Consider the following 51,207-nt stretch of genomic DNA (forward strand, 5'->3'; position numbering starts at 1 on the left):
CTGGCACCCAGGGGACACCTCGGGGGGCACCCATGGTGGGTGGGATTTGGGGGACACACACGGGGGGGGGGGGACTGCAGGTGCTGGATGGGGAAAACACCGACACCATGAAGAGGTCAAAAGCAAGAAATCCCCCCAAAATATAAAGAATAGTTCAAAATAATAATAACAAGAAGAAAATCCACCAACTTCCAGGGTTGGGAAGATGAAGCTGCAGCAGAGGGTGGAGTTTTGGGGGGGGGGAGTGGGTCTGGGGTCAAGGGGGGGACACAGACACACACACAGCAGCTACCTGTGGGTGGGAGAGGTTGGTGATGCCGGCGGGGTCAGGGCTGCTGCAGCAAAGTGGTTGTGCAGCGCTGGGGGGGCCGGGGGGGCAGGCAGGAGGTTGCTATGGAGAAGCACACACGGTGCATACTGATGGTCTTGGGGGGTGGGGGGGTGGGAGCTGGGGGGGTTGCGGGAGGTGTTGAGGTGGGGGGGGAGTGGGGCTGTCACAGCCACAGCTTGGGAAGATGTCGGTGCTGTGTAAAGGGGAGGGGGGTGGGAGGAAATGCTGGGGGTCTCCCTTTTTGATGAGGGGGGGGACCAGCAAAGTGCCAGCCCCCCCCCCCTTCCCGAAGCTGGCATCAAGGGAGCCCGGTTAAATGCAGCTGCCTCCCACACACACACACACACTTCCCGTTCAGACCTCCCCCCCCTTAAAGGGTGGGACCTCATGGGATTCCCCCCCCCCCCCCCCTGCACCCCAGGGGGGGTGGCCAGTCGCTGTGCTCTAGGTGAAGGGGGTGTGTGGAGGGGGTGTTGAAGGGAGCTGTATTTCCACTCCTCCCCACCCCAGGGCCATGCAAGTGCCCCCCTCGAGCACCGCATGGGTGGGGGGCTCTGGGTGCTGGTCCGTCCCGGACCCTCCCCACATATGGGGGTGTTTGCAGCGGGGGGGGGGGGTGGATGTCATGGCTGGGGCTGAGATGGGACCTGCAGTGCAACCACATCTCTGCAGAGGCCAAATTGGGGGGGGGGGGAACACACACCGTCGCTCCTCTGTGCCCCCCAACATCATGCCTGGCCCCTGGGTAAAGCTGAGGGTGGTGATGGAGGGGGGGGGGGTGCACACCCCACAGAGGGTGGTCCCTGGGGTCCGTGGCTGTGCCCACATCCCCCCACCCATCCCGCAGGTATCGACCCCCCAAGGCGACCACTCCCGGGGGGGTGGGGGGAACCCCCCCACACACACTTTTTCTCCTACACGACTCTTCCCGCCAGCACCAAATTTGCTTTTTTCCCCCCTCTTTCAATTCAGGTGGCCCCGCAGCGCGGGGAGACGAACCCCTCATTAGCACCGGGGCCAGGTGGGTGCAAACGAGTGTGACACAAAACGGTGACACCTGGGGGGGATAAATTTTTCCCTCCTCCTCCCCAGGGAGTTAAATCCCACCGGGAAACCACCACCCGACGTGACCAGAGCGTTACTGGGCACGGGCTGCTTGGAGCACGGTTTGATTTTTTTTTTTTTTTGCCTTTTTCTTCTTTTTTTTTCCTGTTTTTAATCTTTTTTTTAAATTTTTCCCTTTAATTTTTAAGACTCGGTGAATTCTCTCAAGCAACCTGCCCCGTTCCCGAGGTTGAAAAGCCTCACGATGGGGCTGCTGGCCGGGGGTTTATCAGCACATCCCAGCTCTCGTCGGGGTTTTCCCCGCAGCGGCTGCTTGGAGGAGGGGGGGGAAAGGTAAGAAGAAAAAGGGGGGGGTGTGTGGAAATAAGGACAAATAGCTGCAAAACGTGGTGGGGAAATGGTTGTTCGGCTGCTTCTTTCTTGGCGTGGCACGGGGTAACTTCTGGGAGGTGCTTGTGGGGGCAGCTGGGGTGAGCCCGGCAGGGCTGCGGGTGTCCTAGGGCTGCGGGATGAGCACGGAAAGGAAATCCAGGTCCTCGGGCAGCCGGTGGTACCTGCTCGGCCACCTCACCTCCTCGGGATGGAAACGGTTCTTTTCATTCTGCAGCTCGGCTGGGAAGAGGGGGTTGGTTTTTTTTGGCCTCTTGTGGTGCTAATGCTGCCGGTGGGATGAGGGATGCTCCGTGTCCCGGGGATGATCCCGGAGCTGTGGGGAGACGGAGCTTTACCCACATGTGCTACAGGGAATGTGGCTTCAAGGAGGCTCCTGCTTCGCTGCCAGGACCTGGCACATGCCAAGGGGGAGGCAGCTTTGCCTCCATTTCCTTCCCCCCCTCCCCCCTTTATTTTTTTTCCCCTATCCCCTTGGAAACAAGGCGGGAATTTGCCCTCCCTTTGCGTGGGGATGGAGCTGGGGTGGGGGGAAGCAAGGCAGGGGAAACTCCCCCATTCCTGGGAAAGCAAGGGGTGATGTGCTGGGATGGTGTGGATGGATGGCCACGTGTTGCACACCCAGCCCTGGCTGCACCGTCCCCTTGGCACAGGGAAGCACGGGATGTATGTGCCCAGCTCAGCCCAGTACCAGCTCAGCCCAGTACCAGCTCAGCCCAGTACCAGCTCAGCCCAGTACCAGCACCCACCTCGGACACTGCCCACCAGCACCCAGAGCAGGACGAGGGCCACGTCCCCCACCCCAGCCCTGGGGTCTGGCCCTGGCAGGGAGGGGGCAGGGGTGGGACTCTCCAAGGGAGCTGCCTGGAGCTGGCGGGGAAGCTTTGGACACCCCCTTCTCCTTCAAATTAATGGCTGTGCCGTGAAGAAAATTGAAGCCATTATTCTTAGCTCGCATCCTTTATACCCACCAACTTCAACCACTTGACATGCTAATCACAAGCTAACGAGGAAGGGAGGCGATTGCCCACGTCAGACCTGCAATCCAGTGCATCTGGCAGTCGGGGTGGGGAGCATCCCATGCTGGGGGCTGCCAGGACCCCTGCCCCAAAACTTGGAGCCCCTTCCCCCACCGCCAGCCCCGCACTGCCACACCGGCCCTTCCTGCCAAACAAGCCCCTTTTAGCCCTCTTGAAGCTGGTGTCACCTCAAGCTGTTCTTGTCCCCCACTCTGGGACAGCAAGGGAGGGGACACGGGGTGGTGGCCGTGGCCATGGTCCCCCCCAGGGCCATCCCATGTCATGTCCCCACTGCAGGATCAGCCTCCAGCTCTGGAGCGGAGGCGGCGCAGAGCCCAGCTGGAGGACCAGACCACCCCTGCTTTTCCCAGAGGAAGGGCCAGGCCTTTGGAAGATATTTCCACACCACCAACACCCCCCCGCCCCCCCTCCTCACACACTCCCCGGCGCCGTGGTTCCCCCCCTCCCATCCTCCTCCTGCTCTGCCAGCAACAGCCTGGGCTCTCTGTGCCCTCTCCAGCTGAGCCCTGGCGCACTCATGTCACCCGCCGCAGCCCGAGGCTGGATCCAGCCCAGCCCCTGGCCGGCCAGAAAGCTCTGGAGTCCATTAACATTCCCCCGAGCGATCTAATCCCCCTCTCTGTCCTGGCTCTGGCTTTTTACTCCGTTTTAATCAAGCCCAGCCTGGCGCCTTTTAAATAACCGGGGCGGATGGCACCCGGTTCCCGGCACATGGGTGCTGCTGTCCTCAGGGTGGGTGCTGGCAGGGAGGAGGAGGGGGGCAAGGGGCAGCTGAGGGCAGAGCTTTTGCAGAGGTCTCCACTCTCCAGCAATTTTAAAAAGCGTTTTGGAGCCGGAGGAGCTGAGATCAGCAGAGCAGGGGCCAGGAAAGCAAGGGAATAAAAGCAAAGGCTGTTTGCAGGGGTTGTTATTAATATTTGCTGGATGATGATGGTGGCGGGGGGGGGGGGGCGCAGCCAGCAATGGGGGGAAAGGGCAGGCTGGGCTCCTTAGGAAGGGGGGGATTTGACAGCTGGAAGCCTGGGTTCCTTCCTGGCACCCAGTGATGGAGGGGGGGGGGGTGCAGGATCCACGCCAGCACTCCTGAGGCCCCAGCTGGGGTGAGAGGCTCACCACCCCAGTGCTCCTAAACCAAAGCACTGGGGATGCTGGGAGGGGGCCAGGACCCCTCTAGGGTGGGATACCCAGGGGATCAGCCCTAACACCCCAGATACCAGAAGAGTGCAGAGGGGGGCCACCTTAAGAGGGTTCAGCCTCCCCATGGGGGGCCAAAATCACTGGGGAGGTCCTGGATGGGAACCACCCCCTGGGCAGGGGACACCCAAGGCATCCCCCTGCTAACCTCTCAGGGACCAGAGATGCAGAGAGGAGGCACCTTGAGGGGCTCAGCCTCCAGGTCTCTGATGCAGGGGCCTGGGGGAGCAAAGTCCTGGGGGGGGGGGGGGAGCAGATAGGGCAGCAGGACCCCCCCAGTAAGTGGGGCTGGGGGCTCTGCAGGTCATGGTGTCCTTGCCCAGTGGGAAGGAGCTGGGAGCAATGCCAGGTTCCCCCCAGGCTGGGGTGGGGGTGGTCTGAGGGTGCTGGGAGGAGGGTGCCAGAGGGCAGCATGGGGAGTTTTGGGGGACAAAGAGTGAGTTGAAGCATTTGTTGTTCTGGGGGGCCCCGGTGGTGCCAGTTATCAGCAGTGGCAGAAGCTCTGATGCTTCCCGGCCGGGTGTGCGTGGCAGCTCCTCAGGGAGGGATTAGGGGGATTATATTATTATTTGTTATCACTGTGGAGGGGAGAAAAAAAAAAAAGAAGAAACCTCCATCGCTGGGAACTCTGCCTAATCGGAGTGGAGATTAACTCCCTGCTTCTGCCCAGCCTGGCTGGGACAGCTCCCACGGGCACCGGGGCTGGGGGTGTCCCTGCCCGGGATAGGGATGTCCAGGGGGGGCCACCCTGCACCTGTCCCACTGGCTGCCAGAGCCCAGTGGGGTGACAAAGGGTCGTTTGGTCCCTGTCTTACCCGCCAGCCACACGTGGGACCAGATTTTGGAGGTGATGGTTGCTGCCTGGAGAGGCTGGCAGAGGAAATGGTGGCTCCTCTTCCAGATTCCCCCCTGGGATGGTGGGGACTGTTACCCTCTCCCAGGCACGGTGGCACCTCAGCCCTGAGGGGACTGTCCCCGTGGTTTGGTGCAGGGCAAGGCAGGAGTGATGTTCTGCTCCCAGGGATGGCGAGAGCCACCTTAAAAGGATGCCAGCAAGGGTGAGCTCATGGCTGTGGTTTTCCATCTCCCCCTGCCATGGTGGGGGGATTTTGGCAGGTTTAGGGGGAGCAGGAGCTCAGCTTGGCAGCACAGACAGGGATTTTTTGCCTCACTTGGCAGCAGGACCAGGGTGAGTGTCCCCAGTGACACCCCAGCATGCCTGGAAGATGGGGACAAACTTGGCTGTGGTCGTCCTCTCTGGAACCTTCCTCCAGAGTTAACCAGCCCCCAGCTCTGAGCTCAGCAGGGTGGGAAACGGAGCCAAGAGCTGTGCCAGGGCAGCCCTGGGGCTCCTAGTGGGTGAACCCCACCCAGGGGGTGCAGGGGATGAAAGCTGGGCTGAGGTGGGGGCTTCAGGGGACACAGGGGGGACCCTGCAAGTCAGTGTGGGCTCTGCCAGCCACACACCTGCCCCTAGTAAGGGCTGACAGGGGGGCAGAAAGACAAAGAGGGTCTGGCTGAGCCAAGTACCCATGAATAGCAAAGTTTTGGGGTTCCCCTCTTGCAGTGGGGTCTTGTGCCCCATCCTATCCCCCTGTGTGCCCGTCAGGGCTGTGCTGCATGGGTGGTACCCATGGACATCGTGGGTCCCAGAGACCAGTGGGATCTGGTGGTCTGGGGATGGGATGCACAAAGGGGCTGGCTCTGCCCTGCTCTGTGCCAGCTCTGCAGACCCCAGGGTGGTCCCTTCACAGAGATGTGTCACAGCCCAGGCAGCCATCTCAGGAGCTCAGGCTATGTTTTTCCCCCTTCCTTAAGCCCCCAGCTCTGTCTGCCAGGCCAGGAGTCCCCCAAGGCCATCCTCACACATTACACTGCAGCTCCCAAGTGCACATCTTGAATTTTTCTCCCCAGTTTCCAGCAAGTGGAGGCTGAGCCAGGTTCAAACAGGAGGTGCAGGCATGGGGCAGCTCCTCTCCAATTTTACCTTGCCTGGACAAGGCTGAAGCCACCACGACCACCACAGAAAGCCCTTCATTAGAGCAGCTTCCAAGCACCCTTTCGGCTGACGGTCCACGCTATTTTCTTTAGTCTTTTATTTACACTTTATTGCTCTTGTTTTTGCACTGGCAAGCGCTGCTGGAGTGCACAGAAATCCTTCAGATCTCGGCTGGCAGCAGAGCTCTGCCTAATCATAGTCATTATCTGGAAGCAGGTAATGGGCATCCTTCCCATGTTAATTTGAAAACAGAATCGGCGAGAGCAGGACACCAGGGATGGAGCACGCTCATGGCTGCTGCTGCCTTTGGATGATTTTTGGGTGCTGGCAGCTTCGGTGGGTGCTGGGTAAGGGTGGCTTTGGGATAGGGGCACACACAACCAGGGGCACAACGGTTTGTGCTGAGCCTCGTGGCTCAATAAATCAGCCAGGAAGGGGCTGCTGGCTGGCATCCCGCATGGCCAGAGCCCATCCTTGCTGCCGCAGCGATAAAATCCCCCAGCCTTGTTTTTTTGGCAGCGAGGAGGATGGCAGCTCTCCCCTCCCTCCCTGCTCCACCGTCAGAACTTGCCCCCGGCTCAGCCCAGCGTGGCTGGGTCCTTCGTTAACAAGGACTCGTCCCTTTCATCCCCATCGACGGGAGGGGACAGGGACGGAGGTGAGAGGCGAGGATTTCTCCCGGGGCCGGGAGGGGAAGGCTGGGTGGCGTTGGAGTTTCGTTTGCTGAGATACCATTAACGAGTGAGCAAAGGTTGCGGAGTCTCCATGGAGACAAGACAGCAAGCGAGACGGAGCGGCTGTGCAGCTGAGGTTAGAGCTGATTAGTAAATGTCAGCGGCGCAGCAACTGCCCGCGCCGCGCTGGCTCGGGGACCCGCGGGCAGCAGGTGCCACGGGCACCCCAAGCCCCCCGGGCACCCCGTGTGTGCTGTGCATCCTGGGTACCTGCTGAGTCCCATATGTCCCCCCTGATCCCGTGAATCCCACACGCCCCGGGCACCCCAGGTGCACTGTGAACCCTGGGTACCCCGGGCACCCCCACGCATCCTGAGCAGCCTGTGGGTGCTCTGCAGCTTGGGCACCTCGAGTGCCCCATAGCATCCCTGGTATTCCACGCATCCCATGCACCCTGGGCATCCCTTGTGCCCTGTTGCATCCCAGGCACCCTGCACACCCCCTCCATCCCACTGCATCCTGTGTGCACCCTGCATCCCCGGCACCCAGGGCACCCCAGGCATCCCACATGGCCCACACATCCTGGGGGCACATCCAGGCCTCCACCCCACACACCCCACCTCATGGTTTTTGCCCCGATTGATGCCAGAGCATCATGATCCATAGGAATCAGGGATGCAGGAGCCTGAAGCATCATGTGGGTGGGTGGGTGCACTTTTCCAGAGCATCCTCGCTGCTCCAGTGCCAGCAGCCCTGGATCTTTTCCTACAGGGAGCAGGGATGCAGCTGGAGCTGCTCTGCCCTCACACCAGCCATCGTGCCACTGCAGGGCTTTCTTGGCCATTTTGGGAGCTGCTGTGGAAGAGGAACACTGGGACAGGGGCAGTCAGCTGGGAAAGGGGCACCCAAGACTCCCCCGAAGAGGGTGGGTGACACCAGGGAGCCACTTGGTCACTGTTCTTGGGCAAGGATGAGGCCGTGGCCTTGTGCAAGGCTGGGGTGGCACGTGGGCTGTGACAAGCTGCCATCTCCTCCCTCCCATGGAGGATGTCTGCTCCTCCATCCCTGAGTCACGGAGAGGAAGGATGGGGCTGGACCTGCTGGATCCCACCTTATTTTCAGCAGAAGCAAAGCCCAGGCTGAGGGAAGCAAGGCTGGAATGTAGCCAGAGGTGACAGGAATTTGTACCAGAGTCTGTCTGGGGTAATCAGGGGCTTGGACATGGCTGGAGAAACAGCTGGGAGGCAGGAGAAGCCCATCCCTATTCCCAGGAGCATCATTTACCTCCAGCAAAACGCAGGGAAGCACCTGACAGGGAAGAAGAGCATCCCTCTTGCAGAGATACAAGTGTCAGGGGGTACTGGGGTTGAGGGGGGGGAGGGTGGTGGTTTGGATCCTGCAATTTAGCAGGTATTATTTGGCAGCTATAAACAGAGCCTCTCCCACAGCCGGGGAGAGATAAAGGTTGCAGTGCAGATACAGATTAGGTGGTTCCCTTGAGGCTGTGACACCTTGAGATAGAAGCAGATCTTCTTCAAGGGAACGGCTTGGCTGGCAGGCTGGAAAACCTGGAGCTGAGCGGCCTCCAGCAGCAGCTCGACCTTTGCCTTGCACCCTCAGGGGGTGACACTGGGGGTGCTGGAGGCACTGGGAGGTGCTGAGCATCACCCCCAAGGCGGCCGCGCAAGGGGGGGGTGATGAAAAACGGGCGAGAAATGATTGTCTGCAACACGTGCGTGTGCCCACCTTGCAAAGGAGGTGGTGGTGGTGCTGGAGGGACCCCCGGGGCGGGCAGAGGCTGTGCCAGCGGGCAGGGTGGGCACAGGGTGGGGGCAAAACGAGCACGGCACACGCAGCGCGGCTGTGCCTGAGCCTGTCGTGGCTCCCAGCAGCATTTACACGGACTCATTTGCTTCCCAGTCGGTGATTTACCCGCTCTCCTTCCCCCTTCTGTCGGCACAAACGAACCCTTCATGCTGGCAATCAGGCAGGGGAGGAAAGATTTAATATCCAGGTGCAGCAGGAAGGCGACGTGCCTCGTGCTGGTGGGCTGGGATCCAGCCTGTGCTCCCGCAGGGTTGGTGTGGTTGGTGTGTTGTTGTTTTTTTTTTTTTGGGTGGGGGTCTCAGCACCACCCCGGCTCTGCCCAGCACCAGGACGAGCCACTGGACAAGGTCACTGGAGCTCAAGGCTGGGCAGGGACCGCAGCTTTTCCAAGCCCCGAGGTGATCCCAACTGTGATGTCCTCGTGGGACTGTCCCACGCAGCGGGACCCCCGCCCTGCGTGTGTCCCCCCTTGCTTAAACCGGGCCCGTTGAGGCCGTTTCTCCGCTCCCAGTCTCATCAGGCTGTGGGGGGAGCCGAATCCAGCCCCCAAAACCAGCCCCCCCAGCAGAACCAGCGAGCAGGGAGACTGGTCGTCCCCTTTGCCCCCCCGGGCAAGGTACCCCCGTGCTGGGGACCCTCACCCTGCTTCGGGGGCGGAGCTGGATGGGGAAGTAGGGACCCCTGCCCCAGTTGGGGGGATGGAGGCAGATGGGGAGGCTGGAGACCCCCTGGTTCAGGGGTGGAGGCAGATGAGGAGGCTGGAGACCCCCTGCCCTGGTTTGGGGGATGCCGATGGGGGGCTAGGGACCCCCACTCTGGCTCGTGGGATGGGGGGTGCGGAGGACCCTCCTCATCCGTTCGGGGGCTGCAGGCGGATGGGTGGGGCTGAGGACCCCCCTGTTCCACGGCAACTCCCTCCTCCCCAATGCCCCCCATCCCTCCACCCCCCCCGTCCTGCTATCCCTCTCCAGCCCTGTCCCCCAACTCACTGCCCTGGCCCCCCGAGCTCCCGGCCCGACCCCCCCCCCCCCGGGCAGACACCCCCGCTCCCCCAGGTGGAACTTTCCTCTCAGGGCGTGAGACCAGAGAGGCGAAAGGCAACACCAAAGGGGAGCACTCCGGAGGGGGGGGGGAGGAGGGCGCGGAAGGGACAGAGACCCCTCTCCTCCAAAGCCAACCGGAAGAACATCTTCCTCAAACACCCACACGCATATATTAGAAACGTCTTGGCGGTGGGATGTGTCGCGGTTCTCCTCCCTGACCCGGCAATCTGTCCCAAAGCCGCTCGGGGGTCCCCCCGTCTCGCCCACCGATGGTACGTTCCTCCCTGTTTACTCTCTTTGCGCGGCCGGCTTGGGTGGGGTTCCTGCGCTGCTCCACTTCCTTACGCCAGTGGCGTAGGGCGGCTTTGATTGACACCCAGGAAGAACCAATAGCGTGTCAGCCTCGTCGGCCGGCGAGCCAATAGCGAGGCGGACCGGCGGCCGGGGGGAGGCGGGGCGAGGCTCCGTCAGGGCAGGGAGGGGGAGCTGTGGAATGGCGGACGGCCGGGCTGGCCCGCCCTGGTGGTAGCGAACCCGGGAGCCCGGAGGGGACAGCCGCCCGGAGGGGTGAGTACCAGAAGGGCGAGCGGCGACTCCTGGGGCCTCCCAAGCCGCCTCTTCCCGGGGGAGAGAGCTGGAGGCGCTGGGGTGGGCCGCTAGGCCTTTGCCTAATAGTGAGCTATGAGGCTGAGGCGGGCACTGTTTCCTGCCACATAGTGAGCCCTGGTTGGGGTGGGCTCTGGTACCGCCGGGCTGGGGCGGGCCTGGCCCCGGCCTGGGGACAGGGAGAAGGAAATGGCTTCATCCCTCGGCTGACACTTGCCCGGCCCCTCCCAGGGGCCACGGCTCAGTGCAGGGTGTGTGCCCCGGGGCTGTGGCTGGGCTGGCCGGAGAGGCTGGGGTGTCGGGAGAGGGCTGGCCTGCCCGGGAGGGGACCGGGCTCTGCGTTGGGATAAGGAAATACCGGTCTGCTGGGGCCCCCTGAGGCCTTGGCGGTGACTGCTGTCTTGGGGCCGTTACAGAGATCTAACTTAGCAGAGAGTGGCTTGGGGGTAGCTGGGGAGAAGCGTTGGGGTGCTGCAGGGTCCCCTCTAAGGGAGAGACAGCAGTGCTGTGCCTCAGAGGGGGGGTCCCTCCCTTTCCAGGCTGGTTACAGCCTTTGCTGTCTGGGTTTGACATGAGTGCTTGTGCAAACGTGTGTGTCTCTGTGTACAAAGTCTGTTTGTCTGGCTGTGAGCCAAGCTGCCCTTGGTGGTGCAAGTTCTGGTGGTTGCATTCATGGAGCGTTGCTGTGAAAGCCACTTCTCCCTCCTGGCTGTCTTCCTGCCCCACGAGTGGGTGCCCCCAGCAGAATGGCTGCACTTTAAAGATGTGTGTAAGCCCCTGGTCTGTTAACTGTGGGCATACAAAATGTAAAAACTGCCTGGGGTGAGATGATGTGGGTGCTGTAGCATGCTTTGGAAAGTGTTCTCCCCAATATTAAATCCCCGGGGATTCTCTGAAAGGAAGCTTTGGAGAGTGTAACAGGATCTGGTTGGGTAGTTTGGTCAAAGGCATTGACCTGCTGGTGACCTCAGGCCATATTTCTTCCAGAGAAGAAATAAGTTATTAGGAAATGTCCTTGGGGTTGCACCAACACCAGGTTTGCATTGGGGTTACTCCTTTGGGGCCACAGATAGCATATGTCCTTTGGAGAAAGGGAATAGATTGCAGCTCCTCCCCATTAGCTATTATTTGACCTCAAGGATCTTCCTGTGGTAAGGTATTTTTTTCCCCTGCCAAAAGTTTCATTAGTCTTTTATTTTCATTAGTAGCAGCAGCAGAATTGGGCATCTGTACATACATCTGTGTGATGTGGCTGTTGGGCCTGTTTGAGAGGACACTAGAGAACAGTGACAGTCTTAAGTCTTTTCACCACTGCAGGTGTTGGTGGACACAGAATTATATTAATAACTATTAAAAAACCCACTTGTATTAAGTACACCTGCTGCAGGTGGGGGCCATAATGGATGGAGCCCTTTGCAACCTTCACCCTTGGGTGCCCTTCCAAAGCCTTGTGAGGTGGAAAAGTTGAAAACACAAGATGTGAGAAGCCAACAGGGTGTGTGTGCTTCCCTGCCACAAGACTGCTGCAAAACGTTACTTTATGGGAAGTACTCAAGTCCATAGGCTTGGTCACATGAGGAAGGGGAATGGTTGTATTTTCCACCCGTTTGAAACATCTGCAGAATCAGTTGCTCCCTGAGAGCTGCAGGAATTTCAAACGGCTGCCTTGTCACACATATCGTTCTGGTTTGCCCCTTGTTGACCTTGAGCAGGTTTTTTTCATGGAAACTGATCCAGAATTGAAGCCAAAACTTGGTTAAAAACAAACCAAAGCTCATGTCTCCCCACTGAAAAAACAGCACATTGATAGAGTGACTTTGAGAATCCACTTGTATTCACAGCCAAGGACAAGCTTTGTCCAGGAGCTGGGATGGAGCAGACCAGGCTCTCCAATTCTGTGCCTTTTTGGGTTTGTTTTAAGGATTTTGCTTTAAAACATGAAGTTTGAGTGAGAACACTTGACCCAAGCCTGAAGGACCCACTAAATGCTGCTCTTTGGTCAAGCTGTAGTTGTCAGTATTGTCCCTGGGGAGCTTGATGATGGTGGGGATCAAAGCCAGGATTTCTACCTTCCAAAGCATTGATTTCTGTTTAATTAAAAGCTTTGGTTAAAAGGTTCTGTTTGGGGTGAGGAGCAGCTTGACCAGCTTTCCATGTAGCCCAGCTGAGACAGGATGGATCTTCCCTCTATTTAAGTGTGGGATAAACTCCCAGGGGTGAGATGAATGTAAACTTTTCCCTAACTGGTGCACTTTCCCTGCTTTTAAAATGAAATGTGGGTTGTTGTTTTTTTCGATGTCTGCTAACAAGTTCAAAAAGTAAATGCCCCAAATTCCACTTTTTTTTTTTTTTCACTTAAATCTCCCCCTCCTTCCCCCAACCTTTCCATGGCTCATGCCTGTCAGACTCCTTCCTCTTCCCAGCTGTGAAGATAAAGCCTTTCCAAGCTGTCTTCTGCTGATCAGGTTTTTCCAAGCTGCTGCACAGAGAGGTTAGCAAGACCCTTGTTTCTTTTCATCATTCCCAACCCCTCTTCCCCCCCCCAAAAAAGAGGACTGCAGTGCCCTGCCACTGCCTGACCTCCCCCCCCCCTTTTTTGCTTTAGCTTCTGCCCAGGCTGCATTCCTAACAAATCTTTCAAGCTTTACAAAACTATGCTGGGGGTTGGTGGTTGGGAGGACTGGGGGTTATGTGGAGAGAAAAAAACACAAGGAAATATGGTGTGTTTCTGGCTATTTTATTTTCTGCAAGACTTGTTTGAAATGTGTTATGAAGTGAGTGGCTTTCTGAAGAAGGGTAGAGGCTGGAACTGTGAGCTTTGTGTCTTTAAAGTTATCACTGCTGGGGTTTGAAGTAATGAGTTAATAGTGAAGTTCTTTTTAAGTTGAGTATAAAACTGTTTTCCCTGTGAATAATGTGACACACCAAACAGAAATGGGGTATTTTTTTCCAGCTGCAGCTCAGAAGGTATTTGTGAGCAGTGATTCATTAAAAAAGAAGACAACCTTTCTGATAACTCCCAACCCAGTTTCTCAGCATGCTTTGAATATATCTCATTCTTCAGGGCTGGTCTAGGAAAAGTTGATTTCATTCACAAAGCTTAGATAATCATGTCGTGTGGGTGGAGGGGTTAAAACTTCAGTGATTGCCTCATATGTGTACAGTTACAGCAGCAAATCCATCTCCTGGGTTGGTTCTTTTATTTTTTTTTTGGTGGTGATAGAAGAACAAAGAAGACTGTTAGGCTTAATGTTTCCACAAAATCAGGTTGGTTTTCTTTGAGTATAATAAGGAAGATTTCAACAAGTGTAAGACTGGGCTTTAATCCTTCTGGATCGTTTCTCTCTGCGGGTTTTCTGGCCTCAAAACATCTAATAACTTGAAATGTAAGGTTTGTGTTGGGTTTTTTTTTTCTCTGCTAGGTTTGATGATAATACTCAGCCCTTGGTCATTCAGCTGAGAAAAATCTGTGGCTGCAAAAATCAGTCACAAACCAGGGAAGGGATTGCACAGCAATTGTGTTTGTCCTGGCTGAAGTTCCCACTGTCCCTATACAAATGGGACACCAGGCAAAACCATGCGCCACCAAAAGCTTCTCCTGAGGGTTAAACAACCCAGCACAGGCTGATAATTTAGTGCTTGCTCGTTTTTATAGTTCAGAGTGCACAGGAGACAAACCAGAAGTGACACTTTTCACTGTGCAGAAATCCGGGAAACCAAAACACAACCATTTTCCCAGCCTGTCTTATGGTGCGTTGCTGTTTTCAGCAGCACTTCTGCTTCTGCTGGGATCTGGAGGACGAAGTGGTGTATTTGAGGATAAATATTTGTGAGATTGGGCCCTTAGTTAGCACAGATCAACATTTATTTAAATGTTTTAGGTATTTATAAACACTGGATTTAAAAAAAGGCATGTGGAAATGGCTTCTGGGTAATAAGCAAATGACTGCTCAGAACAGAACCACCCTGGTGACTTTTACTTCCTTTGTATTTTTGCAACTCTGTGTAATCAAAAGAAAGCACACTTGTCTTTTTTTTTTTTTTTTGGGGGGGGGAAGGGGGGCTGCTGATGAGGCTTCCCTGCAAACAGGTTCTACAGGATGTGATCAGATTCAGCCCTAATTCTGATTTATTCTGATTTATAGAAGGCTTATTTTTCCATCTGTAGGTCTGCAGTATTTTCATTTTTTCCCCCTGCCTGGGAGGCAGCAGGGGGGAGGTTTCCCTCCCAGAAGAACTGAAACATGAACTTCCACGTTAGGTTGTTGAGCAAGCAGCATGAAGTGTTAATCACATTCTCCAGCCCAAGCTGGCCTTCCCTGCAGTAGGAACCTGGGAAATAGTTCTTCTAGATCCTCCCCTAATTCTTGAAATGGCAGTAAAGCTTCCTGGTATTATGTTGCTGCTGGAGAGCTAGTGGGGCACAGGCATATCTGAGGTATGCATCTGCCAGGGGTTTTGAGGAAGAAATGTAAAGGACTAGGAATCTCAGTTGGTACCCACAAATGGGATCAGTGGTGAGCTGCTCTGTGCCTTCTGTGTGGTCTTCTCCTCCAGAGCAGTAGCCCAAACCTGTTTTGGGGAGAAAGGGTGGTTTAAAGGATGCTGTGATGCCAAGAGAGTAAGGGAAATCACAGAATCATATAATGATTTGGGTTGGAAAGGACCTTAAAGATCTTTCAGTCCTAACCCCCCTGCATGGGCAGGGACACCTCCCACCAGACCAAGTTGCTCCAGGCCCCATCCAACCTGCCCTTCAACACTGCCAGGGATGGGGCAGCCACAGCTTCCCTGGGCAACCTGGGCCAGGCTCTCACCACCCTCACACCCAAGAATTTCCTCCTCATGTCCAACCTCCATCTCCTCTTCTGTGAAGCAGCAGCTGTTCAACATTTGTTTAGAGGGCTTGAATTTCCTCATGGGAGGTTGTTGCTGTGCCATCACATTGGAGGAGCTGCTCTGAGCCCACCAGTGACTTACTGTCTGGGGGGTTTTGGTTCTCCTGTGTCACTGCTGGAAGTGCTGCACAGTGGAGAACAGGACAGACAACACACACACAGAGCTGTCCACTGAAAATAATTTGTCCTTACTGCTGCCATAAATCAAACCCAGACCATGAGTTGATTATTTTGGTTTCTGCTGCAAGTGCTCAGTGAGAACTGAGAGCTTTTCTGGTGTTGGCTGAAGCAGCCAGATAACCTCCTCCTCAGAAGGTGCTTGTTTAATATGAATGATGATGCATTCATTTGAACAACTCCTTTATGAAGCAAAGCCACACATAGATTTGAGATTAAAATCTCCTAGTTGTAAAGTGAAGGGCATGAAAGGAAGCATCTCTTCACCTCGAGCATGATAAATGTGGGACTTGCTGCCCTGGGGTTTCATGGATGCCGACTGTTCAGAGGAGTTCAGAAACTGATGAGACCAATTTATGGAAGTGAAATCCATAAAGGAGAATTAAAGGCTAGTGTTTGTTTCCATATGGTCTTAAAGTGCAATCGGATCCTGAAGTGTGGAAAAGGACAGCAGGGAGAACTGTCTCTGTGCTTGCCTTGTTCTCATGCTCTTTATGCATCTGATACTCAAGGGCAGGTTGGATGGGGTTTGAGCAAGCTGGCCTAGTGGGAGGTGTCCCTGCCCATGCTGGAAGGTTGGAACTAGATGATCTTTAAGGTCCTTTCCAACCCAAGCCATTCCATGGTTCTGGAATATCAGCCCACCGATGGTCGGAGGCTTATCTGGAGGCTGGATGGCCCAGCATGGTTATTCTGATGTCCTGTGGCTGAGGGTTTCTTGCCTTCTTTGTCTCCCATGATGTGACAGAGCAGCCTGCCTCTTCCCAGCCTCCATATCTCCCCGCTCATAAAACTGGGCTAATGACTCTGACCTTTTGTTTGTTAAGCAAAAGGAAAAGGATCAACAAAATAGTGGAGTGTATTTACTATCATCACTGCAATGATGAGCAGTGCCACTTTGTGGTGTTTCAAAGAGGCCCTACCGAGGAGATGCTGGAAATCCCTTGAGGGAGAAAATGTTTCAGATGGAAAAGGAAAAGGGAGAATATTCCTTCTGTTCTCATCTCCCTAGTGTGCTTTGCTGCACCAGGGAAATGAGATCTCCAGCCATCTCCCCACCCATCTGGGCTATTGGAATTAGCCACTTGGCTTCCCCCCCTCCTCCAAAAAGCCAAATTTCTGGTGTCACTGATCTCACAGGAGCCACTTCTGCATAAACTGTTCACATGCTGTGGAGTTTTGCAAAGTACTTTGTTGACCTATTGTATGACCACTAATAAGATTGAATGTGGTTTTAATTTCTCATTTCCTCTTTTCACTGGATGCCCTTTTCCTACTTTTCAGAGCCTTCCTTCAAGTCCCCTGTATAGCAAAAGTCTCTGCTGCTCAAAGAATGAACGATGCTTTGCTTTCAGACACTGGAGGGCTTGAAGTGGCATTCAGAGGCTATCAGCCACAATATCTGATGTATTGGTGTAGCTGGGGGTTCATGCATGGAGTGCAAAAAATGGGATTTAATTGGGAGGGAGGGGGAGTAACGGCCCTGGCTGAATGGATGGGTGAAAGTTCCCCGACCACCCCTTAGCCCAGCAAATAGTTTGTTGAGTGCTTGCCAGAGCGGAAGCAAATTCCCTTTCAGGCACCCTGCTTTTGTGCCCCGTAAGAAAAAGCACACACAGTCGGATGGTTTTGCCCTTGCAGCTGCAAAAAAAAAAAAAAAAAAAAAAAGACCAGGAAAAAAAAAAAGGCAAGAGAAAACCGTGGACACACCCAGATCCTGTTCTTTCAATCCCAACAGCTGCTGAGCTGATCCTTTTGCTGGAGGAAAGCATGTAGCTGTAAACACAGCTTGTGTAAAACCTTTACCTTCTGTCTAGGGCAGCATGAAAGAACTGGCCACTTCCCTTTAGGAGGCTAAATTAAAAATGTGTGTAATTAACTTAGACAGAATAGCTTTTTTTTTTGGTTGCTGTTGAGGATTCCATGTTGTATCAAGGAGGTTACATCTAGGGTCTGGCTTCACATGAGAGGTCTTCATAAAGCAGCTTATTATAGATCTTGTGGTGAGCTTTGATAGAAGGACTCTCATCTTTAGCATCCCTAATAGTCCCATCCCTAAGAAGAGAGTCTAATCTACCCCAAAATGATGGATTCAGTTACAGAATCCTAGAGTGGTTTGGGCTGGAAAGGACCTTAAAGATCACCGAGTTCCAACTAGATACCAAAAAAGTGATGATTTCAAACACTCTGAGGTAGTTTTGGATGGTCCAGAGCCTGGAGTTTGTGCTGTAGATGACAGAAGGTGAGATCACTGCTGGGCTCAGAACATGCAAAATGGAAACAGCTACAGCTGAAAAAGATAATTTTTCTGACTGTCCCAAGGAGATTACCCAGGCATCTGTCGCCACAGCCAAGCTGAAATTTGACCCTGCTCTTTCAGACCAGGGGGGCTGGTTGAAACAGTGGGGCCTTGCTGGAGGCTGCCTGGAAGGTCGTTCGATCCCGCTGGCTGCAGGGATGGAGAAAGTGAGTCCAAGGATTGTCACGCTGCTGAGCAAAACCAGAAGACTGCTACTGGCAGCTTCCTGCAGCTCTGCCTGCAAAGCCCACATGGCAGCCAGGGATCCTGCCCTATGCCCGGGCATTGCACAGATGGCTTGTGCATCCACAAAAACCAGGTGTGGTGTTTCTGTGGGGTTGCCTCATGGGGCTTCTCTACTGGAGATCCGGTTATTCCCAGACATGGAGCCAGGGTCCTTCTTCCCCAGCCCTGGTTCCTCTTCCCACCCTAGGGCAGGACAAACCATGGGCACAGGAAAGGAGATCTGCCTGGAAAACCCCAGGTAACTGGTGACTTTTGTTACTGGTAGGGTGGGGACTTACCTGTTCTCCCAAGTTCATAGCAGCAGCCATCTCACTTTATTCCTGAGATCTGAAAAGCATATTCAGGGTCTTAATCTCAGACTGGTTTGGGTTGGAAGGGACCTTAAAAACCATCCAGATCCAACCTCCTGCATGGGCAGGGTCACCTCCCAGTAGACCAGGTTGCTCCAAGCCCCATCCAACCTGCCCTTCAACACTGCCAGGGATGGGGCAGCCACAGCTTCCCTGGGCAACCTGTTCCAGTGTCTTACCACAATGTGGCATCATGTGCATCTTTTTTTCCCCCCTTTGCAATAGAAAACTCGTGTTACTTTGACTTTTAATAAAGGCGTTGTTCATAAACCATTTTAATTTAGATGCTCAAGGCTGTTCTCTTGTTTGTTTGGTTTTTTTGGTGACAGAAATCCCAACAGATATAACACTTCTGGAAAAATATCAGGGAGACCATGTCTTCCCCCCCTTGTGTCAAAGGTTAACTTAAAATATTAATGCTGCAGAGATTCATTTAAGATATTTAAACTGTTCAGGCAAGAATACATGTATGTATTGTAATTACTTCCTTTTTCTTACAATTAAAGTAATTGGATTATATTTAATGAGCTATTTACATTTAATAATTAAGAAAAGACTTATCTTTCCAGTATTCCCCAAGTGCAGCAGAAGGGTGGGGGCACTCAGAGCTGTGATATAATTATCTAGGCGTGAGTTGAAACTGAAAGAGCAGTTGAGCTGTATAGAAAACACTTGGAACTGGTTTGTTCCTACTCTTTCATGAATCAAAATAGTTTAGTGTGTGTTAAAGGAGGGGAGGCTGAGCTTAGCTGCAAATGAGACAAGAGTTTATCTGCTGAAAAAGAAGGTTAAAATGTGTTCAGGCTTTAGGAATAAGTTATTTAGAAAACAACAATAAAAGACCACACCCTCCCTTCCTGTATTAATTACCCAAGAAGGAGGATGTGCTGATGGATGGTGAGAGTCGTGCTCTGCACCCAGAGCTTTGTCAGTGCTACCAGGCACAAGCCTTTCCTCTCGCTGGAGGAGGCTGGTGTGAAGAAGAGGAAGAAAACACGTTGTCCTCATTAGCAGTAATTCAGGCTGGGAATGAGCCATTCAGCCCTGGTTGCTGTAGCAGCACCATTTGCAAAAGCTGGTCTGTGGTTCTGTGTCTGCTTCCCTGCAGGCTCAGGTACCTGCAGGACCTGAGGATGGAGCTGTGGGGAATGGTGCTGCTTGTCTTGGAGCTCCTGGAGAGAGTTCAGAGGAGGCCACAGGGATGGTCCAAAGGCTGGAGCAGCTCTGCTCTGGAGACAGGCTGGGAGAGTTGGGGTGTTCAGCCTGGAGAAGAGAAGGCTCCAGGGAGACCTTAGAGCACCTTCCAGTGCCTGAAGGGGCTCTAGGAAAGCTGGGGAGGCACTTGGGACAAGGGCAGGGAGGGAGAGGACAAGGGGGGATGGATTAAAACTGGCAGAGGGGAGATGGAGGTTGGAGATGAGGAGGAAATTCTTGGGTGTGAGGGTGGTGAGAGCCTGGCCCAGGTAGCCCAGGGAAGCTGTGGCTGCCCCATCCCTGGCAGTGTTGAAGGGCAGGTTGGATGGGGCTTGGAGCAACCTGGGCTGGTGGGAGGTGTCCCTGCCCATGCAGGGGGTTGGGACTGGATGATCTTTAAGGTCTCTTCCAAGCCAAACCATTCCATGATTGTGTGATTCTTGACAGTTAAATTATATCTCTTCTACCCAAGACCTGTTTTCAAGTGAATTTGGTGCTGTTACAGACTTTGAGGTGTGGAAAATGAAATTTTCTGATTTTTGTCCAGAGGTCTTTTTGCCTGGATTAGGACAGAAATAAATGGATGACTTTGCCAATGAAAGCTTCTCATCCTTTACCTTTAAGGACAGGCTTTTGGGGCAGAGTGGCAGTCCTGTTTCAGTAGACATCTCTCTCTTGGGTTGCTGCAAGGTTGTTATTGCCCAGGGGACTCATCTCCTGGGACAGGTTGAGACTGTGTCCTTGAACAGTCTCACGGACTTTGGACAGTGGTTTGGGCTCAGAGCAGGTGTCCTTGGAGATGTTCTGCTGAAGGACTGACACCTGCCCACTGACCAGGCCTCTCCTGACATGCTCCGTTTGAAAACCCATTGCAAGTTTCCTGTACCTGAGTACACGAAACCTATGTGTTGATTGAAGCTTGTGGTGCTGCTCTGCATTGTCCCTGGCCTTGTATCCTTCCCAAATTAATCCTAGGTGTAACTGAAGGCATTGTGCTCCCTTTGCTGCTTCTGTTTCCTAGGAAGCAACAAAGCCAGAGCTCCTCTGGTGCTGAAGGAGCCCTGCCTCTCTCCTGATGTACATCCTCACTGCAAAGACCTTGAAACCTTTCTGTTTCAGAGCTTTCATTCCTGTTTAATCAATAGTTCTGTATTCTGAGAATCAAATCCCTGTGACAGCTCTCTTTAATTGAGCTAAACTGCCTTTCTCTTGTCACATCTCTTCTAGAGTTTTATTTAAATGCATTTGTTCTGCCTGGATCCTAGTCAGGCATTGATAGGAACACCAGGTGACCCTCTTTGTTTAACTTGTTTTTCAGCTAAATGAATGGAAACATTAATTAGGGCAATGGTGTGTTTTTTAGCAATAAAAAAAAAAGAGTCTAGGTCAAACTGCTGGCTCTATTTGCATTCAACAGAAGCTCAGAGGATCTGTATGTTCCCCATTAGTGACACCCCCATCCTTCCACCCCCAGCCTGATTTCTGCCAGCAGCTTCCAGCCAGTTCCCTCTCCAGGAGAGCAAGCTGGTATTTATTCCAGCAAGATCATCTACAGTAAAGCTGATAACAAAAGTTTAAAAGGAAGAGCCAAATTTTCAGTCACACCTGTGCAATCCCCTTGAGGGCAGTAAATGATGACGATAATGCATGAGCCAGACAAAAAAAAACAACACAGAAAATAGCTTTCTGAGCCTCTTCTGCATTTTTCAGAGCCAGCAGGCTGGAGAGGGGGAAGAAAAAAAAGGAAAAAGGGAGGAAAAAAGGGTATTTTTACTCTGTGGACTGAGCAGGGTGGATGTTTGTTGTCTCAAGGACTGCAGAGTGAGCTGCACAATGCTCCCTTATTCTGTGAGATCAGGGCTGATGGTTCCTCCTGTCAGAACATGGCTGTGGAGATACTCAGCACTGCTTTTGCCCCACACCAGTGCCCAGACACCTCTGTCATCACACAGCTGAGTTTTCTGGTTGGGGATTGACTTGGATTATGGACATGGGGGTTATGGTGGGGTTGGTTTTGCCATCAGCTAAACGTGGCCTCCTGAAGGCCCCGTGTTTGCTCTAGATCCTGCTGCAGGGAAGGTTCTGTGCAATTAGAATCATTAAGGTTGCAGAAGAGCCTTAAGATTGTCGAGTCAAATCATAAACCAATGCCAAGCCCACCACTAACCGTGTGTCTAAATGCTACGTCTACAAATGGTGTATGGTGGGATTATTGAGATTGAAAGCAGTATATGTTTATATGATAGAATCATGGAATGGTTTGGACTGGAAGGGACCTTAAAGGTCACCCAGTCCCAACCCCCTGCATGGGCAGGGACACCTCCCACCAGCCCAGGTTGCTCCAAGCCCCATCCAACCTGCCCTTCAACACTGCCAGGGATGGGGCAGCCACAGCTTCCCTGGGCAACCTGGGCCAAGGTCTCACCTCCCTCACAGCAAAGAATTTCCTCCTCATGTCCAATCTCAATCTCTCCTCTGCCAGTTTTAATCCATTTCCTCCTTCTCCTCTTACTACAACCCCTTGTAAATAGCTGTTTATAAATCACAGATATCCACATTATTTGAGCACTGACAACATTAAAAGGAGAGGAAAGATGCATCTATAATATAATGGCTCTATACACACAGGATATTTTAAGGTCTGGTGAAATTATTTTCATTATATTTACATACACCCAAGCACTATACTGGCCTTTCATATACAGAGATGAAATCTAAATTATAAATATGCTTACTGTAGGCTTCAGTCTCTTGATGTTAACTTTTCAAACCAGCACTGAACTGTAATGCAGGTGATGAGTATCTAGTGGTGTGGTGAGAGGGGGAGACCTAAAGAATCAGAGTAATCTAGACTTCTCCATGGTGGGTAAAAACACAGCCTGCACTTCCCATCTTAATGGCTGGTGAGAGATGGTGGGCAACCTTTTCCCTGGCACCCAGGGGGGGTTATCCATATGTTTCCCCTTGTGGCTTTTGGGGAGAACAGCACCCAGTGAAAGGAAGGGGCAGTGAAAGGAAGGAGCCCTGCAGCTGCCCTTCACTGCTGCCTCCTTGGCTGCTGCCAGGCTGGGCTGTTAATGACAGATGAGCCCATGACGCGTTTTTTGGGAATGAATTCTTGTTACAGCTGGCGGGATGGAGTAGTTTGTGGCATCACATGGCAGTGTGCTCTATAATTTCACTCCCTATTGCTCGGATGCAGCACTGATTGCTAGGTCTCTCTCTGAGTGTGGAACTGGAGCATTTCTGATTGCTGCATCCCACTTCTCTGTGGCTGCATTGTGAGCTTGGATATAGCCCTGAGCACTCAGCAGAGCCTTCTGCTCCATTTTTTTTTTCTCCCCCTCAGTTCTCCATGTGTGTGTGTGTGGCTGCTGCTTCCCTTTCTGCTAGTCTTTTGGGGTTACATAAAAGCCAGTCTCTTTCTGGCCATTACAGCTACATGGGGGAGTAGTTACTGCTGAGAGAAGCTTGAAATTTGAAGCAGAGTTGTCACAGACATTAGAAAGAACAGTCAGTCTGCGTTGGCAAGCTACTGAGTTAAGTCTCATTTCATACTGATGGGAATTTCAGATCTGATTATCTCCTTCCTCCCTCATTCCCAAACCTGCTGGTGTGTCTAATCCCCCGATGGGTCCTCCTAAAGGCTGCTCTCCAAGGCGCTTAGCTGAAGGCTTGGTCTTCTTGACTATGCTGCTTGTTTGTGGCCAGGCAGAGGATTTGATAAGCCCTGCTGAGGGCAGGGGCTTTGGTCACCCTGACGGTCTTGAAAAATCAAGCCTAATTTCCCTCCCCTTCCCCAAAAATGAGCTCTGTCCTCCTTAGGTGCTTTGTGCTACACCAGACACTATGACAGATGATATCGCTGCTGGGGTCCAGATTTATTTGCAGATGGTCCCTGATCTAAGAGGTTGTGTGTCACATTGAGTGGGGAATTACCCAGGTGACTCCCAGTAATGCTATGCTAGCTAGTCAAATACCAGGGAGAAGAACCTTGCCAGATCTCTCCCTCCAACTCAACCCTCTTGTTATTTACAGCTCTTTGTGTGCATTGCACACACACATCTTACCTTATAGCCCTGCCTGCCTTCTCCTCTGCACCACGGTGTTGTCTGTGCTCTCTACCTGCTGTAGACACACACAAACAAAAAAAGAGGCTGGTTCCTCTCTTGCTGTGCAGTGCTGTTTTCTGCTCTCTTCCAAACTGCTTGTTAAGGAGTATTTGCTCCGAGGTGCTGTTTTCAGTTGACAGAACTCGCCTTGGAAAGCAAATACTCAATCCTAAAATGTCCCTCTATTGCTTCTCAATCCTCATAATCAAAGTCTGTCTCCTTTATTGTTAGTAACAATAGTCCAATTTCACTGTGCCAGCCCTATTTATTAAAAATAGTCAATAAGACCCAGCTTTGTGCGAGGGGTTTATAGACTGGAAGTTCTTGTTTGAAACAAACGAATTGTACTTGATTCTAATCCAGGGCTGGGATTCCTGAGTGATCTTCTCCGGCAGAGCTCACGGGGAGAGCAGTCGATGACTTGCTGATAAGAAATCTCAGAGCAGCACGTTTACCTTGGATTTCCATCACGCTTTGCTCCAAGTGCTGGATTCAGAAAGGCAAAAATTCCAAGTTGCATTTCTCCTTTTTCTTTTCTCCCCTTTACGGGCCTTTGTTGTGCCACGTTTGTTCCCCAGCACCCCAAGAGTATTTGCAGAAATCATTGCTGAAGTGGAAATCCATTTAAAAACTGGTGAGGAAGGAATTCAAGGTGAGATTGGTTGTGGAGGGAGCAGGATCTCAGAGCAGAAGCCACATGAAGAAGCATTCCATGTGGATCCTAAATGTGAGAAAATACTTCTTGACTGTGAGGGTAACAGAGCCCTGGGACAGGGAGGCTGTGGAGTCTCCATCCCTGGAGACATTCCAAACCCACCTGTAGGTTCTGCTCTAGGGGATCCTGTTCTGGCAGGGGGTTGTACTGGATGATCTCCAGAGGTCCCTTCCAACCCCACCACTCTCTGATCCTGCTGTCCTTGAAAAACAGGAGTTACCTGAGCCCACTGTGTGTGCAGTGAGCAGCACAGGGTAGGAAGGGTGATGCCGAGCGAAAGCCCGATAGAATCCTGGAAAAGAGGTGCCATTTGTGGCTGGCAGCTCAGGAGGAATGTTGCAGTGGTGAGCTCAGCTTCCAGGGCTTTTGTCGTGCTCAGCAAACTTTTTCTGGGCCGGCGCGGGGCTGTGGAGCTGGCCAGGGCTCGGCAACGCCTGCGTAAGTGTTTTGGGAGAGGGGAAAGAGTGAGGAATTCTGGCAATGCCCAGCTGGAGGTGGGGCAGCATGCAGCGGGGAGGTGAGGGGAAAAGAGCTACGGGGCAAATGGGCTTTTTGGATGGTTTAGCATTTAGTCACTGCCATCAAAACAAGGCTTGGAGCCTTCTGGGATTCAAGCTGTGACTTGGAGACTTCAGAGGAAATGCTCGCCGTGAGCAGGTAGGAAGGTTCTGATTCAAGTGGGAGAGAAAATAATTTGTAACAAAAGCCCTGACTTCTTGTTTTTAAGAAGGCATGAACCAGGGTGGTTGAGAGGATGAGTATTTTGGATTTGGCTTTAGCATCAGCCCATTTCACTACAGCTCTCCCAACCAGTAGTGCTCTGCAACCAGAGATAACGTCTCTTTCCACTGCTGTGTTGGAGTTTGATTCCTTCCCCCCTCCCCCATAATAATTAGAAATCTGTTGCAGACAGTTTTCTGTTTCTTAGAGGCAGCTTCCTTTGACTTTTAACACACCCCCTCTCTTCTCTCAGGTCAGGGCAGGTCCTCTGTGCCATTCTTGCAGCTTATGCACCCCAAACTCAACTACCAAAACAAATCTGATCCTCAACATTAATAAGCAAGTGGAAACGCTTATCTTTGCCTTAAAGATAAGGATTTTTGGCCTTGCAATTCATTTAACTTGCTTCTGAATGGTAGGATTTAGTTATAATATATGGTCTGTGGTAGTTACGTGACAGTGACTAATGCCTGCTCACCAGTCTGGCGAGCTGGAGTGGAAAACTGCTGTGCTGTCATGCCCTGACCACTGAAAGTAAAGCAGTTCTGGATGGCCCTGGCTGGTAACACACTGTCAATCGTCTTCTTAATGACTCTCTTAAAGAATAAAAAAGGAAGAGCCTCCTGGAAAGCTTTTTTAGGTCTGTCCCTTCCTTGTTTCATTTACTGTGTCTCTTGCCTTGTGCAGCCTGCAGTGTTTTGCTTCCTCTGTCTCTCTCTGCTCTCATACTTTGTCCCTTCTCCCCTCTTGATTTTTTGCCCCTCCCGACTGCTGCTTTCAAAAGACACCACTTATTTTCCAGTCCAGACTGTTAATCTTTGTCCCACCTCCTCATGAGGCATGGGGGTTTTACAGGAGCCCATTAGGTGTTATCTCTATTTCTACCCCTCCCGAGACTCATGGGGAAAAACAAGGCCTAACAGTGAAGTGCCTTCTTCTGGGGACATCAGCTGCTCCTTTTTGCTCATGTTGGCACCAAGCTCTGGCTGTAGGTCCCAGATTTCCTATCTGCCTGCCTCCACCCTCCAAAAACATCTGAAACCTTGAAGCTCCTTGTCCTTCCGCTCAGAGGAGAGGAAATTTTGCTTTTAAATGCCTCTTATCCCAGAGGCTGCTGGGAAAGCAGAAGGGTGGTTTGTCCACAGCCCATCCTGTCGTTGCTGGTTTCTGCTGCTCCATGGGGTTAATCTCTTTTTAGTTTGCCTGCTGCTTGCTGGATCCTGAGGGGTGTTAGGAGCAGCAGAGCCATCATCCTCCTTGCAAGGAGGGCTGTTGTAGGCATCACGAGGGTGAAACTCTCCATTCTGCAGTGGAGTGTGGCAGGCTGTGCTGGGAGGGTGGGGGTGGCTGGCAGGATGAGCCAGGCTATAAAGGGAGTGTTTTTCTTAGCCCTTATCACTGCTGTCTTGCACTGGTGCAAATTCAGATTGTACATCATGTGCTGCACCATTGCTTGGGGTTTTTTGCCTTAAAAAAACCCAAAAAATCAACTTTCACCACTACTCCTTGCTTTTAGATTTAAAACATGCCTTAAAGGCAAACACTTCTGGGAGGGCTGTGTATAGACAATATATCCTGAGCCTTTGTTGTGAGGTATTTGGGGCATTACTCCCCATCTTTGTTTTGTGCCCCATCCTTGGAGAGATTAGTGCTGGCTGCATCTCTCTGACCTGGCTCCCTATCATCTTTAGGGGTTTTTTTTTTGTCTTCTTTTTTTTTTTTTTTTCACATACATGCTCCCTCACAGGCTTATTTTTCCTCTTGCTGTTTTCCTTCTGTCTGTCCTGCACCTTGGAATGCTTCCAGCCATGCTTGGTGGATGGGCTGTCCACTCTGGCTCTGCAGATCCCACCGCGTGTGCTCCCTGGCTGAGCCCTGGGGGAGCACGGGGGAAAAGCTGGATGCAGGCAGCCTGCAAATGCTGCCTTGTTTATGAGAGCTGCTGGTGGTGCAGACTGCAGTCTGGGGGGAGCTGAGAAAGTTTGTCTGGCATGAAGCACAAAAGCTGACAAAAGATCCAAGGGCTTGGGCTGTAATCGATAAAACATGGGGTATTTTGAAGCGAAGGTCAGAGTCCTTCCTCAGTTCACCCTGTTCTTTAAATATCCCAGCAGTTCCTGGTGTCTGCTGCAGTGCTTGGACACAGTGAAGAACAACATGGGCTTCAATCCTTGGAGAGTCTCTGCTGTTTTTTGTTTGGATGCAGATCTGGCTCCCCTCTTCTGTCAGGTTTTGGGGAGCTGTTCCTTGCATGGAGACCAGCGCATGAAATCCCTCATGGAGAGGCATTGCAAAATGGCAACCTACATCTGCTTGGCTGGGAGATATCAGTGTGCTGTGCCTCTTGAACTCCTCTGCCTTAATGGGTCAAATTTAGCAATTCAAAACCTGGCTCGTGAGGTAATTAGGAGGGATAATGCCCACTTCTTCCTCTTAACACCCTGATAGAAAAGCATCCAGGAAGGACTCCTGGACCTCAAAGATAAGCTGCCAGCTGCCACAGAGACTATCAAAGGGTGGCTCAAAGTCAAGAGCAAACAGCTGATTTTTTATGGTTCTTGGGTTTTTGCTGTTGGTGACAGGAAGCCATGTTCCCCAAGCTGTTAGCTTCCTGTTTTATTTTTACACCCAGCCCGAGCAGATCAGCATGCCTATCACATGGGAGTTGGCTGCTTCTCTTGGGTTGTTCCTCAGCTGACCTAGAAAAGTGATTCTTTCCCCTTCTAAATTAATCAAGAAGTGGGGATGTATTTGCTTTCACTTAGTCTTAAAGATTTCAGGCTTGTATCATGCTCTTTGTGCTGAGCTCTGTTTACCCAAGTTTCCTCCTCTCTCTTGGAGGATGATGATCTGAGGAGGAGCCATTTGTTGCTTCAACGTTTTGGCCTTGTTAGCAAGGGAGATTTTTGTTAGTTCAAAGCACTGACCTGCACATAAGAGCATTTTCTGTCTAATGCATAACTTTGGGACAGTTAGGTTTTCTTCTTTTTATGTATACATTCATATAGAGATATATATCTATATTATTTTTTTTTAAAGAGCTGGAAGTTTGTCCTGACTGCTGTACAATCAATCTCGACTCCTCTCTGAGCACACCCTCTAGTCCTGCATCCTGATTAGAGCTCCCTCAAAGTTAAGCTGTCCTAGCGTGGAAACAATGGTCCAGTGTATACCTCAGCCCCCAGGGGATTTCCCAAGGGAAGAGGGGTGCAGCCTGCAGGATAAGAAACAGTCACCAGAAAGTTTCCTGGTCAGCTGCAAGCACTTCCTGTTGTTCCAGGAGAGTCCTGTCTGTGCCGCTCCAGGAGGGAGGCACCACGCATGCCTTGTTTTGCTGGAAGAAGCTGAGCTTTTGATTGTTGGTTTGTTTGGTTGGTTGGTTTTTTTACCATCTCCCAACTTCATCCTCTGGGTTGAAGCAAACCTGTTTGATTGAAAGTTGAAAATATTTCTGAAGAAGAGCTCGTAAGACTCACCAGAGACGCTGTGTGTGAGCGCGGGAGGAAGGACACCGCTCCGAGGCAGCGGATGGGGAGAAGGGAACAACGGCTGCTGTGGTGCCAACAGCACCTTGCGTGTGGGCGAGGATGTGGTGCTTTCCATCTCTGCCTCTCCACCTGAGCTGGTGGGGCTTCACTGTCACTGCAAGTCACAGAACAGCAGGATCTTTATTTCTGATGAACCAGTTTTATGAGGGTGGGGAAAGAGTTGGGGGAAGGAGGCTTATAAATAAAGCCATTTGAGAGCAGGAAAAACGAACACCATGGCTCTGGTGTGCCTGGAATTTGCGGTTGAGTAATCCTTTCCTGTTTCTTTTTTGGGTTGTTTTTCATCTTTCAGAACAGTGCCTGAAGCAGGTCCACCATGCCGTTAGTAACGAGGAACATTGAGCCAAGGCACCTGTGCCGTCAGACGTTGCCTAGCGTTCCAAGCGAGCTGGAATGCATGACCAACATCACCCTGGCAAATGTCATTCGACAGCTGGGCAGCCTGAGTGAGTACCATGGCGAGCCTGCGCGTTGCCCTCAGGAGTCGCTAGTGCTCTTTATTTAGCTCCCTTTCTACTCTCATGTTCCTATTTCTCCCCCATCTGCCTTCCCTGGGTAATGCTAAAATGTTTTCCTAAAGAAATCCGATGCTAATTTCATATCCCTGGTCCCACTGCCTTCCTATCGAAGAGAAAATGGGGAGGGGGGTGGTGGTGAGGGGTGGTGGGGTTGGTGTGAGAGGCTGCAGCGAAACTGCAGATGGAAGGATGGTGCACAACTCAGGCTTGTAAAATGGGAGGCTCTCCCAGCAGCCAGGATCTAGTGTCAGAGAATGTGTCTGTAATTGCACAAGCTACTAAATGGAGCTTGACTGTGTTGAATCTACACTGTGTCAGTAGTCTTAGTTTTAATGAAAGGTAATTAAAGCCTGCACGCAGGAGCCGCCTGTTTGCCCCTGCTGTTTGTTGCGTTGTGAGACTCAAAGTCCCCAGTCTGAGCCAGGCATTGCCTCTGGAGAGTACTGGGGGTTTGGGGCTGCTTGCTCTGACAGCACAATAAGCTGAAGTGATGCCTAGCTCAGCTCTCCAGTGGGCTGACCAACAGCCTTGTGAGGGCTGGAGGGAAAATGGGGGCCTATGTGCCCTAGGAGAAACGAAGAGTTAATTGTGGTCTCTCTGGGATGGCTCCTTACTTTGTTGAAACACTCTGGGTTCTGATGAGCCACCTCTGCCCTTGAAGCAAGACTTTGATAAGCAAATGAATACGTTGTTCAGCTTCTCCTTACTTCTGCTGGCTCTGCAAAGCAAGCCCCTTGAATGTGGCAGGGAAAGTTTGGGAGCAGTCTCTCTTTCCAGCAGGAAAAACCATGGCTGTCATTAAAATCTGGGCCTGTGTTTGCTGCCAGTCAGTATCACATTCTGTTGGGTTGCAGAAATGTCACTGCACAGGCAAGACCAGTCTCTGCTGATGTTCAGCTGGCCCTTGGTGTTTGTTTGTTAGGTCTTGTAGCCAGAGTGGTTGTGGAGGGTGAGGAAAATCCATCTCCTGCATGTGAAATGATGAGGAAGGAGGCAGGAAAGCTGTGCAGATCTTGGCTGCAGAGAAAGCTAATCCCAGTCCAAAGGCGTGCAGTGGGTTGGTGTGACAGAGCCATGCTGAGATCCTTCAGGTTTAGACCTTCTTTGAGCAGCTCAAGATATTCAAAGCTTCTCTGCTTCTGCCTTGTTAGGGAGGGTGAAGTGTTTGGGAGCCAAATTGCAGTCTGGTTTATTTCTTGGGAAGGTTCCCTGGGAGAGAGGGCGGGGAGGGAGTTGCTTGCTGCTGGACCAATGGCAGATACCTCGAGGGGATACTTGAGAGAGGTGGGTGGCTCTTGCTGACACATTTGTGCTTGTCTGCAAGAGGAGAATGAGGCAGGTAGGGAAGAAACACTGAGCCCCATCTCTTACCTACTTCTCCAGGGCTAGCAGTATTTTAAATGGACTATTTCAAATAAATAAAAGTCCAGAGGAGGCCATGAAGATGATGGGAGGGCTGGAGCAGCTCTGCTCTGGAGACAGGCTGCGAGAGCTGGGGTGTTCAGCCTGGAGAAGAGAAGGCTCCAGGGAGACCTTAGAGCACCTTCCAGGGCCTGAAGGGGCTCCAGGAAAGCTGGGGAGGCACTTGGGACAAGGGCAGGGAGGGAGAGGACAAGGGGGATGGATTAAAACTGGCAGAGGGGAGATGGAGGTTGGACATGAGGAGGAAATTCTTGGGTGTGAGGGTGGTGAGAGCCTGGCCCAGGTTGCCCAGGGAAGCTGTGGCTGCCCCATCCCTGGCAGTGTTGAAGGGCAGGTTGGATGGGGCTTGGAGCAACCTGGGCTGGTGGGAGGTGTCCCTGCCCATGCAGGGGGTTGGGACTGGATGATCTTTAAGGTCCCTTCCAAACCGAACCATTCCATGACACTCTGAAATTTTAATATTTTAAATGAAAGATTTAAAAAACTGAAATATTTGCAAATGAAATATTCAGACCAACTACTACAGAACACTGGCACCCAAATGACCAAACTCCTCTTCCCCCCCCCGTCCCCCCAGTTCTAAACTCTCTTACTTCTAAAAAAATAAATCCACCCCTTCCTCATACGCTGAGTATGAGCGGAACGTAAAGGAGGTTCAGTAGGCTGTGACAGCCCTGTCAAGTGAATAATCAGCCATGCCTAGTGCACCACAGTCTCTTCACAAAGATGCAAACATAAATCTTGTCAAACTTTCATATTCCAGTGAGTTTACCCTTCGTTACTATCACAGCTGGGAGCGCTTTGTATAAGTCGACACTGCGTTTCTGTGTGATTTTATAGAATCCCACCAGCTAAAGATGGAAAGACCTATTAAATCGCGCCGTCTGTCTTCCTGCCAGTGCATGACAAAGATAATTTTGATTGTAAGCTGCACTTTTGCAGTCAAAGTAACTAAAGCAAAAACTGAATCTCTGCGTTTACCCCATCGAAAAGTGTGCGTGAAACTCAGAATGGGGTGGGGGGAGATGCTGGGTGATAACTGTGTTGAGGTGGATTTAGGCAAGGGAATATCAAAGAATCATGGAATGGTTTGGGTTGCAAGGAACCTTAGAGATCATACAGTCCCAACCCCCCCTGCATGGGCAGGGACACCTCCCACCAGCCCAGGTTGCTCCAAGCCCCATCCAACCTGCCCTTCAACACTGCCAGGGATGGGGCAGCCACAGCTTCCCTGGGCAACCTGGGCCAAGGTCTCACCACCCTCACACCCAAGAATTTCCTCCTCATGTCCAACCTCCATCTCCCCTCTGCCAGTTTTAATCCATCCCCCTTGTCCTCTCCCTCCATGCCCTTGTCCCAAGTCCCTCCCCAGCTTTCCTGGAGCCCCTTCAGGCCCTGGAAGGTGCTCTAAGGTCTCCCTGGAGCCTTCTCTTCTCCAGGCTGAACACCCCCAACTTTCTCAGCCTGTCTTCAGAGCAGAGCTGCTCCAGCCCATGGATCATATATTATTTTATGCTTGAAACATACTACTCATCATTGCAAACCAAAGACTTAATTCTTTTCCCTAATGCTTGTTGCATTTCCTTGTGAAATTCAGCAATGACTTTCAGTTCTCACTGAATTAGAAACCCAATTGCAACTTTTCTTTTTTGAGCTGTTGATGCGATCAGTGTTCACTCTCTTTGGTCGAATGGGAGAGCTGGTCTTCTGCTAGTTTTGAACACAAAGGGTGCTTAAGAGCTACCTGCCCCTTAGGTCCCCAGAAATAAAATCCTTCTCATGAGTTTGGAGAAGCCTGGTTGGGCTCCTAAGTGGATTGTACATGGAATCTGTATTGTCTAGGAGAGTGGAAGAATGAGGTCAGTTGAAGTTAACTTCCAGCATTTGCTTTGTACAAACACTTCAAGCTGGGGTTGCCACCCAAAGGGGGTGGAGGAGGTTGATTTTTAACCTGGCTGATTCCCCGTGCTTGGCAGTGTAAGTAGAACTGCACGAGAGTGTGAACCAGGAGCTGATGGGTCCGTGGAGATAGCTGGAAGTGTTTGTGCAGCTGAACTTTGGGGGATGCCCTCCAGTTGCCTCGTGGAAGGAGGGCTTGTCTTTCTGCTGTGGCACGTTGCAGACAACCAGGCTTTCCAAAATTGCTGTTCAAGTTAGGTTTCCAACTGGTTATCCTTGTCTGAATGTCAGAGAGGATCTTCAGGAGTAACAGATACCAGAACAAACTGTTGACCATATGATGATGCACTTTGAAACCAGACTGCTTCTCGAGAGCAGCCTTGGATTCAACAGCCATGGCTGGAAATGTTTCCCATCAGTGGGAACTTCATGGGCCCGTGTCTGCTGTCAGTGCCAGTTCTGTTCTGATCAGTGTTGTCCTCTTCATGGTTAGGGCTCCCTGCCTTGGGTTAGCTCTGAGAGCAGAACAAAAAGACCCTGAGAACAGAACAGAAAGACACTTCTTGGTTTTCTTCCAGTTCTCCCATCTCTGTCTACCTGTGGTCATCTCTTGTTGCACACATGGATTTTAAACTCTTAAGGGCAGGGAACATTGTTTTGTTAAATTTTAAGTGGTGCAGTGAGCTCCTGATCCAGGCACTCTCTCAGTCCAAACGATGGATAATGTTTGTCAGAGCAGCCCACTGGGCAATCCAAGCTGTTACAGAGAGAATATCTCTCTTTGAGAAGTTCTCCTTGGGTTTTGATTTTAGAATAAACGTGCATGCATCAATTTTTCAGACACTGCCACCTGAAGGAACAAAAGGGTCAGTGCTTTCATCTGTGGTTAGAGCTGAGGCTTTAGGATCAAGGACTGGGTCTGCTCTCTAATTCCAGAGTACTTTGAGCTTGTGAATATGTGCCAGTTACCCTTGAGGCAGGTCTGCTGGAGACTGGGAGCCCTTGAGATTCTCCAGAGCAGTAAAAAAAACAACTGTGTTTGCATGTTTAATAAACAGAACAACAGAGAATCTTAAAGGACCCACAGACCCATCTAGATTCCAGACCAGTATAGTGTTGTCAACCCTTTTTTCTTCTGTTGCTTTAACAATGACATGAAAGTATGTCTTGATTGTTTCTTTATTGCTGGAAGATGCCTTGAAAATGTCAGGTTTTGGTGGAACAGAGCGTTTCCTTCCTGGATGTTGAACTCAACCCTGCCAGACTTGAAAAGGGGCATGGTTTGTTCTTTATTGATTCCTTCTTCAAGAAAGCAAGCTGGGAGGCTGAATATGGCCTGGTGTGGCTCACGAAGGTAATGTGAACATTTTAATATTCCAGGTAAATTTGCAGAAGACATATTTGGAGAGTTGTTTACTCAAACCAACACCTTTGCCTCTCGGATGAGCGTTCTAGTCAAGAGAGTTGACCGCCTGCAAGTCAAAGTCACTCAGCTGGATCCCAAAGAGGAAGAAGGTAATGGAGTGGAGCACAGTCCTTGCAGATCAAGCGTGGTAGAGATTCTTATTGAGTCAGCAAGGTTGATTTGGGGCCATAAAATGAGTGTGAGGCTGCAACGGGTGTTGGAATGTCTTCTCTTGGAGCAAGAGGGACAGTTTCCTCCCCTCCTGAAAAAAAAAAGAAAAAGCACCATTCTGCTCATGTGGGTTGCCTTTCTGGCTGAGTCTAGGTTTGCCTGTTAGCAAGTCTCCATGTGGAAACTGGCTTTTCAGCAGTTTGATAGTGGTGCACCTCTCCAGGCTTGATTGCAGGGGTTCATGAACCACATTGGCAACTCCCGAGGGAGCCGTGTCTACACAGCAGCAGATCTTGGCACAGCATGATCTGAGATGTGCTGGGTTTCCCCAGGGATCTGTGGGAAAGGGAACCTGACCTTAAGAAGTGCTAAGCATGCCAAGAACTCCAACTGAAATCAGATGTTCCCTACTTGATCTTCAGTGTCACTGGCCTGGGTCAAGTTGTTCTTCACTTGCTCCCTCCTCTTCCTTACAGTCTCCCTGCAAGGCATTAACACCAGGAAGGCCTTCAAAAGCTCCACTACTCAGGACCAGAAGCTCTTTGACAGAGATTCTCTCCCAGTTCCTGTCCTTGAAACCTATAGGACCTGCAATACTCCTCCACCTCTCAACATCCTCTCACCTTACAGGTATGGCTGCAACACCCCCTTGTTCCCTTCTCCCAAACTGCCAAGGAGATCGTTTCCCATTTTGTGCTTTCTTAGAGTAGCCATTTCCAATGGGAAATGGAGTTGCTAAACTGAGATCCACCAGGAAATCTCCATCCTGTGGATTACCTGAAACTTTGCTTTTGGGGCTGTAGAAGTGAACGGAGCTAGAAAATGATGTATTTGGTTACCTGCTGTCAGGTTTGTGCCTGCCTTGGGACAAGGCTTGGCTGGCACTGCATAAACATGCTAGGTGTTGTGCAGATGATGCATTTTTCTTCTGCTTCTCTGTAGCCCTGTGGCTCCTTTCCAGAAAGCTGCAGTGCAAGCTGCAGAGCATACATCTGTAAATGGCTCTCACCCAGGTGGGTGCAGCAGCCTCCTGTAGGTCTGGAGATGCCTTTCTGTGGCCTCCTGTGCCTGGGCTGAGATATCTGTGTAACCAGTTCTCCTGAGCAGTCCCAATTCGATTTCATCTTGTAGGTAGTAGAAGTAAAGGGGGTCAGGATACAGAGACTTAGCCCACATCCATAAATATCTTTTGAACAGGTAAAAAGTAATTACAGATAGCTGGAGGCAGCTGTCTTCTGCCAGACATGGCTGCACTGCAAAGTAGGAGGAGAATGGGAGGGTGTGTGTGTGTGCTCACTCATGAGTTTCAAGGACACTGCTGGTCTGATTTAGGGTTCCTGGACTACAGAAGGTTGTTTTGTGTTGTGTTTTCTATGCCAAAACCACAATGCAAACAAGTGGGAGTTGAAGTGAGAGACCTGCTGCTCTCTTGGAGTGTTCAGTTGAGCTCTTCAGGTGCTGAACAGTGGAGAGTTTGCTTCCACTTTTGCTCTCCCACCAAGTGGGAGAGCTGGAACATGGGAGGCCATGGGGCTGCTGCCTGTCCTGAAATGGAAGCCAGAGGAGTTTGTGTTTGACCTTCTCACTGAGGACATTTAAACTGTCATCTGGGTCGTGCCTTGTGTTTTCTTTGGGCTTCAAACGAATGTGTGACTTGGTCCTTGTTTGTGTGTTTTTTCTCCACCCCCCACTCCCCATTCTAGGGATGATGGCAAAGAGGCACTTAAATTCTACACAGATCCTTCATACTTCTTTGACCTTTGGAAAGAGAAAATGCTTCAGGACACCAAGGATATTATGAAAGAGAAGCGGAAACACAGGGTGAGGAAATGGGAGATCTCTGCCAACAGAGGCATGTCAGGGAAGAATAGGAGGTGGGAAGTGTTAATGAATCTTGGACTCCAAAGTTGCTATCCAAAATTTGAGTTTCCTCTCTTGAATTCTTTAGGGAACAATTCCGTGGATTATTTTTTTTTTATCTGGTTTACTCTCATCCTTGTTAATTAAAAAAAGAAAACAAAGATACCCTTAATTTGTTTTTTCCAAATGCCACCCTCTTTGTATGGTTATAATGGCTTCGTTTGTAGTCCTCAAACATAGCACTGGTGCAGTCAGCAGGGGAGGAGGTTGTGTTGGAAACTTCTCTGCACTTCTGATGTTGTGCAGGGGTCTGCTCAGTGTTGAAGCAGTGCAAATCCCACTGCCCCAGCACTGCAGTATGTTGAGTGGTGTAATAAATCCTAGGATGGAAGAACAGAGAAAGGAGAAAATATCCCTTCTGGAGTGCAAAATCAGACCCTACTGTTAAATTAGGGGCAAGTGGGAGGCTTAACAAAACTGTGAAGGCGCTCCAGGGAGACCTTAGAGCACTTTCCAGTGCCTGCAGGGGCTCCAGGAAAGCTGGGGAGGGACCTGGGACAAGGGCAGGGAGGGAGAGAACAAGGGGGGATGGATTAAAACTGGAAGAGGGGAGATTGAGGAGGGACATAAGGAGGAAATTCTTGGGTGTGAGGGTGGTGAGACCCTGGCCCAGGTTGCCCAGGGAAGCTGTGGCTGCCCCATCCCTGGCAGAGTTGAAGGGCAGGTTGGCTGGGGCTTGGAGCAACCTGGGCTGGTGGGAGGTGTCCCTGCCCATGCAGTGGGGTTGGATCTAAATGATCTTTAAGGTCCCTTCCAACCCAAACTATCCCGTGATTCTATTACATGATTCATTTAAGCTGCAAACTCCAGGTGGAGTTCCTGGTTTGGTTGCCTGGGGATTTGGACCCGTGTTTACCAACATTGAAACTCACACCACAGAAGTTTCAGTTTGAGCACGCTTTATTTAGCTTTAGAGTATTAAATATCCAAACAGATCAGGATTTTTCAGTCAAAATCCCAAAGTAGAGATTATGGGCATGTTAGAACACAGAGAGTGAGGCCAGTTCTTTGTGGGCAAGTGTCCATATTGCCACCCAGAGCACTTAACACCAGCAAGGTGATGGTGAGATTGATCAGGCTTGACACAGAGGCCAAAAAAAAAAACCTGAATTGAGGTGGGAAACTGAACTTTCACTCTGCCCTTAAGGTGATAGTGCCAGGGAGTAATGATGGCATCATGTCTGGGCTGCACTGGGAAAATCTGATGCTGTCTGTCTTTTTTTGGTGCTCCATCTTCTTGGTATGGGAGATCTGTGGAGCTTGCAGCCATCAGGAAAGTAAATTAAAAATCTTCTCTCTCTTTGAGACTCTGTCTTCTTGAAACTGCTACAGGTCTGTCCCGGCCCTCCCTATTGCCAGTGAGTTGAAAACAAACTAAGGCTTCTGTTTGATTCCTCCTCCCTTAGAAAGAGAAGAAGGAGAATCCAAACCGAGGAAATGTGAATCCACGGAAAATCAAAACCAGGAAAGAAGAGTGGGAGAAGCTGAAAATGGGACAGGAGTTTGTGGAGTCAAAGGATAAGCACGGTCCTGCTGGGTAAGCAAGTCTGGGGCTCTTTGCTGAGCTCCCCAGGCAGGGGGAGTGGGTGCTGGTGATTGTCATGCAGTTCACCCAGCTCTGCAGCTGCTACAGCTCTGCACAGCACAGATCAATACCACCACTAATCAGATTCCCCCATGTAAATCCATCTGCTGGTTTTAAAAATGTGCTAAATAAATCAGGGAGCTTGAACGAGGTAGCAAGAGCAGCTTTGGTAGCAAGTCTGCTCTCAACTGCCTGGCTTGTGGGTACAGAAGTGGTGGGAGCTTAGTACTGTGTCCAGTTCTGGAGCCCCCAACATAAGAAGGACGTGGAGCTCCTGGAAAAAATCCAGAGGAGTTCACAGAGATGATCCAAAGGCTGGAGCAGCTCTGCTCTGGAGACAGGCTGGGAGAGCTGGAGGTGTTCAGCCTGGAGAAGAGAAGGCTCCAGGGAGACCTTAGAGCAGCTTCCAGTGCCTGCAGGGGCTCCAGGAAAGCTGGGAAGGCACCTGGGACAAGGGCAGGGAGGGAGAGAACAAGGGGGGATGGATTGGAACTGCAAGAGGGGAAATTGAGTTTGTACATGAGGAGAAAATTCTTGGGTGTGAGGGTGGTGAGAGCCTGGCCCAGGTTGCCCAGGGAAGCTGTGGCTGCCCCATCCCTGTCAGTGTTGAAGGGCAGGTTGGATGGGGCTTGGAGCAGCCTGGGCTGGTGGGAGGTGTCCCTGCCCATGCAGGGGGTTGGGACTGGCTGATCTTTAAGGTCCCTTCCAACCCAAACTAGTCTGTGAGAGCCCCTGGGAGCTCTGGCTCCCTACCCCATGGCAATCCCCTGCCCATCACACTGAGTCCCTGGACCTTCTGCTGAGGAACAGGGTGGTTTTGTGGGATTGCTTTGTTCCATTTCACAAACTGCTCCTCACACCCTCAAGTTGAAGTGGGGGCTGTCCCCAGCCAAGTATTTCAAGCTGCAGATCTCTCTTTAGCACTTCTGGCTTGGGAATTCATTTTAACTTTTGACACCAGCAAGGCTGGAAGGAGACTGAAATTCCCCACAATGCACCTCTCCCTTGCAGCTTCCTTTCATATAAGAAATATCTCTCTTTAAATCACACTCTCCAGCTAAAAATAAAACTTGCTTTTAGTTTAATAGGATAACAGGTTGGGTTTCTAGCAGAGGAACTGAGCAGTGCAACAGCACCATTTTCTTGCTCTTCTGATTTCTTCTTCCTGCATTTGAATTCACTTGGGGGTCCAGAGGCCCCAAGGATGAGGTGGTTCCACCATCCCACTGTGAGATGAGCTCATTGAAATAGCACTGAAGGAAGAGACCAGTCTCCCACTCAACTTTCAGCTTTGGATACTTGATTTTAAAGACATCACTGTTTCTTGGGTTCTTTTTGATACTCTGTTCTCCTTATTTTTTGACATCTTGATTCCTTCTTCTCTTTTTGCCACTGAAGATACCCGTGGTGACTGGGAGTCCTTCAGGTCCGGGTTGGGTTGGAACTAGATGATCTTTAAGGTCCCTTCCAACTCAGACTGTTCTGTGATGATTCTTATAAGTATTTTTCTATAATCAATGCTTACATTATTTTGCTTATGGTGTTTTCTTGCTCACTGAAACACACACTCCTGCTGTTCTGCTATGTGCCAGCAATAAACAAACAGTTGAGCATCTGGGCAAATCCCAGCCAAAGAATTATGCAGAGCCAACTAATACAGCTGTGTGTGATTCTTCATATAGGATGCTTTGAGAAATAGACTCTCTTTTTCTGTTGTTTTCCAGCATTGCTTGAAGGGTTTTGTGTGTCCTGTTGTGTTGGTTGATAAGGTGCCACCTAAAGGCAGGTCCCACTGTGTAGGGAAAAGCCATTCCTGCTGGAAAACCTCCTTTCTAAACCTTGCAGCTTGCTTGGTTAACAGCAGTGCTGTTGGGTGCTTGAGCTGCTGCACAGTTGGTTCGGTGTAACCCTTCCAAGGAGGCAAAGCTCTTGTGAGTGGGGGGAGGAAATGAGCTTTAAACACTGCCTTGAACTCTTGCAATAAATGCCTTGTCTTGCTGCCGTGCAGCTACCCCTCCAACACGGTGTATCAGAACGGCAGCATCGGCTCCAACGACAGCCTGGAGGTGAACTGCTACCCGCCACCACCACAGACTGACTCTATTGTGCCACCACCTCCCTCGTTCCCAGATGACAGCCTGCCTCCACCCCCGGTGGAATTTAGGTAAGCCTACGGGATCCCTTCTGTCACCAACGGAGAGTAGGTGGTGTAAAAGAGTGACATGAGACAGGCTGAGATAGTTCAGCGGAGCTTCTTGGCGGGTTGTTGGAGAGGAACGCTCCTGGCTGGAGGGGGAGTGCAACTGCAGGCCCAGGCAGCACAGCTCTCCAGAAATCCCAACCACCATCGTTGTTCCTGTATGGAAGGGGAGAATGGGCTTGGGTGAGCACTACAGAGCAGACTTCACAGGATCACAGAGTGCTGGGGGTTGGAAGGGACCTCTGGAGATCATCCAGTCCAACCCCCTGCAAGAGCAGGATCCCCTAGAGCAGATCCCACAGGAACATGATCAGTCTGGCATGTCTCCAGGGATGGAGACTCCACAGCCTCCCTGGGCAGCCTGTCGCAGGGCTCTGGTACCCTCACGGTCAAGAAGTCTTTTCTCATATTCAGGTTCAACCTCCTGTGCTCCAGTTTGTGCCCATTGCCCCTTGTCCTGTCACTGGACACCCCTGAGAAGTCTGGCCCATCCTCCTGCCACCCCCTGTAGATAGTGACCAGCACTGACCAGATCCCCCCTCAGCCTCCTTTTCTCTAAGCTGAGCAGCCCCAGCTCTCCCAAGCTCTCTTCAAAGGGCAGATGCTCCAGTCCCTATTTCACTTTCTAAAAGAGTGGGATCCTAATTAATGGTCTTGCTCTGTTGGGTGGGTTTTCCAATGCAGTTGTTTGAGGGTGTGTAGACACATTCCTGATGGACCTTTGCAGAGAACCTTGTATTTCACCTCTGGTTTTCATTACCATTTATCCTGTGATCTTTGACAAATGCTGAAGATGTAGATATAGTTCAACTTAAGAGACTTGAGTACACCAGCTGGCTTCTTCCCAGAGCAAGTTCAGGACAGCTGGTCTGCATGGGATGGAATGGTGACTTCCAGTCACCTCCAGAGATGAGACTTAAGGTCCAGCAGTGGCTCAAGACACAAAGGTTGAAAGAAGAGAGAAGATTTAAATTTTTTTTTAAGGCACTAAAACAGAGCCAAGACTAACAGGAGAAAGTATGTCTGATAGACAGGACTGTTTTAGCTTGTCTCCATCTTCTCCAAAGGCAGCAGTGCTGCAGAAAAGCCTCTTCTGATGTGTCAAAGAGACCAAGCACTCCACTCTGCAGCACATTCCTCTAGGGCAGAGCAGAAAGGAGCTTTCAGATGAAGCTTACTCTGCCTTATGCAGCTGCTCAGATCTCTGCCTAGCCACAGTGATCTCCTTGCTCTGGTTTTGTTGTGGTGGTTGTTTTTAAAGAACCCTGGGAACTGAGTTTGATCTCCAGTAGTCGGGCTTGGATCAGCACTGTGCACTGTTAAAAACTGTGACGTTTTGGTGGCAAATGTGCCTCCTTTCTTCTGTTTTATCATGGAAGGAGATGTCATTTTAGGACTTCCTTTGCACATAGATAGGATGTTACAGTATCTTATGGGCAGTAGTGTTTTCTGGTAGGACACAGCTTCCATAATTGGGAGATTCAGTCCCTCATGAATTTGTGTTTTCCATAAAGAGCATGTTGGGTTTCCATGTCTTCCTCCTCCCTCCCCACGGCGAGACACGGCTGCTGCCCTCCAGCTCTGAGCCATGGAACCCAGTGCAGAGATCTGTTCCTAGCAGGTGTTCAGAGCATATGCTTTCCTGGCAACACCCACCAGTCCTTGTGTGATTTATCATGGTAGACATCCCTGCCTGGCATGTCAAAGCCTGACCTCAGTGTGGAGGGGTAGTGGCAGGAGCTCTTGAGCCAGGAGGCTGCTCAGACATGACGCCCAGCCTCTGATAGAGAGGTGAGATGGCTCATGTTCGTGTCAGCCTGGGAGATGGGATGGGTGATAGCATTTCTGCCAGTCTCTAGAAGCTTGCCTTCGTTCTGGTGGTGTAGGCCAAAAGAAACACTGCGAGGGAGCTCAGACCAAGGAGTGAGGAGGTCTCATGGAAGCACCAGTTGAAGCTGGAAGTTAGAGTTTTGTCTGGACTGCGACACCCACACATGATTTGCATTAACATTGCACAGTCTAATCTGGCCTCACAACTAATAATAGCCTTATTTCTCTCTCTCCTGCTTCTTCCAACAGCTATCCTGTAGACAACCAAAGAGGTTCTGGTTCTGGAGGGACCAAAAGATCCAGCCTGGTTAGCCCGAGTCACCCTCCACCGGCTCCTCCGATCGGATCCCCCTCAGCAGCCAGACCGGGCTTCGCTCCCCCTCCAGCACCACCTCCCCCACCACCACCAATAGGAAACACCCCCCCTCCACCTCCTCCCATGGGCTTCCCATCTCCGGGAACCCCCCCCACCCCCTTCACCCCCTTCCTTCCCTCCTCACCCCGACTTTGCTGCCCCCCCGCCTCCTCCTCCCCCTCCAGCAGTGGAATATGCCAGCATGCTGCCCCCTCTGCTGCCGCAGCCGGGCAGCGGGAATGCACCACCCCCCCCTCCACCCCCACCTCCCCCTGGCCCACCACCTCTGTCCTCTGGTGGTCTGGATGGTCCCCCACCTCCTCCTCCCCCCTCAGACACCTCTGCCTCCAAGCCCAAGTCATCCCTGCCTGCGGTTAGCGATGCCAGGAGTGATCTGCTTTCGGCTATTCGTCAAGGTAAGGTGTTATGGTCTCCTGCCTCTGGAAAGCCCCCATGGAATCCAAGTGGAGCATGGAATCCACTTGGGAGCCATCTCGGGAGCAGTGGTGTGACTGCCTGGCTGCTTCAGTTCTGTCCCTTGTGCTCCCGCTTTGTCTGCCCCACCCTGATGACAACCTCATGAGGTTTCATACCTTTGGAGGTGGCAGGGCTGGAATCGGTGTGGTCCAGATTCTGGGAGTGGAGCAGTGGTGCAACCCCAGAGAGGAGCATGGAAACAATTCCCTTCCCATTCCTCCTGCCCACCCAGCCTGTCTTGATTGTCACTGCGCCATCACCGCTCTCCCACAGCGTGTCCAACGCTCACTGCCTTGCCGTGCTCAGAGGATTATATCAGAAGGGGTGGCTTCTTGGGAGATTCCCCTGTGACTGAAGCCTTGGCATGATCCCTTCTGTTGCCTTCATCCCAAACAGGCTTCCAGCTCCGCAAGGTGGAGGAGCAGCGGGAGCAGGAGAAGCGGGACGTGGTGGGCAACGACGTGGCCACCATCTTGTCGCGCCGCATCGCGGTGGAGTACAGCGACTCCGAGGACGACTCCTCGGAATTCGACGAGGACGAATGGTCGGATTAACCACGACCCCACCCCCCTTTTCCCTCTTCCCCCTTCTCTCCCGAGGTTCACATCACCTTTCAAGAATCGGGGTGGCCGAACCTTCCACCACTTCCTTTGTTCACCCCGTCTGCCGAGGGTTTGCAGACAACCGGCAGCGCGTCTCCCCTCTCCTTTCCCCCTCTGGCTTTGGCAGGACTTGGTGCTCTGCCTTTCCAAAAGGTCTCCTCGTGGACACTGAGGATGTGGTGGTGGGATGTAGTTGGAGGAGGTGTAACGGTTGCTTATTTAAGAGAGCTAAACCTCCAGGTCCTTGATGCCACCAGGCAGAGCACAGAGGAACCTTCCATCCTGGAGGGATTTGTTTTTTTAAAGTAAAGATGGATGATCCTGTTGTGGCCTTGTGGCCTTTCAGATGAAGGACATTTTCAGCTAGTTTTCTCACTGCAACAGCAGACGGTTGATCTGATGGCTCTTCAGCAAAAACTGGTTGTGCTGCAAGAAAATGGGCTCTAAATGTCTGTTCTCTGCTGCATCCCACTGTCAAATAGGCAGTTTTTTGGCAACAGTGCACAATTCTTTCCCCTCCTGACCCCCAGTATTATTATTTCCAGACTACCCTGTGTGGGGTGTGCTTCCTGGCTCTAGGGGAGTGCATTGGGTGCAATGTGAGGAGGGCCTTTTTTTAAATTATTCTTCTAAAAAGTTGCCTTTACCTTCCTCAAATCTCCTGCTTTGCCAAAGGGGACTCACACCAAGAGGTGCAAGAGTCGGGGCAAAACGGTTGCTTGGCTTTCCTGCTGCTTTGGGGAGAGCAGAACCACCACTGAGACACAGCTGTGTGGTCAGCTCTGAGCTGTGGTGAAGCTCTGCTGATTTCTCCCAAATCCTGCTGAGAGTGTGTTTTAAAAAAGAAAATAGGAAAAAAAAAAAACCCAGAAGTGGGGAGATGGGGTGGAGATGGGTCCTCTGAACACTTTGGTGCGTGTTGGCCTCTGGAGGGCAATGCTGCAAGTAGTTTGGAGAGGTGCTTTTTCTTAGCAAAGTGACCATAATTTTTACACAGAGTAGCAAAAAAAAAAAAAAAAATGCTGGTGTGACCTTTGCTTCCTCCTCCCTTCCACAGAAGGAGGGGAATTTGGGTGCCTAAAAAACATCTAGTGTGTGAACCCATCAGTTACATCAGACCTGACCTACGTCGTTTCTCATAATGGTTATTACAATTCATTAGTTGATTTTAAGAGAACGTTTCTTCTCACTAGCCCTGTGAATTCCCAGGCTGCTCACTACAGACACAGCACTGGCAGGGGGAGAAAATGGTGAACTTGAACTAGCTGACCTAGGTTTTATTGCTATTTTATATTACTTTACATAGAATATAAGCATATCTTGGAAATCTGGAAACAACCCCGATGCTACAGATGTGTGTTTTAATTTGGGCATGACTCTCTCAGGGTCATGCAAGAAAGCCATTCCAAAGCCTTTTGGAGATCGTGGGTCCAGCTGCACGTCCTGTGAAGACCAAACTCTCCCAACCTCTTTGCCTTCCCTGTTGTAAAGTATTTTGCCAGCCTGTGCCTGTTCACTCTTCTCTGGCTCGCCTCATTTAATGATGCTGCTGATACCTGGAACGCCAGGCCCAGCCCGAGGCTGCCAGGTTGCTGAAAATCCTTCTTGGGGTTTGATTGATGGCTTCAGTTTGTGCCATTGGAGTTCTTCCTGATTCCTTGTGTGTGTGTGTGCATTTTTAATCTCTGTCAGAGCAGATAAGGGCCTGGAGGATGAGCTTTTCTGGGGTGCAAATCAAGCCGAGATCCAGCACAACCCCTGAGCACAATCAGGAGAGGTTTCCTGGCCCTGCTACACCATCAGCTTTTTGTCTGCAGCTCAGCTGCTAGGCAGGATGCAGAAGGGTGGTGAGACATCCCGATGGGCTGGGAACATCTGAGCAGCACCAGGTTCAGGTTCTGGAAGAGGGAGCAAACCCCTCAGGTGCCAGCCAGCCAGCCCGCAGCAGAGGGACTTGGAAATGCAAACTGATTCTTGCTGCAAGCTGGGGAAGGGGGGGGGTTTAGAGGAGAATCACTGCCTCTTGTTTTTCTGCTCTGTCTGCAAGCATCCTCCTCTGGCTCCTCTTGGAGACAGGTTCCTGGGAAGAGCGACCTTCAAGCTAACCTGGCCTGACAGCCTTATCACACAGGGACTGGAGGAGCTCGCAGATGCCAAACCTGGGATAGTTTTAAATTGCCTTAACTAGCCTCAGCCCCCAGTGGGGAAGGGGAAGGAGTATTCCTTGTCGTGTGAAATAGAAGTGCCATATTCTTGGTGACCCTCTGGCAGGCAGGGCCATGCCTGGGGGACAGGCTGCCCCACGTGTGGGTGATCTGGGTGGAGTCTGAGCGCCTCGTCTGCGTGCAGGGACCTTCCCTGGCAGCAGGAGGGACACTGCTTTGTCCCTGCAAGCCTGCTGGAACCACCCTCTGCCTTCAAACTGGCATCCTGAGAATCAAAACTGCTGGATCTTAAAACGGAAGGGTTGGGGACAGGTAGGGAAAGGTCAGTTTGTTGTGGGTTTTTTTTGCTTTTCAAAAAAATCTCCTTTTGTTGCAAAAAAACCCAACAAACAGGCAAGTGGGGTGAGCCTGGTGTGGAGATCCCTGAGAAACAACTGGTGCAGAGTGGCTGCCTTTGAGGATCGTTGCAAAATCACAGAGCCCTGGGCCACCAAGTAAGCTGAAATATTTCTTAAACCAGTAGGGGAGGAGGAGAGGTGCCAAAAACAACCTTAGGAAGACAGAGCAGCTGTGCTGAAACTGGTGTGGGCCGAGAGCCTGCGCTGGGCTCCCCTGCCACCTTGGTCATTTCACGTTGCTTTACTCCTTCCTCCCCTGTTCCCACAGCAGGTGAACCTCAAAACCATTTCACAAAGCCAAAAATCAAGAGCTGGCTGCTGGGATCCTCTCCCTTTTTTCCCATTCCAGCCCGACCCGTATCCGTAGGGAGACGCAGAGCCAGAGCAGCCATTTCGCTCGGCCTGGGAAGCTGTTTGCTCGGGTTGTGCAAGTTTGGACAGGCTGCTGCTGCCTTCCCCTTCCCAGCACCGTGCTCCTGGTTAAATATTCTCCCTGTGTCCTCACCCGCAGTGCTTGGCTGCTGCTCCCAGCAGCCTCTCCCCCCTCCACCCCCCTTCCCGTGCTCCCAGGGAAAGCCTGGTCCCGGCTCCTCAGGCTCAGCCTGGATCCTCATCCGCAGTCGGTGACCTTCACTGCTTTCTCCTCTCCTTATCAGACCCAGAGCACCAGACCAGATCGAGGGAAGGGGCTCCTGAAGGTCCCAGATGGCCAAGAAAACTGTGTGGAATGTCGTTTCAGGGAAAGGATATAGCTAGATAGATATATATATAATGTTGGTTTGTTGTTTTTGTGGTTTGTTGTTTTTTTTTCAGTCCATGAACTTATTTAACGTGCCTCTTTGGAAAGGACCTGCCCTTGATGGGCTCCTTGGCTGGCAGGGCCTCACGTGGGGCAGATGCAGCTGCCCCAGGTCAGGTTTCATGGTTGTTGGATTTTGAGGGGGGTGGGGGCTGTTGTGCTTTCCTCCTTTTTAAACAAAGCCTTGAAGTGGGAAATGGATCCGATGGTTTTTATTACTGTATTAACATTCATTTTAATTCATTTCAGAAACTAACCCATTTTTCTTCCTGATTAGAAAATGTCATAGAATTAGACGAGCTGTAACCCTCCCAAAGTGCCTTATTTTCCTACATGATATAAATATATTTATAAGAGTAATTATTCCACTTGTATCTTAGGGGTTTATTGCTGAGCAGAAAATAGGGTGGGAGGAGAAGTGGGAAGTGCCCTCAGAGGACCCAGCCAGGCCGGGGGGGTCAGAAGGGCAATGTTTGATGGATACTCTCAGGGTGCAGGGGTTTACTCCCTTCAGACCAAAGGAGTTTCAGCACTGAAACTCCACTTTAGAGAAGAGATAATTTAAAAAGAAAAACAAAACAAACACCTCATGAGCAAGATACTGTCGATTGGTTTCCTTCCCCCTGCAAAATAAAAGCAGACTCGTTGCCTTCTCCTTTCCCCTGTCATGTCTGTGCTGTTCCCTGTCAGTTGCTGTGTAAGCCAGGCTTTCCTGCTGCTTTTTTTTTTTTTTTTTAATATAATCAGCTCAGTAACCCCTGGATGAAGATCCCAATTGGAAAAACTTTTGTGTGTAATGTAGATGTAAAAAAAAAAAATATATATATAAATTTTTTGATCCTTTTTTTTTAAATTGTAAACTTGATAAAACCTTTCTATCCAGTGGCTGCCTGTGTGTGTTACTCCTGGCATGTGTTTGGGGAGCTTTTTTGCCATGGGTAAAGTGGCTGCTTCTTAGTCTTGAGGGGCTGCTGCCACTTCTCTGTGTGACTTCTAGAATACTGGGTGCAATTCTGGGCTCCCCGGTTCATAAAGGACAAGGAACTACTGGAGAGAGTCCAGGGCAGGGCCACAGAGATGCTGAGGGGACTGGAGCATCTTGTCTGTGAGGAAAGGCTGGGAGAGCTGGGGCTGCTCAGCTGGGGAGGAGGAGGCTGAGGGGGGATCTGATCAGTGCTGGTCAATATCTGCAGGGGGTGGCAGGAGGATGGGCCAGACTCTGCTCGGGGGTGTCCAGTGACAGGACAAGGGGTAATGGGCACAAACTGGAGCACAGTTCAAGCTGAACATAAGGAAAATCTTGACTGTGAGGGTACCAGAGACCTGGGACAGGCTGCCCAGGGAGGCTGTGGAGTCTCCATCCCTGGAGACATTCCCAACCCACCCTGATGTGTTCCTGTGGGATCTGCTCTAGGGGATCCTGCTCTAGCAGGGGGTTGGAGTAGATGATCTCCAAAGGTCCCTTCCAACCCCACCACTCTGTCATTTTTCCTGCCCAGGAGCACAGGGAGGTGCTGGCCAGGTGAGCCCCTCATGCCTGCACAACGTGTGTCCTGCAGAGCATCCCCAGGGCTGCTGGGGTGTAATGTGGGGAGCCTGGCTGCATCCAGCACCCTGTGGAGGCCACCTGGGCTGTGTCCTCTCCGTGGGTACCCAAGGGATGGAGAAAGCCAGCAGGTCCTGAGCTGCCTGACAAGCACCATCTATACAGAAGCCTCTTCCAGTACCAAACCAGCTGTGCCAAGGTGGGTCGAGGATTATCAGTGGTGGTAGTTAGAGCTGCCTGCAGTGGGTACCAGGGCCAGGGAAGCCTTATCCAGGAGGAGCCTCCTGCCTGCTCCCTACCATACAAAATGAGCCCCTGCTCCATCTTGCAAGAGCAGAGCTGCTGCAGCTGGGCTGGGAGAGGGTTGCTGCTGATTTTTTTTTTCTTGTTGTTGTTATTGTCACCATCTCAGCTGCTCAAGGTCCCCTCTGCAGTTAATCTGCCTGGCCCCAGCCGCCGCAGCCATGGCTCCTGGCCCTGTTTTCAGGTGCCTGGGCTGGCTGCAGGAGCCTGTTGTGGGGGTGTATTTTCTTGCCGGTTGGTGGAGAACAACAAAAGGATCCATCCCTGCTGCTGCTCCTCATCCCTGCTTTTACCACGAGCTTTGCTCTGCCAAATTCCCTTGGCTTCTCAGAGACACCCGTGCGCTCACTCTGCAGCGCTGTGCCTTTCTTGGCTGACAATAGTCTCTGGCTGCAAAACCTCATTAGATTAATTGGCCTCGCCAGCTTCTGAACAAGCAACCCCTTTAGTCGTGCTGGGGCATGGAGGGCAGGGGAAGGAGGGATCTCCTGGGCTTCCACACTCCCTGGTGTTCCATGTCCCGGCTCTTGGCTCCATCTCAGATCCAGGAGGAGCAGCCTGTGCCCCTGGCTCCATTCTCTGGATGGGTGCGGCTGTGACCAGGGCTCACTGGGCTCTTCTGCTTTTTTGGGATGCACACCAGCACACAGCCCTTTGTTTTTGGTGTCCCAGCCCTTGGAACTCCTCTTTGGGACCTGGAGGGGTGTGTATCAGTGAGCGTTGTGCTGGTTTCCCCACCAAAAAAAAGACAGATGGGGAAATCTCGGTGCCAGATTCACTTTCCCGGGTAACCAACCTGCCCCACACTCCATCCTCCACAAGCAAAACCTGGAGCCTGGGGGAGCTTCTGGAGCCCGGGAGCCTCCCCTCTGCCCCAGCTCCAGGGTTTAGCTCCATGCAGGCAGGAGAAGCCCAGCAGCATCATGTGGTGGTGCCACTGGAGCCCAAGCCCTCATTGAGCAGCAGTTTGCTGGGGAGGAGCTGCTGCAGCTGGGGGAGAGTCTCTGGGCTCTGCTGTGCCTTGGCACTGCGGCCTTGGCCCCAGCCTTTGATGTGTTGACTTGTCTCTCTCTTCCACCGGGCTCGGCAGCGGATCACAGCCGGCCGAGCTCCAGCTTCACAGGAGCCCCCGTCTCCAAAGACCTATTTAATTTTCTCCTTCAAGGTGGTGTTAGCAACACCCAGAAGATGCTGCCGGCTGCTTTGGACGAGTGGGCTGCGTGTCCTTTCCACCAGTGACGTCAGCTTCTCTCCCTTAATTCCCCCTCTGGGACCGAGGCGAGTGCAGGCGCTGCCAGCTCCGATCAGCGTTAGCAGCCTGCTCTCCCAGTGTGTGGCAGCAGCTCTGCCGTGCCAATGTCACCCCCGACTCCCTCTGCCTTCCCTCTCCAAGCATCCACGGGTGGTGGGAAGAGCACAACCCTCTTCCAACTCCCCGGGAAGGGCCTGTTGCCAGCAGAGAGTCCCCGTTCCTTGCACGTAGGTGTGCTGAGATGGCAGCTCAGCCCCTGTAGAAATGGCTGACTCCTCTCTCCCTCTCTTTCTGCCTGGTTTTTGGTTGGGTTTTGGTTTGGGGTTTTTTTTTGTGTGTTGTGTTTTTCGGTGGGGTTTTGTTTTGTGGGGGGGTTTTTTCTTCCCTCCCCTCCCTTTTCCCTCCTCCCTGCCTTTGCTGTTGCCTACGCGGCTGTGTGGGGAAGGCAACCGGCTCCCGTGCTGCGGATGGCTTTATCTGTAACTCTTCCATCTGCTCACAGCAGCTCACAAATAACCACGGGGTGCCAGAGGAATTATGTATTTGGAGCTCAAGTTTCTGCAGTCTGGCAGGGCAGCAGCCCTGCGTCGGGCTCAGCCTCTCCTGCAAAGGCCAAACTCCTGCATCTGGAGGGGCTTAAGGCAGCTGGGGCTGGGGCTGTGGCCCCTTTGTGCTCCCTGGTGCCAGGTTGAGTTAGACAAAGCCCCAGCTTCAAGCCAGAGGTGACAGCCTGGTCCCTGGGGGGAGCAGAGGGGTCCCTGCAACCCCAGCCAGGTGCCATGAAGCAGCTTCAGCATCAGATGTTGCTGCAGGATGAAAATAGGAGGCTGCAGGAATAAAATAGGAGGCTGCAGGGTGGCCCACCCCCTTCCCACCCTGCTCTTTGTCCTCTCCCACCCAGAGCAGCACTTTTGGACAGGTTCTCCTCCCCAGGAAGCACCACCAATGTCCCCTAGAGCCACATCTCCAGTGGTGGCCGGGGACGAAGCTCCACAGCCGGAGTCTCACCGGGAAATGCCTCCTGCTGCCTTCAGCATGTGGTAAAACACTCAGGAGCTGGGCTGCCTTTTCTTCATTTCCTGCCTGCTCCTGCTTCCAAGGAAACAAAAATCCCCCAAGCCAGGGCTGAGGTTTCTCATTTAGATGGAAGCCAGGCCAATAACCAGAGCTGCTCATGGCCCGGAGTTCCCAGCCCCCGTGGTGCAGGGGGGAAGCTGGGGCTGGTGCTCCCTGCCATGATGCATCCCAGTAAATCCCAGGATGAGGTTTGGGTAATGGGAACCTCTTGGCTCTGCCCCAGGTTGGTCAGTCAGGGTTCAGGGTGCTGGTGGGAGGTTTTGGGGTATCAGCATCTCCCTCTCCCTCCTCCAATCTGGCAAAACCCCCGTGTTTTCAGGGCTTTGCTGTGGTTACTGCCCGCAAATCCTTCCCAGCATCTCTGTTCCCAACAAGGTGGCAAAGGGTGAGTGTCTGGAGCCGTAGCCAAGCCCAGCTGCTGCCAAGGGGACAGGGGGCTGCCCACAGCAGAGAAGGGCAGAAAAACCCCTGCCGAGACCCCCGGGCCCTCACTGCAATGCGGGCAGGGTTTGGAGGCAAGAGGCTGCCTGTAGCTTCCAGCATCTACTGGGAGCTGTGGTGGAGGGCAAAGACTGCCTGGGGAGGGCTGGACTCGCCAGATGTGCTGCACAGCTGGGGGATGGTGTGCCCACACCTCTTAGCTCGTATTTTAACCCCAAAGTTGGGCTGTTGGTAGTCCCCCCCCCGAGCTTCTCCTGCACATCAGCAGCGTGGGGGTGGCTGCTCAGCACTCAGGCGCCTTCTGGGATGGATATGACTATTTTTTTATACCTCCGATTTCTGCATCTTTCTCCACCACAAAAGGGAGCAGGCTGGGCCCTGCTGAGGGCTGTTGATCTCCCCACCCGGTGCTGC

At 51.8% G+C, this 51,207-nt stretch overlaps 1 protein-coding gene across 1 annotated transcript; it reads left to right on the forward strand.

Moving 5' to 3' along the window:
• Positions 1–10,030: 10,030 nt before the first annotated feature.
• On the forward strand, positions 10,031–47,059 carry WASF2 (WASP family member 2). Its single transcript, XM_051637838.1, is given in 10 exon segments — positions 10,031–10,130; positions 28,721–28,874; positions 33,648–33,782; positions 34,320–34,473; positions 35,547–35,664; positions 37,170–37,300; positions 39,357–39,512; positions 41,628–41,841; positions 41,843–42,149; positions 42,607–47,059. Coding segments are annotated over 9 exon segments (1,503 nt in total). The 5' UTR covers positions 10,031–10,130; positions 28,721–28,744; the 3' UTR covers positions 42,765–47,059.
• Positions 47,060–51,207: the final 4,148 nt, after the last annotated feature.

Source organism: Apus apus, chromosome 21 (genome assembly GCF_020740795.1).
Source record: "Apus apus isolate bApuApu2 chromosome 21, bApuApu2.pri.cur, whole genome shotgun sequence".
NCBI lineage: Eukaryota > Metazoa > Chordata > Aves > Apodiformes > Apodidae > Apus > Apus apus.